Genomic DNA, 72,089 nt, shown 5'->3' on the forward strand with positions numbered 1-72,089 from the left:
CAGCGGCCATGGATCATGGGCCCAGCTGCTCCGCGGCATGCGGGATCCCCCCGGACTGGGGCACGAACCTGTGTCCCCTGCATCGGCAGGCGGACTCTCAATCACTGCGCCACCAGGGAAGCCTAAGAGTTGAGTTTTAATGTTGTGTTAGTTTCAGGTGTACAGCAGAATGAATCTGTTATACCTATACATATATGCACTAATTTTTAGATTCTTTTCCCATATAGGCCATTACAGAGTATTGAGTAGAGTTCCCTGTGCTACACAGTAGGTCCTTATTAGTTATCTATTTTATATATAGTACTGTGTATGTGTCAGTCCCAATCTTCCAATTTATCCCTCCCCCTACCCTCTTCCCTCCGGTAACCATAAGTTTATTTTCTACATCTGTAACTCTATTTCTGGTTTGTAGATAAGTTCATTTGTAGCCTTTTTTTTTTTTAAGATTGCATATATAAGTGATATCACATGATATTTGTCTTTGTCTGACTTACATCACTCAGTGTGACAATCTCTAGGTCTGTCCATGTTGCTACAAATGGCATGATTTCATTCTTTTTTATGGCTGAGTAATTTTCCATTGTATATATGTACTACATCTTCTTTATCCATTTCTCTGTTGATGGACATTTAGGTTGCTTCCATATCCTGGCTATTGTAAATAGTACTGCAATGAAACTTGGGGTGCATGTATCTTTTTGAATTATGGTTTTCTCTAGATATATGTCCAGGAGTGGTATTGCTGGATCATATGGTAGCTCTATTTTCAGTGTTTTAAGGAACCTCCGTACTGTTCTCCATAGTGGCTGTACCAGATTACATTCCCAACAACAGTGTTGGAACGTTCCCTTTTCTCCATACTCTCTCCAGCATTTATTGTTTGTAAATTTTTTGATGATGGCCTTTCTGAACACGTGAAGTGATACCTCATTGTAGTTTTAATTTGCATTTCTCTAATAATTTGTGATGTTCAGCAGCTTTTCATGTACTTCTTGGCCATCTGTGTGTCTTCTTTGGAGAAATGTCTATTTAGGTCTTCTGCGCATTCTTGGACTGGGTTCTTTGTTTTTTTGATATTGAGCTGCATGAGCTCTTTGTATATTTTGGAGATTAATCCCTTGTCAGTTGCTTTGTTTGCAAGTATTTTCTCCCATTCTGAGGGTTGTCTTTTCATCTTGTTTATAGTTTCCTTTGCTATGCAAAAGCTTTTAAGTTTCATTAGGTCTCATTTGTTTATTTTTGTTTTAATCTTCATTACTCCAGGAGGTGGATTGAAAAAGATCTTGCTACAATTTATGTCAGAGAGTGTTCTGCCTATGTTTTCCTCTAAGAGTTTTATAGTGTCTGGCCTTACATTTAGGTCTTTAATCCATTTTGAGTTTATTTTTGTGTATAGTGTTAGGGAGTGTTCCAATTTCATTCTTTTACATGCAACCGTCCAGTTGGAGTTTTATTTAAATTTCTCTTACAATACCTAAATATAAAATAAAACAGTGGGCCTGCTGTGAAAGGAACAGCACTATTTAATCCTCAATTTGTTAATGCAAGACCTGACCTTCAAATAATTCATTTTTAAAAAACAAATTTTATTGGAATACAGTTGATTTACAATGTTGTGTTAGCTTCAGGTATACAGCAAAGTGAATCAGTTATACATATTCATATATTCACCCTTTTTTAGATTCTTTTCCCATATAGGCCATTATAGAGTACTAAGTAGAGTTCCCTGTGCTATACAGTAGGTCCTTATTAGTTATCTATTTTATATATAGTAGTGTGTATATGTCAATCCCAATCTCTCAGTTTATCCCTCCCTCCCTCCGCCTTCCCCCCGGTAACCATAAGTTTGTTTTCTACATCTGTGACTTCTCGTTACCTTTTAAATATGTGCCCTTTCGTAAGTTACTTCATCTCTTGGAGACTCAGTTTCTTTTTTAATTTAATTTTTTTTTTTTTACTTTTACGTATTTATCTTAGTGAGGTATAATTGACATATAACATTATATTAGTTCCAAGTGTACAGCATAATGACTCGTTATTTGAATATGTTGCAAAATGAAGCAGGGGGTGAGGGGTAGGCCAGATGGGTGAAGGCGGTCAAAAGGTACAAACCTCCAGCTGTAAATAAATAAGTCCTGGGGATGTCATGCACAGCATGGTGACTATAGCTAATATTATATTGTATATTTGAAAGTTGCTGAGAGAGTAAATCTTAAAAGTTCTTATCATTAGAGACTCAGTTTCTTAATGTTTAAAATGGGGGCAAAATAACACATTTGCCTATGAGAGTTTTTATAAAGATTGGATGTAATGTATAGAAGCTAGCCTAGAGTGTGGCTCATAGCATTGGCCCAAAGACGGAAGCTGGTACTATTTGCAGGTGAGAATTTAGGCTCAGTGCATCAGTGACGTTGTCACCAAGCTAGGGAGCGGCAGAGCAGGAACATGAGCTCATGTGTGTTGAGTCCAAGAATTGCACTCTTTCTCTTCTATTGCAGCTGCTAAACCTTAGGATTCAAACTTTAGGACACCAGGTAAATTGGAGTATTGTGATGAGGACAACGAATCCCATCTTAGAATGAGGCTCCTGCATCCCCACTCATTACATATATGTGTCTGCATCCTTGCCCATTACATGTATGTATCACCACCGGTTGCTTACTTTATTCCAGATCATAAGCACCTGGCCAGGTAGCACCTCATATGGAGGATGGTGAGTTTTCCTTCCATCAATCTTCAGGAAGCATACTTGGGTTGGAACCACAGTGGTGAGGGAGATATGATCCCTCATCAAGGCAGACTGATTGACAGACAAATGATGCATTTTGGTAGGTGTAAATGCTAAGAAAGAACTATGTCTTCTGCAAACCACATCAGCAATTGTGTTAAATTATTGATCCAGTTTGGGTAATGAAAGATTAAAGGAAAGTGAGTTTCAAAGTGGATTAAAAAATCATTGTTTTGTCTCCAACAATTCTTCAGTTGCTTTAAGGCACTTGGATCTGAAAACGCATTGGGGGTGGGGAGGAACCTCGCCATTGCCAGTGTGTTGCCAGAGGCCAATGTTGGGAGGTGGAATGGCTTGATCAGAGCGAGGGAGGGGAGTGGGATCATTAGGGTGTGGTGTCAAAGCTTGTGGCTGGGCAGAAAGAACAAGAGCTTTGTAGCTACAAACTTGCTTGGATGATAGAACGTTGACTTTGCTACTAGGAGGGCTGTGTGGTTTTGATCTGTAACTCAACCTATTTAAGCCTCAGTGTTCTTGTCTGTAAAATGGGAAAGCACCACCCATCTCCTAAGACTTCTTAGCAGTAACCAGTTACTTCGTAACAGTAACTATTTCCTTTGAAAGTATTAAATGAGAGGGCACCTGTCGAGTGATTGGGCTGGAGCAGGTGCTGCTGAAATGAGTGAGAATCACAACAGCTCAGGAAGCGGTCAGATGCGTAGATATCGCCTGGCTCTTCGCTTCCCTGGGGGGACAATGTGTGCAGCACTTTATGATTGTTACTTACTTGGTCCTGCAAAAGGAGTAGGTAAAGCCTTCTCTGGGAGATGGTCTTTCAGGTATAGGAAGGTAGCTGTTATGGATGTCCTGGGGACCCAAGCCTTTATTTTATCTGGCCCGCATCCACAGATGGCTCCCTTCTCTCCCTCCTCCAGCAGTGCTGGTCCTCTTTCTTCCTGGGACATAGGAAGCTGGTTCTTGCCCCAGGGTCTTTGCACCTACGATCCTTTCTGCCTGGAGCGCTCTGCCTTTGATTTGCTCATATATTTGAGTCTTAGGCTTTAGCCTGACATGTCCCAAGGGTGATCTTCTTTTATTTTTTATTTTTTTTTTGCGGTACGCAGGCCTCTCACTGTTGTGGCCTCTCCCGTTGCGGAGCACAGGCTCCGGACGCGCAGGCTCAGCGGCCATGGCTCACGGGCCCAGCCGCTCCGTGGCATGTGGGATCTTCCCGGACCGGGGCACGAACCCGCGTCCCCTGCATCGGCAGGCGGACTCTCAACCACTGCGCCAGCAGGGAAGCCCCAAGGGTGATCTTTTGACAGCTCTCATCCCCACTCTCACCCAACCTCCACCCCTGCATCACTTTATTGCATCACTTTGGTTTATTTTCTGTGTCACTTACCCCTTCAGGCAATGTCTTGCTTATTTATTCATTGCACTTTTTCCCCAATTAGATTTTAAGCTCCATGTGAGCTGGGATCTTGTCTGTCTTGTCCATATTTTCATCTCCAATGACGTTGTCGAAGAAACGAGTGAAGGAAAGAAGGAATGCCGGAGCTGGTGGCTTGTTGTGCCTCAGCTGTCGAAAGGCCTTGCCGTGGGAGCTGGTTTCAGGCTTCCAGAGAAGAGAAGCAAGGAGGGCAATGTAGCAGTTCAGGGGTAGGTGTGTGCTGGATACGAGCCATGGGGCATCCTGCTGGGAGCCCAGGTCCAGTGCCAGGCCCTGCGATGGAGCCCACCAGTACGGTAGCTGTGAGGGGAAGCAGTCCCCAGAAGCTGTGCTCTTCTGCAGCTTTCAGTTCTCTTGCTGGGATTTGCCCGATCAGGGTGTCATTTCAACCCTCCTTCCCCTGGGTCACGTGACCATGTAGTTCTTGCTCTTTCTTGCTGTGGCCTCTGTCCCCCTCGCCACCCCCGTACCTCCTCTTGAAGCCCTGATTCTCTCGGAAACCAGTTTTCTCAAACTCAGCGCATTCTTCTTTCTGCTCTCCTCAGATTTGACTCAATATTTGTGTTTCATACTTAGACTTTTCCTAAGTGGAGAGGAGGAAAGAATGAGCCCTCCTTCCACCGATAGCCCACCGCTGTGTGACAAGCAAGGGCACCTTGGACGAACAGCTGGAGTGCGGTGAGACTTTTCCAGAGCCCCTGGCTCGGCCCCCTTCCTCCCAACTCTGAACCCTGGCATCTGACATCCCCGTCCCACTCTCCTCCCTTCACACCGAACCACCTTTGCTGTTCCAGTGCTTTGCTGGTTAGCACTCAGGGCCATGGGGGCTTTGTGGAGAGAGTCATGCAGGAGAACGCTACTGATGGGTGTCAGTCCGGCCAAGGAGAAGAAAATAGTTCTCATCTGACCCTGGTGTTAGTCTCTGCCTGGTTCCATTCCGGGTAGTAACATTAGCAGGTTCCCCTCCAGCAGCCAGTCAGTTTTTAAGGCCAGTGCTGGCTGCCTTGACTGATCCAGTGAACACCAGGTGAGACCTGGAGCCTCCGGGTCTCAGCGGCTGGTCCCTCACGTCTCAGGAGGTCACGTTTCCTCTCAGCCTTGGCGACCCAGGCCTTGGACTGGAGTCCAACCTGCTAAGGATGAAATGCGGCACCTCCACAGGCCACACAACTATGCCACGTGCTCTAAAAGCAAAAATCTCATCTAGCGGAAGATATCCTTGGTGCTCTATTCCACTGAACCAGATACACACTTTGTCGGGCCCAGTGCAAATGAGAATGCGGGGCCCATGTGTAAAAAGTATTAAGGATTTCAAAGACAGAGATAGTAGAGCACGGAGCCAAACACGGAGTGTGGTGTCCTGAGTGCATGAACGTGTCACATGCCTGTTGGAGTCCGCAGTAGCTGTGACCCCTTTACAGGGTTTCAAGATCACGTGCCTCTTTGTATTCTTGCACAAACACTGTGACTCTCTTTATTTTCAAAAATAATAGCCTCTCCAGGTTTGATTACTTGGGAGTCTCAGGTTCCTTCCCCATGGAGGGGTGCATGGCTAACATTCACTCCAAAAGGAAGAAGTAAGATTGATGTGTTAAGAACCAAGGTGTGAGACTCCCAGACTTCTCTCTGCTGGTCGGTCTGTCCCTGGCGTTTCTTCCCGTGTGCAGACCTGTTGCATGAAGAGGAGAGCCGAGCTCAACATTTCACATCCACGTTCTTTGTTTTCGTAGCAGTAACTATTTCCTTCGGTTAAAGGGCATCATCATTCTCTTGTTACTCTCCTTGTATGTTGAATAGGGACCACTCAGAGGGTTTTATCGATGATGGAAAGAAGTAGCTGCTGTAATGTTTGGGTGTTCAGTAATTGTTCACATGTTGTCTTCCTGTCCTAGGTCCCTAATCACAGTGGAACAGGACACTGGATCTTATAATTGACCAGGAGCTGAGCATCAGAACAATGTTGGGAAACGGAGGGATTTTGCCCAGCAGCTCTGGTGTGTGTGTGTGTGTGTGTGTGTGTGTGTGTGTGTGTGTGTGTGTGTGTGTGTGTGTGTGTGTGTATATGTGTGTGTTTACACAGAGAAGGAATTCTCTATGACATCAATTCTCTATGACATCAAAGACTTAACATCTTTAGGGTAATGTCAGACACTTACCTGACCCTGCTCTAAGAAAGCCGCCTTCTCGATAACTGGTGAAGTTCATCTTGATTTGCGGGTCCCAGGACCAACCTGGGAAGAAGTGAAGTGAGGCACTGAGGACTTTTATGGGCAGGAGAGATAGACTCATAGGATACTGCACATGGATGGCACTCAGAGCTCATCCTCCCTTTCGTTCTTACCATATCAGAATCCCCTGGAGAGAGTTTTCAAGAAACAGGTGCTAAGACCCCAGCCCCAGAAGTGCTAGATGGTGATATTCTGAATAACATCTGTCTTGAGACTGGACGATATTTTCAGGAAATTCTCATTCATATTCTTTTTTTTTTTTACATCTTTATTGGAGTATAATTGCTTTACAATGGTGTGTTGGTTTCTGCTTTATAACAAAGTGAATCACCTATACACATGTTCCCATATCTTTTCCCTCTTGCGTCTCCCTCCCTCCCACCCTCCCTATCCCACCCCTCCAGGCGGTCACAAAGCACCCAGCTGATCTCCCTGTGCTATGCAGCTGCTTCCCACTAGCTATCTACCTTACGTTTGGTAGTGTATATATGTCCATGCCTCTCTCTCGCTTTGTCACAGCTTACCCTTCCCCCTCCCCATATCCTCAAGTCCATTCTCTAGTAGATCTGTGTCTTTATTCCCATCTTACCCCTAGGTTCTTCATGAACTTTTTTTTTTTTCTTAAATTCCATATATATGTGTTAGCATACGGTATTTGTCTTCTCTTTCTGACTTACTTCACTCTGTATGACAGACTCTAGGTCTATCATTCATATTCTTAATTAAGTACCACTGGACTAGTCCAACCCTTTCATTTTACATAGAATGGAGCTAATAGCAGGAATCATACCCTCCTAAGTTTAGAGAACGATTTTAGTTAGGGACAAAATAAACATCCCAAATTTGAGGATTTTTAAAATAAATCAAGGCAAATGGAAATAGCCACAAGCTTTGGGCCCAGTTCATCATTTTCCAGCAGACTTAGTGAGAGAATTAACTAATGTTACACACTTCTGGTAAATGATAGAAACAGGGCTAGAACCTGGATTACCTGATCCCTGAAGCAATTTTTCTTTCCAGCACACTCTCTTGTCCTCTGTTTTGCTTAGAGCTAAGTCTAGTCAATGAACTGAACTCCAGTAATATCAATACTATCTCCCTTAATGATCAGGTCAATTGGTTATACCTCCCCAGTTAATGTGTACTTTGTTTAGAAGTTTAGATTTTTTTCATTTTCCTTTATTGGGGAGTTTCAAAATTTAATACCCACTGGGCTCAGAGCACTAGTTTTCTGGGGAGCACAGAAGGCATAGCTCCCCAAAGCAATTGTGAGATTCTGTCACTGCTCTATGTGTTGGGTGTCTTTCTTGGGTATGCCCCAGTGGAAACTGAAGCCCATCTTCCTGGTCATGCCATCACGATTATGATTGGCTCTCTCTGTGTAGCCCAAACATGTTTGATTTCTGAGTAAAAGGAGCATTCGCTGATTCCTTGACAATACATACTCCCTGTTTTAAGCCAGGTTCACACACTTTCACCTCTTTTATGTTAATTAAAAACTGAAAAGGTCCTTTGACCTGAGAGATGAATGGGGCTAAATGCCTTATTATTAACACATACCACCTTTGGAGTGCAATGATTCAAGCTGAGATTAAATGCAAGTTGGTACTTAAGAATAATTAGCCCAGGTGGCCTGCAACCCAGTGAGCACCCTCATCCAGTTGCTCCTTTCCTACAGGTTCAGTACCTGATGGATCACGCTTCTTGGCTTTGGAAGAGCTGGAATCCCACCCTCCTAAGTTCAGAGATAGACTTTAAATCGGATCAAAATAAATATTCATAATTTAAAAGATTAAAAAAAAACATCCTATCAAGGCAGATGGAAATGGACACAAGCTTTGGGTCCATGTAATTATTTTCCTGTCGTGACAAATTAGCTTTAGGGGCAAGTCGTCAGAATAACTTTCCTTGAAAAAGGCACTGTGATGGGGTTGAGGTACCCGAAAACTCAGCGAACCTGGCTTGGTTGGGAGTATCATTACCGAACCTGCTCTCATTCCTTAGCCCGTGGCTTACCCGTCAAACTAACAGCTCAGATAGTTTACGGTCCTCTTAGTGTTCTTAATGATAATAGCTACTTCTGCAAAGCCCTTATGGGTCAGACCCTTTATGAGGTGCTTTGCATGTTTTATTTCGTTTGAGTCTCACAACCACTCTATGAGAAAGGTACAATTATCACCATTTTATGCACGAGGAAACAGAGGTACAGAGAGGTTAAATACCCAAGGTCACCAAGCTAATAAACGGACTTCTTAAAAATCCACAGTGTCTGTCAAAAAACGCTGGATAACAGAATAGGGGTGTATCAAGATAAACTCTAAAACAACCAGAAAAACCTTTCAGTGATTGCCTTGCTCTTGCTGAGTCAGTAGCATCTTTCAAAAGGAACAGTGCCTAACAGCATATGTGTCGATGCCTGTGTTCTGAGCAGCTATGTCTTAAAGGGTTGGTCACTTTCCTCCCCCACTTTATATGTGTCTCTGAACCAGAATAAAGTTCACATCCTTCAGATATTTAGGGTTTGGGGAAAAGTTAAATGACTGTTTGTGGAATAAAGGAACTAAAATATTTTTCAAGCAGGCTGTAATGAATACTGTTAATTAGAGATTATTTGAAAAGAGAGACAAAAGGAGGAAAATGTTTTGTCATCTGACTACTATGCCTCTGTTTGCATTTTGGTGTATTTTCCTGTAATATTTTTCTGTATTATAGGTATCAGTTATCTTTTCTGTGTAAGAAATTATCCTCAATTTAGTGGCTTAAAACAGCAAACACTATTATTTCACAGACTTTTTTCTGGGTCGAGCCTCCCAGAACAGTTTAGGTGGGTGATTTGACAGTCTGTTTGTGGTGACGTTGCCATCAAGCTTTTGGCCGGGGTGAAGGTCATCTCAAGGCTTGTCTGGGGAAGGATGCTCTTCTGAGCGGCCTCACGTGGTTGCTGGCTGGCCTCTATTGATTTCTCATCACCTGGGCCTCTCCATAGTCTGCCTCAGTGTCTCCTCAGGACAGGTGCCTTCCCTCTTTGCAGTGTTGCCTTTCGTCATGGTTTCCGCCAGATCAAGTGATGAGAGAGGGAAAAAGAGGGAGGGAGAGACTGAACCCCGACACGGAAACTGCAGTCAATCTTAAGAATTAACATTCTATCACTTCTACCATATTCTGTTCACTAGAAGCAAGTCATTAAATTGCACTCACATTCAAAAGAAGGAAAATTAAGCTCCCTTCCTCAAAAGGAAGACACAGCAAAGAGTCTGTGGGCATATCTTGAAAACCATCACACTGTACCCTTAAAAGTGTTGTGATTGGGCTTCCCTGGTGGCGCAGTGGTTGAGAGTCCGCCTGCCGATACAGGGGACGCGGGTTCGTGCCCCAGTCCGGGAGGATCCCACATGCCGCAGGACGGCTGGGCCCGTGAGCCATGGCCGCTGGCCCTGCGCGTCCGGAGCCTGTGCTCCGCAACGGGAGAGGCCACAACCGTGAGAGGCCCGCGTACTGCAAAAAAAAAAAAAAAAGAAAAAAAAAAGTGTTGCGATTATAGTACATATGCAGTTGCTCTTTATCTTTTCTTTTAACATAATAAAAATTATCATAGCTGCATAATACACCTTAAAGTGGATTTCCACAATTTTCCCAAATACATATCTGTACGTACATACGTATATACATACCTAGGTGGTTTTCTAAAGTCTGTGCACCGGTAGTGATGCTGAACGGACATTTCTGGTCATAGTTCTTTGCTTTATTTCATTGGGATAGGTTTCTCCAAGTATGACAACAGTCTAAAGGATATGATATCATTAGAATTTTTATACCTATTGCCATTTTCCTTTCTTTTTTGTAGATATCATTGTTCTTTTTATTTTTTTATATTTTATTGATGTATAGTTGATTTACAATGTTGTGTTAATTTCTGCTGTACAGTAGTGATTCAGTTACACATCTATACATTCTTTTTCATACTCTTTTCCATTATGGTTTATCACAGGATATTGAATAGAGTTCCTTGTGCTATACAGTAGGACCTTGTTGTTTATCCATCCTATATATGCTAGTTTGCATCTGCTAATCCCAAACACTCAATCCTTCTCTCCTCCACCCCCCTCCCCCTTGGCAACCACAAGTCTGTTCTCTATGTTTGTGAGTCTGTTTCTGTTTTGTAGATATGCTCATTTGTGTCCTATTTTAGATTCCACATATAAGTGATATCATATGGTATTTTTCTTTCTCTGACTTATTTCACTTAGTAAGATAATCTTTAGGTCCATCTATGTTGCTGCAAATGGCATTATTTCATTCTTTTTTATGGTTGAGTAGTATTCCATTGTATATATGTACCACATTTCTTTATCCATTCATCTGTCGATGGACATTTAGGTTGCTTCCATGCCTTGGCTCTTGTGAATAGTGCTGCAATGAACATCTAGGTGCATGTATTTTTTTCAAATTCTGGTGCTGTTTAGGTATATGCCCAGGAGTGGGATTGCTGGATCACATGGTAACTCTATTTTTAGCTTCTTCAGGAATCTCCATACAGTTTTTCATAGTGACTGCACCAATTTACATTCCCACCAACAGTGTAGCAGGGCTCCCTTCTCTCCATACCCTCTCCTATTTTCCTTTCTTAAAGCATTGGGCCAGTTTACTTCCCCATCTTCCATATATGATGGAGCCGGTGCAGAGTTAAGTCATGTTTTGAGCCTCCCTGATGATGGAGCGGGGACATATACCACGTGCAATGACTCCTTTCACCCACAAGGGGCAGTGGCTGATCCTTCACATCTGGGTCTCATGGGCACATACTGACCTCGTTAACACAAAGGGTAACTTTCTCACTTAGATTATAGTGAGCATGTAGGCGTGGCTAAATAAAATCACAATAATACTATAACAATCTAGTGTTACATAATTATGTACCCATATAAATTTTATTCTTTGTTTCGGTGAACTTTTTTTTTTTTTTTTTTTTTTGGCGGTACGCGGGCCTCTCACCGTTGTGGCCTCTCCCGTTGTGGAGCACAGGCTCCGGACACGCAGGCTCGGCGGCCATGGCTCACAGGCCCACCCGCTCCGCGGCATGTGGGATCTTCCTGGACCGGGGCACGAACCCGCATGCCCTGCATCGGCAGGCGGACTCTCAACCACTGCACCACCAGGGAATCCCCCCTCGGTGAACATTTTTGAAAGATTATTGCTGAGGTAGTCAAATTGCTGTTATCTTTCCAAATATTTTCTTCCCAAACTGTAGTGATATTGTGAAAGTGCTTGCTTGCATTGTTTAACTCTTAAAAATAGTTGTATGACAAACTATCGTGACTTAATTCTTTTTGTTAATACAACAACTTTACTGAGATATAATTCACATACCATATAACTTCCATAGTTCTTAGCACATTCACAGAATTGTGAACACATAATTCTAGAACATTTTCATCACCCTAAAGAGAAACCCTGTACCCATATGCACTGTGACTTAATATTTTTATTCTAAAAAAATCACAAATACCTCCACTTTATGGGAGCCTAGGACAATTTTTCTACATCCTTTTTTTTTTTTTTTTTTTTGATTACAGATGTGGAGAGAGAGAGTAACTTGCCCAACACTCTCAAAATGTTGTCTTTTGGAGACAGGACTAAAAGTCAGCCCTCTGAAGCCATTGCCAGTGTTCAAGGTCTAAACATGAGATATATAGATGGGATATTAGACCTCACTTCAAGGACAATCCCTTTAATTCCATTTCCCTCAGACTGGGGAGTTGAGGGATTAACAAAAATCTCTCTAAGAATATATATTTCAAATATGTGGAGCGTATTCTGGCAAACATCTTGATGAAATCTTTAATAGGAAGTGAGGCCACTTACTGAAAAAGAGTTGCAGCAATCAACAACATGCCAGGCATCTCTTTACTGACCATAATTTAGACATGTTTTCAATAATCTTTTCTTCTGAAAAAGACAGTTCCGGTGACTTCACTTTCAGGTCACTGAAATCACTGCCTACTGGTGTCAATAGCAAAATGATGAAAAAAGGAACCATTTTGCCCACAAACAGAATGGAATTTCAGCTATGACCCAGGGTCTTGGGGGCATAATTCACTTCCTCTGGAAGCAGAGGACACCAGTTCCTCCCTAAGAGGTCAGGAGCGTGAGGTGTAGGGTTACCGTGGAGGCTAGATTCCAAGAGAAGCTCGAAATTTAATTGCCCTATGGGTTTTGTTCAGCTGCAAGATTATCCTTAGATATAAGCAATAATGAGGGAATAATAGCTGAAATGGTCTTGGGTTGACCCATGCAGAGGAAGAACTTTTTTTTTTTTAATGTGAGGAGGGTGGTCATTATGACTGCCATTTCTTCCAAACGCAGTTGGCGTTGTCAACTGAATGAGTCTACTGAATGAGACAAGAATTCTTAGGTCAGTTCATTTTCTTGAATCATGAGACATAAATCAACGCTGAACATCAAAACTTCAGACTGTCTGTGACTCTGCTCCTCTGTAAATGGGGAAGAGGGTGTCCCCTCTGGCCCTTGGGCAGAAGGTTGCTTATTTGTATTCAGTGATTGAATTGGGCTGCTGGCGCATAAGCTTTGCTGACTTTGCAGCGGTAAATAATTCTAACAAAAAGACTACAATAAAGACCAAAGCCATAGATATTTCTATAATGTTAGCCAAGCTGGAAAGACCCTTTGAAGCCAGTTCAAGATACCCACACACATCTTGTTGAAGACCAGGTATTTTCTGCCTGTAATTCTTTCTAGTACAGAGAAAGCAGAAACCTTCCTGCTCCCTTATAGATTCTGCACCTGAACTTGAACCCACATGGAAACACTTGAAAGTTTTGAAAAAAAAAAAACACCTTTCCCTGTCTCGAAATAGAAATGCAGATTTTTGAAAGCCAGAAAGTTTTTAATGAGTTCTTCTGGAAAAACAGCTCTTGTCAGAGTAAAATGCCTCTGTTCAAAGTATCTAGAAGGCTATACAGCACTGCAGAATTTTACCACCTGTCTAAAAGGTCAAAAGACTCTCTCTTAAATTAGATTACTGTTCATGTTTATTGGTTCAGTCTAAGGTGAACATCTTGAATTTCTGGAAAGACCTTGTGAAATGTCAAGGTATTGCTGCCTATATTCAAGAACACCTGCATTTAAGTGCATTCAGATATTCTTTTGGTCAATATCTCATTTTGATTTTTAAAATAAATTAAAAAAAATGAGCCTCTAACGTTTCTATAATAATGGAGACGTTTCAATTTTATGAAATCTGCACATTCTATTTTAGGATTAATTTTGATCAGGAAATAGCCCTTTTGGTTTGCGAAGGCAGTTTGATAATAATAAGGCTAGCCCTGCTCAACTAAAAATGCCATTCTGAAGAGCAAATGATAACAAATGTGGAAAATGTTAGATACAGTCAGTGTTTTCTTCTTAGTCTTTACACTATTAAAGAACACACTGTTAAATGTGTTCTCCTGCCACTCTGTTTTTTTTAGGGAGCTTTAGTATTTTGGAAGAAGACATTTACAATGTCTTCAAGTGTCTTCTGAGTGGTCTTTGAGGGTTCAGCAAGGATATTTAGACTAGCGTCTTCGGTCTTGCTTTTCCGCTTTCATTTGATATCTTAATAGATGTGAAAGGCACATCTTCCCCCTGTGTGTGCAGATGTGTTGGTTGTCAGAAAGATTCAAGAGCATTATTACTATTTTCCCAGCACTTCCTCCATGGAGCTGTGATATTTCTTACCAAACATGTGCAATTTCCTTGTGGCTGGCTGCTACATGGCCAAGTACTGAAGAAGTAGAAGGACTTCTAAGAAATGTTTGCCTCTATAGGATTTCCCCAGGAGAAGGTATCCAAAGCCATCAGTATTTGTGGACAGCACCCAGTTGACTCTAGGTCAGCCCTTCTGGTCCTTAAGTCCATTAAGCTGAGTGGTAACGAGGAGGCCAGCCAACATGAAGAAGAACTTGGCAGAGGGACCATCACTATAGATGCTGTTAGCCTGGGTGCAACAGTCTGGCCAGCAGAGTCCAACTTTGTATCTATTTGCTGTTTTCTTAGCTCGTGCTTCCCTATTAGTATATCCAACTAACCATCCTCCATCCAGTCTTCTAGCAGGAGGGACTAGTGCATTGGTCAGAAAATAGTTACATGTTGAGTCCTTTTGACATTGCAAGTTTCTCTTCTTAGACAGACTTCCCAGTTTACACACAGAGATACCAAGGGGAACTTGCACCCAGGATTATAGCTCAAACTGGGACTCTCAGACACTGATGATGGGAGTGTAAGTGGGCACTATTGCTTTGTAAAACTGTTTGGTGGTACCCACTAAAATGACATATGCTTGTATCCTTTGACAGGGTAATTCCACTCTTAGTAATATAACTGAGAGGAATGAGCACATATGTGGCAGGCATAAGAATGTTCAAACTGACTTTATGCATGGTATCTCCAATTGAACACAACCCAAATATCCACCAACAGTAGAACAGACAGATAAATTGTGGTATATGGAGTACACCACAAAAATAAAAACAAGCTATTGTGGTATGCAGAGAAACATAGGTGAATCTCACAGACGTAAAAATGAGCAAAAGAAACCAGACATGAAAAACTATATTCTGTGTGATTTCATTTACATGAGATTCAAGGACAGGCAAAACGAATCCATGGTTATGAGAATAAGAACGCTGTTTTCTTAAGAGCTCGAGAATTCAGAATTTGACAGAATTTAAAAGCAGGCATTTAGGAGTCCATACGGAAAAACAAACATCAGCAGAATGTTGGTTTATTTTCTTAGTGACAAGGAAATCTCGATTTACATGTTATAATTTGACTCAAGATGATAGTTTATAATAAACAAATCACGCAACAACAACAACAACAGAATGGTGATGTTTTCCAGGGAGTAGGTAGTCACTGAGACAGGCATGAGGGAGCCTTGTGGGTGCCGGGAATGTCCTGAGTCCTGTTTTAGGTAGTGCTTACTCGGCATTATACTTATGAAAAAAATTCATTGAGCTTTACACTTAAAATGTGCTTACTTTACATATATATGTTATAATTCAATGAAAGATGAAAGACTATGCCTCACTGACAGATGCCTGTAAGAGTAAATTGCTTGGCATGCCAGCCTCTTTGGGCTGTACCAGGAAAGGAAGTAATAGCGCAGTTTCTCAAGGGACAAGGAAAGCGTTTGCATGTGACCAAATTATTGGGTCGGGAGCATATTGGGTTCCTAAAGAGCTTTTGCCATTGTCCTAGGTCTTCCTTCCAGATGGCCTCTCCTCGTCCCCTAGGTACTTAGGGTCCCATCCCAATATACCTGGACAGTCCAGGGCATCTCAGGGGTCCTTGTCACCTCCTGGTGTTACTATCTACTTCCTTGTGCATCCGGCTCACTTAGACTGGGAGCTCCAAGGGCAGGATATTGTTTTGTTATTTTTATTTCTCCAGGGCCTGGAGCCCAATATTGACTCCATGAAAAATTATTCGATTCATGAAACTCTTATGGTTCTGATCCTGCTTATTTGTCACATGCTTCTGTGATTAACAATTATAAAATGCAAACGGAAAAACAAATGTATGCGTCAGCATGAGCATATGCTTCCCCATGAACATGGTTCGTTTGCTCCTAACTACTTGCTGTGCCTCATATTTTCCTTGTTTCCCTATGAGGACCAATCTATTAAAATATTTGAAAAACTTCTTGTGGAAGGAGAATAATAGAAAACAAGGAATTTATAAAGTCTTTGACTCCTAGGGAAATGTCTTTTTTAGTTTTCCAAGTCTAAGAGGAAGGCATCAGTTCCATTTTCCCAGGCATTCAGAGAAGCTTTTTCCTATCCTACTTAAGATAGAGCTAGATGGTGCCTTTAAGAGGACCCCTGGTACCCACTGAAAAACACATCCCATTTGCCTTTTAAAGCAGCCTGAGCTGGCTAGCAGGGAGGCCTTGGATGTCCCCAAAGCTCCTTTTCAAACCTCTCTCCCAGCAAAGGTTGAAGTTTGACTCTGATCTCGGAACGCTGCCTGTCATTTGTTGGTGACTTTCTATGACCTTTGAACTTAGCTTACCCCCTCAGCTTGGCTCTTGCCTCTCAGCCCAGTTGTGATGCGGCAGCTACTCTCTGTGTGGACTCTTGGGATAGGTTGCTTTTTTTTTCTGGCTTCATAGGCTGCATGCTACAATTCATGCCTAACTTACTGACCTTGGGCAAGAAATTATTCCTCTTTGGTTGGATTTACCTAGTAAGAATCAAGGCCACTGGTTTACTTGAAGCTCCTAAGCCTGACTTAGAGAAATTGGGTCCAATGATGTAGCAGCAAGGAGAAAGCGTTATTGATCCATCAGGAGTGGGAAAGTTCAGCAGGTAGGACTGGGTTGCTTCAGAGAGCAGTTAGACTTTTGGGAATGTAGACCTCATTTGTTTATTTATTATTATTATTTTTTGTTTGGGAGTTGGAGCTAAAGGGGTTGGTGATCTCTGTAATGAGTTAATTTTCAGAATTATGGGGAAAAAAACAGTTTCTTTATATTTTCCAGCTAACTCTCACTATGGGTGCTTCCAATAGTACAGAAAGACTGTTATAGGTTGAAATGTGTCTGCTCCCCGCAAATATGTTGAAATCCTCACCCTTAGTACCTCTGAATATGACTTTATTTGGAGATAAGTTCTTTAGGCCCTAAGGCAATGTGACTGGTGTCTTTATGAAAAGGGGAAATTTGGACACAGACAGATGTGTATAGAGGGAAGGCAATGTGAAGACACAGGGAGAAGGCTGTTGTCCTCGTGCCAGGGAGAGAGGCCTCAGAAGGAACCAACCCTTGCAATCAGACTTCTGGCCTCCAGAACTGTGAGCGATTATATTTTTGTTGTTTCAGCCACCAAGTCTGTGGTACTTTGTTACGGCAGCCTAAGAAAATGAATACAAAGGCCTATGAAGGATTTTGATTACAGGACATGAAGAAGACTTGTGAATATTGAAAACTTTGGTGTAAACTAATTAAAGCCTTTTTTAAATTTAATTTTTATTTTATATTGGAGTAGAGTTGATTTGCAATGTTGTGTTAGATAGGAAAAGAATCTAAAAATTAAAATCTTTAAAAAGTAGGAGGTGAATAGGTAAAAGAAGATTGAAAACATGATTGTTTTCCAAGTAAGAGATAGATCTGTAGGGAAGATCAATGGGTCAAAACAAGCCCAAGCAAAACCACCACCTTGAATAAAGAGGATGACTAAGTTAACAATAACCCCTCCTCCACCAGCCTCCCTGGGATGGGCAATTGTGAGTTGTTGCATCTCTACCAGTGGGTTTGCTGAGCCTGGGGCCATGTAAACGAGTTCTCTTTCTGTCTTCCTGGTCACGGGAGTTTATTCTTTTTCACAGTCAATTGGAAAATAACAGTTGTAAAGGCATTTTGAAGAATACATGCTTGGGGTGTTGGGCTACCTCTTCTTGGCCTGAAAATGTAGCAGTGGAATCAGGAATCACAAAGAAAACCATATAGCCTAGCTTTTATTTTTCAGCAAACACTTCTTGAATGCCTGCTCTGCTCCAGGTGCTGGCTGGGAACTGGGGCCAATGCATGGTTGACTAAAAAGCACACAGTCCCTGCCCACGTGGCACTTGGACCCATTGTTTAAGAAGCAAGCTTAGACTTGAGCCACACAGGGCGAAAGTAGTGGCAGGAAAAGAAAATGGTTTAATAATTTGAGTGGCAGCAGGTTTGGGAGGGTTTAGTGAGGGCAAGGAATGGGGAAGGTTTGGCAGGCTGACAAGACAAAGGTCCCTAACCTAAATCTATGAGTCAATTAGTGCTCTTTTTTTTTTTTCTTGTGGTACGCGGGCCTCTCACTGCTGTGGCCTCTCCCATTGCGGAGCGCAGGCTCAGCGGCCACGGCTCACGGGCCCAGCCGCTCCGCGGCACGTGGGATCTTCCCGCACCGGGGCACGAACCCGTGTCCCCTGCATCGGCAGGCGGACTCTCAACCACTGCGCCACCAGGGAAGCCCAACTAGTGCTCTTCTGAATCCACTTTCTGCCACTGTCAGCTTCCCCCAGTCAGAAAACTGCATGGTCTCCTGTCAAAAGTAAGTTCTAAAAGAAAAGGATGGGCTTTGAATAGCAATGTCTGTGTTTCTATGATTGATTCTTCCCTGGCAGTGAGAAGGAAATGAGTGAGCCCCAAGACTGGCGGAAAAGCAAGTTCTTTTTTGGCATGTTTCAATTTAAAAGGCAAATTTTGTTTTTAGATTGTTCTTGCCACCCACCTTGAAAAAAATTAATTTTTGAAAGTATATTTCCCCTCAGCATCTATTTGTCTGGAAACAAAAACCAGCTCTTAAAATTTTGTTGCAATATGTATACTCTGAGGTGTGAAAATAGAGTCTTTGAGAATCTTGTAGATATTTGAAAGATTCAAGAAAAGTTCATGGCTCAGCATTGCATCGTGTTCTGTGAGAGCCCAGAGGGGCCAATTCTCAATGCAGGTGGAAGATAATTATGCAACTTCTCTCAGGTTTCTCCTGCTCTCAGACAGGGTCTATTTTTATTCTTCTGGGGGTTGCTGGGAAAATCTTCAGAAGCCACCAAGAGGCCCAATAGCCGTCAGGAACTTTGTAAAGAAGCTGGGAGAGGCTGAGTCACATCCAACTCAGGCCCTTGATTTCCCCTGGGCTGTTGTACTCGGTCAGTTTCCTTCTCTCTCTTCCACTATCCACCTTTGCCTGCCCTCCTCTTCTGCCTATACACTTGGGCTTTCCAGCAATACACCTTGGTTGTAAGCATCTGCTTGATTTAGTCCTTTAAGCTAAAGAAATTCAGACCTCTGTTAAATTAATTAAACAAGTGTCAACTAAAAAAAATGCACAACGTGAGAGTTGTAAGTTAAGTTTTATTAGGGGCAAAATGAGGATTATAGCCCGGGAGACAGCATCTCAGATAGCCCTAGAAGCTGCTCCAAAGAGGTAGGGAGGCTGGTCGGTGTTATACATGATTTCAGTGAAGGGGGTGTACCTGCAGTTGAGCACATATTTTGGCAAAGGCTTGCTGCGAGTCACGAGGAGCAGATGTCACTGTTAATGATTTCAGTGCTTTTCTAGATATGAGGTGATGCAAGACTTGGGCTCATAAAATCTTCTGAAAATATCTAACTATCTAAGGCCCTGTTCTGCCAGTTTTTCCCGGAGCACAGAGGGCCTCATTCCTGCTCTGCATCTTGAAGTCCTTTCAGGGGGTGTTGAAGGTCAGCGGCTGCAGCAGTTCGTGCTTAGTCCTTGTAGAAGCAGATGGCAAGTGCCAATTTGTAGTTGGCACAGGAACGATTAGACTGAGGCGTCTCTAATCCCATGGCAGCCTACGTAAGCAAGCCCAAATCTAAGCCCGTAAACGCCTCAAGTTTACAAGATCAAACAGATCAAACACTAAGGACAATCGATCACAAGCAGCCGGCTAGGATTCAAGCTATAGCCAATCAAATCACTTCCTTTCTTTGTTTCCGTACTTTCTCTCTCTGAGCCTTTTCTCTAGCTTCTGTCCCGGGACTGCTCCTAACCACTTCCGGTTTGGTGTTGCCCAACTGGAATCCATTTTGCTCAAACAAACTCAAACTTTTTAGTTGCCCTGGTTTATCTTTTTTTTTTTTTTTTTTTTTTTTCTGGTACGCGGGCCTCTCACTGTTGTGGCCTCTCGCATTGTGGAGCACAGGCTCCGGACGCGCAGGCTCAGCGGCCATGGCTCACGGGCCCACCAGCTCCGCGGCATGTGGGATCTTCCCGGACCGGGGCATGAACCCATGTCCCCTGCATCGGCAGGCGGACTCCCAACCACTGCGCCACCAGGGAAGCCCCCTGCTTTATCTTTTAACACTCCTAATCAACTGTCTGGGAATTACAGACTGTCATACAGGATGGAACCTCTGACACAAGAGCTCTTTTTCAGCATTTGATCAGGTTTTCATTACCTATTTGAAATATTAAAATGATCTATAAAGGTGAAGGAAACCAGGGAACTGTTAAACCTGAGAAAAAAAACACCTGATTTTATTTTTTGTTCATTTGCTAGTTGCAGAGTGCCAGCACATATGCCCAGCCCTGAGCTAGGCATGGAGATAAATAAGACTCTATTTTTGTCCTGAGACCACAGCCGTTTCGTAGGGAAGAGAAACATCCAAGTGGTCATAATGAAGTGTAGCACAGTATCACAGTGGTTCTCCTAAGATGCGAGAGGGACCTCTGCGGGGGGGGGGGGGGGGGGGGGGGGGGGGGGGTGGGGTGGGGAGCAATCAACAGGGAAGGATTCAGGCAGGAGCTGGTGTTGGAGCACAATGGGGTAAGCCAGTAGTTGTCAGCCAGTTGAGAAAGGAGTTTCAGGCAGAGAAGAGCAGAGAAAATGTTTGAAGACATGGAGAGCATGGTGCGTCCAGCAAACTGCAAGGGGTAGAGGTGGGGAAAGTGTGGTCGGCAGGTAAGGTATGATGGAGGTGGGAGGGTGGGCAGGATAGGTGGATGGAGCACAGATCAAGAAGACCCTAACATGGTCTGGAGTTTATCATGCTGGGAACCATAGGGTCGGACTTGGATCCTGCTGGTAGGAGGTTGGAGGTGGGTTGGAGCATGGTGAGCCTGGAGGCAGGGAGGCAGGAACAAAGCTGTTAAGAGTGCAGTTTCTGGTCCCAGAAACCGGGGGTAGGAACAATCGCACCTCCGGTGAATCTGTTACTATGATGTCAGGAGCATTTGTCCTGTAATCTCACCCCAGCACACTGAGAACATCGGATGGGATGCACTCTACTTCCTTAAAGATTGACTAGACCAACTGTTTAATAAGCATACTAGCAGCTTCCCTTAACTGTGACAATCTTCCCAGCTTTCCAGCCCAGAGAAAATGGGCGAATTATTGGGACTGTCTCTGGCACTGGGTACACAGCAGTGAATGAAATGGACTGAAGTCGCTTCCCTGGAGGAGCTTACGTTCTAGTCGGGGGTAGAAAACATAAATAAGTCATCACATTAGATGCTAGGTAACAAGGAAGGTGCTGGCCAAAATAAACATGGGAGGAAAACAGGGAGTGCCGGGGGAAGGCGGCTTGCAATTTTCACTAGGCACCAGGACAGCTTCAATGAGGTGATATTTTAACAGATAGGATCCCTGAGGACCTTTGTGTCAAGGGTTGAGTTGTCTAAAGAGAGGCCACCTGTGATCCAACAGTGTTTGCGGAGGTGGGAGACCAGGTGGACCATAGGAGACCTGGTGATCATTCTGGAAGGAGGTTCTAATCTGTTCCTCGGCTTGGAGCTGCTCCTGAATATTCCAAACAACTCACCAATCCCTCCTTTCCTTGACCCTCAATTTATTTACTAAAAAAAAGAAGTGTGCAACTCAGCTGTAGCATCTGTTTTGCAGGGAGGCCGTTGTCTCTGACTCAATTTTCCAGCTGGTTTGACTATCAGGACACAAGCAGGTCATCTGACTGGCCCAAGGCCACACAGTGAGCAAAGGGTTCAGCCAAACATGAACCCAACCTTATTATTATTATTTAATTGCACAGTTTCTGGGAACTTTGTAGCTTTGTAGCAGATGGGATGCTAATCACATTCACTGAAAACTTAAAGGAGGAGCCTCAGTGCAGAGCTCTGCATCTGGCTCAAGAAATGTGTATGAATCATTTCCCTCGTGGAGAAGACAAAGCTGGGAAGTACCCCCTGCCCCCCATTAAAAGGCCATTTTGCATACGATGGCTGTTCTAGTGCAGCAGCAGTTTGGTTTCGCATCTTCTTCAAAGAACTCACTGCAGGGCCTCAGCTTTGCCCAATTAAGTTACCTTTTCTCTTTTTGCCCCCTTCTTCTTGCCTCTTCCCCAACCACCACCCCTCCCCGAGCAATTTCAAGTTCATACCCAAACTACTACAGTGTGAGGGAATTTCTGGGTGCAAACCGCATGCAGTTGTGGGTGAAATCTTTGGGATAATTGCAGTGAGGTTGAATCTGACACAAGTTGAGACAATTTGAAAGTCACCTTTTGGGCATTCTCATCTGTGACTGTCCTTTATGTTTATATTAATATGTTTGGGTTAAGTTTTTCAAGCTAATACATTCAGCTTTAGTTCTCTCAGTTTGGGATTTTTGTGTCTTTTTAAGCTACAGAACGCTATTTTCAAATGAAGATTGATGCAAAAACTTGGTGTTGCTTTCATGGAAGTTCCATTGGATCCTTGCCCAGTAGGCTTCTCCACTCTCCTCCTTACCCATCAACAACGCTCTGTGACTCATGGAACCTCAGGCAAAGGTCTTCAGCTCCCTGCACCTCAGTGTTCTCATCTGTCATTCGGGTCCATGATGAAGAAGTATAGTGAGGTGATGCATGAGGATGTCTGTTTTTTTTTTTTTTTTCCCATACCACCAAGCAATTCTCTGACACCGGCTGGGTGTCCTACGATTCAACTCAATTCTGACACTATCTACTCAGAGATAACATCAGATCCCACAGACTAAGGGCTCAGTTGTAAAAGACTGCCCCCCACGTCAGATGCCAACTGCAAACCTAGGTTATCATCTGGGCTTCTGACCAACCAGCTATACGTTGGAGGTTTCCATGACCTCTTCCTTGGGTTTGATTAATTTAGTAGGGCATCTCACAGAACTCAGAGAAGCATCTTACTTCCTAGATTACCAGTTTATTGTAAAAGGATATAACTCAGGAACAACCAGATGGAAGAGATGCATAAGACAAGGTATGGAGAAGGGGCCTGGAGCTTCCGTGTTCTTTCTGAGAGCACCGTTCTCCCAGGCACCCCAGTGTGTTTACCAACCCAGAGGCTCTAAGAAGTCCATCCTTTTGGGGTTTAGCGATACCTTCATTACAAAGCTTGGTTGATTAAGTCATTGGCCGTTAGTGATTGACCTCAATCTCCAGCTCCTCTTCCAACCCCAAGTTGGGGGGTGAGGCTGAAAGTTCCAATCCTCTAAGTTTCCCCTGGCAACCAGATCCCATCCTTAGGCTACCTAACATCTTTTTAAAAGTCACCTCATGAACATAAATTCCAAGGGTTTTAGGAGCTTGGTGCCAGAAATGGGGACGAAGACCAAATATATATTTCTTATAAATCACAATATCACATGCACACACAGTGACTTGCATGCTAGATGTTCAATTAGCCTTCCATTCCTTGACTCATTCTTATTTGGGCTCTAATTCGTCCTCTTTATTTTTTTGGTTAGTATCGCTGCTTCTGTGATCCACAGGGCTGAAGCTTTACTTACCCCATTCCCATTCCCTGACTCCACTCCAAGCTAAGCCCCTTCACCTCAGGGAGTTTATTTCTTGTTTTCATCCTTTTCACTGCCTTTCTAGGTGCCCCCAACATTTTCCCTCCAGATCATTTCATTCTGCTCTCTCTTCTCCCACCCCCTCCTCTCTAAACCCCTCAGCCACCAACAAATTATTTTCCTTTTATTACAAAAAAATTGGAACACACATAAAAGTAGAATGGATATATGCCTTACAAAAATAAGGGTATTTTATTAAATATTATTATATATTCACAGGAACATTATCATACCTTACAAAACACAATCCAGATACTTTGTTAATGTTATTTAATACCCAGTCCCTATTCAATGTCTTTTTATGTTTAGTTTGTTAGGATCTGAATGCAAATAAGGTGCACAGGTTGTGTTTGGTCCTCTTGATCATTCGTACCCTTTTCCCCAATTAATTCTCCCAAGACAAGTCCTGACCACTGGGTTTATAGTCTCCTCTTTTTATCCTCCTTTTGGAAGTGATTAGAAGGCAACGTCAAAGATTAAAGACAAGCCCCATCTTGATAGGGTCTTTTGAGCATTCTCCATTGCATATTTTAAAGTCTAAAGCCCTGCATTTATAGTTTAACACGTAAACTTTCCGTTCTTTTGGGAAAGAGACGTTTTGTTAATGACACTCTCTGAGGAAAATGGAGATGGTTCAAGCTTAACACTGCCCAGCACATAGAAAATACTCAAGAAGTTTATGGATTCTCAATTGGCAATGATGGTCATTATAATTATTGCATCTCAGAAAGCAAGACTTAGGGTCAGCTGACCTACGTCGGAAATCTTGGTTTTCTACTTGTGATTAGGCATGTTATAGAAAGAATATCTCTAAATCTCCCTTTCATTAATTATGAAATGAGAATGATAACATCGCCTAGCACTTCAAGGAAAAGAGATAGTGTGGATAAGACGCATATAATATTACTGGGTACACAACAGGCCTTCAACTAAGGGTACTGTATATACCATATATGTAAAATAAAAATATTAAGTCATTCATTACCATCCACCTTATTTCTGTTTCTTCCCTATCTTTCAATTCACATGTGGACAGGAATCTATATACGTTTCAATGTATATGTGGTATAATAGAATATTTATTTAGGATTCTAGGTCTGTACTCATTTTTTGGTAGCAATCTAGCCTTAAGCAATTCTCTCTACCAGCTTGAGCACAGTTTATTCATTTGTAAAATAGGAAGACTCACATCTGTTGTGAGAACCTTACAAAGTCAGTATAATATTCACATAGCTTCCACAAGGGAGAAAGGACTTTCAGCAAGAGTGCCTACTGACAGGCTGAGTCCAAAGAACACAGAATGGATTTTTAGATAAATGAATACAAATTCCAATGCTATGATTACATTCAGGAAGTAATTCATAAGTATTGTCTTTTTAAAAAAAAATCACATTAATCTTCCTGGGTTTACTTGCTTTTCTTTGCCATTGAATCATTCCACCAGGATTTCCTATGTTTTGAAGATTAAGAACTACAAAATGCTAAAGATAAGTTGACTCTTGGAGGTCATGTGTTAAGTGGGAAATCACCTTGAGGCAATGGTACCCTCGAAGTGTATTACCATGTCACCTACCACAGTGGTCAGGAACATAAAGACTCAAGTGCCAGATTAAGATGTTTGAACCATGTGGTTTAATAAACACACAGTGAGAAGCAAGGGGGAAGAGACGGATGATTGACACACCAAAGCTGGCTACAAACAGGGTTAAAGGACCATACTCCTTGAATCCTGTATTAGGCAATGCCTATAGTCTCTCTCTGTCTCTGTCTCTGTTGCTTCTTCTATCTCTCACTCTCTCTTTGTTTCTCTGACACACCAGCCTTCCCTGCTGGGGTTATGAGGTGGACCAGAATTCATAATGAACAAGGGGGTCTGGAAGGGGCTTGAGGCAAACACAGACTTGCTTTTACGAGACAGACAGACAAGTTTTCTTGGTCACAGCTGTAGCTTGCCAGTTGGCCTTCTGGCTTTTACCTGTGTGCTGTAGGCAGAAAATTGGTAGAGCCAAAATAGGTGTTCCCAATGAATGGCCAACTTTAGGCCTGGTGAATTCTGAGTACCTTAGTGTCTTAATGTAACTCTGAATATTTCGTCTTTCCCAACTACCACCAGTACTCGTGCTCAACTTACGTTATCTATGTTTAATGTGTCTCACCAGCCACTTACATCTCTTAATTTCCTCTATCCTCATTGGTCTGTTTTTCTTAGTTTACAGAGTCGAATCAAACATCCTTAAACAATACAGCAAACATATGTCATCATGCACTACAATTCTGTGTGAAACAAGCCTGGACTTCCACTATCCCTTAATCTTCCTCCTGTTCTCAGATTGAGACAAGGAAGCTTGAGGGAAGGAATGGAGACATTAGAAGCAGACAAACATCCCAGGTTCAGACATTAGAAGCAGACAAACATCCCAGCAACCGCACTGGGTCTTTCTGGAATACATGTGGAGGCAAAAGGACTATCAATGCATGTCAACCTTCTGCAGGCCACGTGAGACAGTGGAAGAAAGGCCAGGTAGGCCTGGGTTGAAACCCCAGTGCTTCCAATTGACTGAATAACATGACCCTGGGAGAACTGCTTAAATTTTCTAAGCCTTCTTTCCCTAGCTTATGAAATAAGAATAGAATCATTTTCTGGAATTATATGAGAAAAGGCATGCAAAGAGCTAATTGTCTAGGGGGGGCTTACGATGAGACGCATATAAATGTGAGTTCTGCTGTTCTTCCACACACGTCTTCTGATGTCTCTTCATTCTAGGCTTCAAACTGTCCCCAAGCCAATGGCGTTTACTGTACCCATCAGACCCAGGCTGCAATTTTGACTCAGGATGGTAACAGGGGGTGCCTCTGCTGGGTTTTGGGGCTCCCAGCAGTGAGGGGACTTTGCCTTTTGGTGGGAACTCTCCTGCCGTGGGCACCATTAGCTGCTCTGAGTGAGGTCTCTTCGGCGGATGCTTCATTCTAGACCAAAAGTGATTCAAAGAAGACACAATAAATTGTGCTCAGGGCTGACAACCACGGCTGCCAAGGACAGAGCTGCACACAGCAGGCCTTCTTGTTCTGTTAGAAGCACTTGGAGCCCCTGGGGTAAAGTTTCCTGTAAGTGTGGGTGTTAAAACCGTTTGTTTTGGTGTTGTTTTTGATATGCACAACTCTGTCCAGAGGCTACGACATGCAAAGCCTTGCCAGAAAGTCATCACAGAGGCATAAATAATAGCATAACCACAACCTGAAGCCCAGCAGTCATTCTCCACGCTCTCAGTCCCCGACGCCCCTTCTCTGGTCTCCAGCTCCAAACTTGTAGAGGTTTCTGCAAAGAGGCGCTAGGTGGAAAAATACTACAAATCTCTCTTGGCTCACCAGGGCCCGCCCATGCTGGGACGGGGAGAATTCCAAGGTGAACAGGCTGCGTTATCACCCCAGACTTTCTTGGCACAAACAGTCCATTTCCAGCCCTGAAACGTATTTTCAGAGGGTAATGGACAACCAGTCCCAGAGTAAACACAACACGGCCAGTTTGCAGGTGTTACGTTCCTTTGTGTTTGCCAACCAGATGTTCCTCTCTGGGACTTGGTCTTTGGCTCGTTGGGCTCCCTGAGCTGAACAGAAATGTCACTCTTTCTTGCCCTTTTCAATAAAATAAAGCAAGGTCTTCAGAGGACAGGGCTCAAAATGAGCTGTAGATTTCACTTGCAAAGTATTAATCTATTTGTGTCAAGTTCGTTCTTTCTTTTTTTTCTTCCCCCTTCTGGATTAGGCCAAGAAACACAAGTCATAATAAACATGTGAATCTTGACCTTTAAAAAAAAAGTAACTACTATAGCACAGCTATAAAATTTACCCTGGGGAATTTAGGCTGCAAAATTCACGCCCGTGTCCCTGTGCTCTGGTTTGGCACGGGGTGCAGCGGACACCGGCACACACTCCAAAGCCAAAGCGGGAAGGTGCCAGTGCTATTTCTACCGCTCCCGGTCAAGACAACCGGCGTGCTGTGGACACTTGGGGATATTTGGACGGCATATTCCCTCTCTCTGTTTAGCCAACTGTGCTGAGCAACAGTGGGCCAGCTTGGAGAAGGCTGAGTGCTTCTAGAATGTCTGACAGATTGAGGGAGGTGGTGAAGTAGATGAACTTGGATTTAGGACCTGAGACTTTCAAAAGCCACTCCGAAGTTCAATCTCGTGTCATTAGCCTAGAAGAGTTCCACCTGGTTCTTGTTGAACAAATCTTGGTCTGAGCATTGAACTGGTTTGATCATAGCTAAGTGGAGATGTACAGGAGGCCCCTTTTACTATTAAACCTTAGAAGTTTGGGGCAGAAAGGAGCTCCTCATTCTTTCATCCCAATTTTCCCCAGTTTGGGAGTAGCATCAGGTCATCACTCCTCAGTCACTGACTTAGCGTTATTCGTTCTCCCTAGGATAATCCCAGAGCACAGCAACCTGGGCTGCCCGGGGATTCCTGCCACTTGGGACCCCCCCTCCCAGTCTTTTCCCAGCCCATGACAAAAGGAGGTAACCCTAAAATGTCCTAAAGCTTAAAGTTTGATTGTGGAAAATGCACACAGCATGGTTGACTGCATAAGAAATTCAATGTCACACGTACTGTGTGTTCCTCAAAGCACTAGAGTTATAAGATCTATCTTCTTTGTGAACTTGTTTGATTCTAATTAATAATACCTTATGCTACCATAAGTGGTTATGGTTTGTAAAACACTTTGGCTTACTTGATTCAGGACAAATGTATAAGGCAGGTGGAATTAGGGCCCCTTTGCAGGTGAATTAACTTGGTGACTGTATGTGATTTCCCCAAAGTAATTTACCAGTCAGACCAGACTCCAACTTTAACCTCTTAACTCTAAATCCAGGGTTTTTCCAAGCAGGCTGGGAGTTCACTGCGGTAGGTGCCACTGTTCACGCGGTATAGATGAGGACATTGAACAGGGATTAAACAACTTTGCCTACAAAAAGTAGTTTGTGACAGAGCCTGAGAAACCTGCTTTTCTTGACTCCTAGTCCGATGTTCCTTCCGGGTCTTCGGGAAGCTGCGAAGGGGGGAATCTGAAAGTGGCAGAGATTTTGTGATCAGATGAAAAGAAATCCAATATGTAAATCCTATTTTCGAAGTGCTTATAAATTTGTAGTGTGTATGTCATCACAATGCATAAAATAAAATAGCAAAAAACTCTTTACTACGCATCTCTTCTATTTATGGAATCTATTGTCCAACTCTCCTTTTATATTATTACAATGTTTGTGTGTGGAATGTGTCACCTGTTAAATCAGTAATTTTGTATTCAAGACATGGTGGGTAATTCTATGCAGGCGTTGCACTTTAATTTCCCATCTGCTGACAGAAGTGATGGAGTCAGTCACAGCCTTGCGATTTCTTTTCAATGAAATGCATTTGTTTTCCTTTTTCATCCTAGTTTTATGAACAAGATTCAGGGGTTCACTCTAGACTGACAGAGAAGATGGAGACCTGGGAATTAGTTCTGTCACCTGCAGAAGGATTTGCTTTCCTTCCTGTCCATGTGTATTCAGACAGAAAAGCACATTCAAGGGAGGCGCAGCAACTCCAGGGGACGGGACCTGCTGGTGGAATGTCAACTATTAGGTTTGCTTGGACATCATCCAGTGGGCTTTCCCGGTGAAATACCACAGGGCAATTCTCTATGACATTTCAATTCTAAGGTATGGACCCCTCCACCCCAGGCCAGGTCAAGGGTCCCTGATATGGGCTTTCTCTGATGCCCTGCACTTATATTGTTTGGCCAACTCCACTATTAAACCCTTATATGTCTATTTTCATTATTATTATTAATTTATTAATTTATTTTTTGGCCACGCTACGCAGCTTGCAGGATATTGGTTCCCTCACCAGGGATCGAACCCAGGCCCTGGTAGTGAAAGTGCTGGGTCCTAACCGCTAGACAGCCAGGAAATTCACTATTTTCATTATTAATTAGAGTCAAAGGGTCTAATACAGTGCTTGGCATCCTACAGGGGCTGATGTGAAGCAGTTGAATAAAGGCATGGAGGAATGACCAACGAACCTTAAATATGGCCTAATAGTGATCTCCCCTTTCTCTATAGGCTAAACATTTCAATATCCACTCAAAATTTAGCCCAGCCAGGAGGACCGTCGTGTTTTATTCTCTAAGCAAAACGAAATAGCTCTTTGTGTGTTGATAGACTTGCTCTTGGGTTTAAATTTTCTAAGCCTTGCTTGATGAAGTTAGGATGTAGGTATCTGAAAGCACCCCCTGGTCGTGACGGAATTAAGTCCAAATTCCTTGCCGAGCCCCCAAGATCTTCCTGCTTGTGCCTGACTCTGCAGTGTGGAGTCGTCAGCCCCAAGCTTGTGGCTGTCCAGCTCTCCTGGCCTTACTGTCCACACACTCTTGTTCCTCTGCCTCTTTGCATGTCCTGCTCTCAATCAGGAATGCCCTTCCTCCATCGCCTTTGCCTGGAAAGCTCCTACACATATTGGGGAACCCAAATCAAATGCCACCTCCCTTTTTTCCTTAAAACTTTAAAAATCCCTCTTCACTCTCCCCACCTCTTGCTGGTACCTTTTATAGCATTTTGTTTATGTAGTAATTATTGTGCCTATCACATTTAACCAGAATTACTAGAAATCCTTGCCTCTTTATATGGGCAGGTACTGTATTCTATTAATTTGGGTATCCCTTGAACCTAGGAAAATATCTGGTACAGATTAAATGCTTAAATCTTTGTCAGATAAGCAACTGACTGGCTGAATGAATGAATGAGAGAGAAATAGAACATAGAATGACGACGCACTTTTAACTTATGAAAAAAGATGAGATGGTTTATTCATAATTTTAGATCAATAGACATTTCTAGTGTGATCTACTGGATGACAAGCTTCTGGGTGACAAGCCACCCAGCTCAGTACCTGGCAATATTAGGGGTTAAGTAAAGTTTTGTTGATTGAATGAAATAGTTGTATGAACAAGTGGTCTGAGATTCTCCTGCAATTATGTAGGTTGACCTCTGGCTTCGTTTAGCTTACGTTTGGTGATCTTTTATTACAAGCCTGCCCCTATGCATTTCTTCTCTCTGTTCCTGTTTAATTCCTAAGCATTGGGGACGCTAATGCCCCCTTATGATACACTGCAAAAGATGATACAGGGAAGTTTAGAAACTTTGTGAAATATGGTATTGAATACCAAGTAAAGGCTCACTGGTTATTTTCAAATTTGACTTTCCTTCCTTGGGTTTCTAGCATCCGAGATCATTAAAAATAGATAGCATTTTAGGCCATTTTAAACACCTATCTTACTTTATTTCCACCATTATTTTTGCTTTCTCTTCCTGTGGTTCTCTGAGGTTGAAGAGAGAAACCTCAAGGTTACTTTCAATATCAGACGGTTTCATTGCTCAGGGCCCACGTTCCTAGGTTAATTTATTCTCAACATTCTGCAGCTTTTTATAAAAAGATGGTTTGCAAAACCGTACTTTATAGTCAAAGTGTAGGATTCGAAAACTTGAAACTCAGATTAATGTGACCACTCTAGTGTCATCTGGATTTAAATTGTGAGGAGAAACCGGGAATGATGCTCTTAGCTACCTAAGGAAATTAGGTGTCCCTCTTCTCACAGGACAAACATTTTTGAGCACGTGCCATGTGCCGAGTACATAGTCATGGTCAAATGCTTCAGGATGACAGAAAAATTAATGCCTTTTGTTACAGATTTTTAACATTTCAACTTAAGTTTAGGTCATGCTTTATAACTGTTTACAGAAGTTTTATGTGTGTACAACTAATCATGAACATGTTTATTGTTTTTATTAGTTACACTGTGCTTAATCAATATCTGTTGAATGAATACATGATTGACAAGTAAAAAAATAAGTAAAATGTGGGGAGTATATTCAGCTAGATGATCTATCTGATGTGGAGGTCACATTCAAGGCTTTTATTGATATTGACATTTCACCAGCAACTAAAGAGCAGACAACAGTTTCACTTTTGATCCTAATGTTCTCTCGTTTTTAATAATCCATCTGGGACAAGGCTGAAAATCCTTACTTACCCCACCATCAATGCAGCTCAGATCCATCTCCGATTTCTTATTTCCTCACCCCCTTTGATTTCCTTCCTTGTAGCATTTGTATCCATATCCATTTCCTTCCTAGATTACAGGTTTCTTTGAGGCAGGGACTTCCTTATTGATTTCCTTCTCCCCACCCCAAAATCTACTATAACGTGTAATAAATGTCTGTTGAATAAAATACGGACTTGCTCAAAGGAACAACAGACCCCCAAAAGTACCAAAGATAGAGGCACCTGAGCATGTTGACATGTTTTATTCTGCTGGAATTTTGTCCACACCAATGACTGAAGGTCTTCTGTTTTCCCCTCCCTTTTCTCCTAGTTGGAGGACTTTATGTACACTTGTTAAAAGAATGCAAATGTTGACTGGTGAGTCATTGATTGAATCTCAGAGAGTGAGGAAACAGGCCTCGGAGGGCCTGGCTCCACTTTCCCAGGCACCAGGCACAAGGCTGCTGGTGCAAAGTCCCTTGTGAAAGTCAGGCCCGAGTTCTTGACAAGCTGCAAAGGCACACGCTTTCAATTTTGCTCTGAAACAGTGTCTGAAATCAATACCCATCACACAGAACATGGCGGAGGCTGGGAGGCTGGCAGGGCTGCTTCTGACATTTCAGGAGCATCTCAGCTGTCCCTAAGGGTGGTGGTCTGGCCTTGTTCAAGCCCACGTGGTGCTGCGCAGGGGGAGCCTGAGCTGTTCTCTCCAGATACCCTGGAGTAGTTTTGAGCCATGAGAGTGAGTGGGAGGAAAGAAGATCTGATACCCTTGGCTTGTGTCTGGTCCAGCAGGGCCCGTTTTAATTCATTGAATTGATCTGTAGGGCTGATGTCAAAAGAAAAAGTGATTCATTTTGTTGCTGGCAAGAGAAATGGAGAGAAATGAGCCATTCTGGGTGGATTGCTAAGGCGGATCCATGAAGAGGTAGATGTCTGGCCCACCAGTGGGTCAGGATATAGGTGAGCTCCTGACATACAGTCTTTGAGACAATGTGTGCAGTGTCCAGCATGGTGCCTGGTGGATCGTCCATGTTCCTGAGTCTTAGAGCTTTTCTCCGATATGTTACACCTAAGTCTTTTCTTGGAATTAATATAGGTGCATACCCATTTTAAGCAAGATATACCATAAGGGCCATGTATACTTCTGAAGTAGGGAGCTATTTCTGGCACTTCTCATTGGGTCAGTTAGCATCCAGTTACCCTTGTGGGGTACCCCTTTTCTCCCTGATCTCCTTCTTCCTGCAACTCCCAGCACCGCCAATTGTTTATCTGATGTGCCCTGAGGCTCATCTCTCTCCTGAATTATGGTAACAGGGCATCCTAATTGATCATTCTGTCCCCAGATTCTCCTGTCTCCAATTAAAGTACATCCTCTGCATTCGGAGTACTCATTCTCACACAGATAGATCATCTTCATTTCCAGGTATATTCTCCAAAGCTTCTCATTATCATCGGTAGAGTATTGCCAAAATTATTTGAATTGGGTTATTGCATCTTTACCTCAGCCCACATACCAAACCCTGTCCCTGGCCTCTCCTTTCTGTACATTTCTAGGAATGTAGGACAGTTTGTCGCCTCTCAGACATGACCACTGTACTGTCAACTAACTCTGTTGTATGACAACCTCCTCTTCACCTGCAAGACTCTGCTCAAACACCATTTCTTTTCTGTAACTCTTCATGTTTTCCTGACAAAAAGAGTTAATCATTCTACCCTGTTCTGATCCCTTATAATGTTTCACGTACCTTTATAGTAACATTAACCATTCAGTGTTATTTTGCCATTGATACTTATTTTCAAAAAATCTTCCATAATAAGCTATGAAGGCAGAAATTTTAATTTGTGTTTGAACGTTTTGTGCCCATCATGGCGCCTGCTAGTTGTCTAGTAGGTGCTTTGACAAAAGTCTGGATTTCATTTTTATTAAATAAATTTATTTTTGGCTGCGTTGGGTCTTTGTTGCTGCATGCAGGTTTTCTCTAGTTTCGTTGTGGTGTGCAGGCTTCTCATTACTGTGGCTTGTCTTGCTGCGGAGCACGGGCTCTAGGCGCATGGGGTTCGGGCTCAGTAGTTGTGGCACATGGGCTTAGTTGAGCTGCAGCATGTGGGATCTTCCACCCGTGTCCCCTGTGTTAGCAGGCGGATTCTTAACCGCTGCGCCACCAGGGAAGTCCAGAAGTCTGGATTGAATCTTCAAATTTGAGGCACATGAGTCCCTTGGGTTTGACCACTCATGAATATGACATATTGATATTTATTGGTTGTTGCTACTACTTTAGGAGTTGGCTATAGATATTATGCCATCTTAAAATCAGATCCTATTAGATCTCAGCACTAAAAGTTTCTTAATAGGCTTCTGATCCATGTACTTCTTTTGGTTTAGCACAGCGCTTCTTAAATTTTTTGTTCTAAAAATTCTGGGCTCTGATGCATGCAAAATATCTGCATATATTGATAAAGTGTCCATGGATTTTCCAAAATCTACTCAAGAGATAGACTTACTTAGAAGTCTCTGGTGGAGAAGAATATTTTAGAAAGAGGACTCTTTTTTTTTCATTGATATTCTTTTTTTAAAATTAATTATTATTGGAGTATAGTTGTTTTATGAGGGCTCTGTCTTGATTTTTCTGCTAGGTGACTTATCTATGGGAAAGATGGGCTTATGAATGGGGAAGCCAGTTTTCATGATTTGTATTTTCATTACCTGGGAACAGCCTGAGACTAATTTGTGAGGCACGGAAATCAGCATGATCTTCATGTGGGCATATGTTTTAATAGGACTGGTTTAAGTCATTGCTTCCATGGTAACTTGGCGGCAAGAGAAACCCACACTCTCTTCATATCCATTACCCATTTGTACTGAAGCGTAATTCCTGATGGATAGAAGCCCAGCTAGAGTGCCTGGGTTTCAATCCTGGCTCCATTAAGGGGCATGACCTTGGGCAAGTCACTCAGATACTTTCAGCTTCGGTTTCCTCATCTGTAACATGGGAATAATAAAAATTGCCATGGGGGATAAGATCACAATATGACACATCGTAGAACATCAAAAATTTATGTAGAGGGCTTGGCTTGGTGTCTGGTGCAGCCTGAAGAAGTAGCCATTTATAATGATTACTTTTATTTGATGCTCTCTTTTATTTGATGCATTGAGCTGGTTCTCCTAGGCTTGGTTTTTTCAATTTATTTTAAAATTGAAGCATAGTTGATTTACAACATTGTGTTAATTTCCACTGTACAGCAAAATGATTCAGTTATACACATATAGATATTCCTTACTAGATTTGGTTTTGATTTATATTTCATACATTTGATAAGTGTTAATATTTGGTGAAAGGGAATACTGTGATTTTGAATATTTAAAATTGCCATTCTTTACAACAACACACATCCTGTAGCCAAATGATTTTTGGAATGAAATATCAGTAGGAAAAAAAGGCCAACCACTTACTTAGAGAGCAATGCTTGTTAAATTTTAAGAAGTTAGGATTAGAAAGTTACTTTATATGAAACTTTTGTCTGATGTCTTTTGTGTTTTCTTGAAACACAAAAGTAACTACATACATTAGTAAATGATCAGTGTCCTAATTCTTTTAGTTTTTCTTAACCCTTTGGTTGTTCAGTAGGCAACAGGAGGTGAAAATAAATTCTAGTCTTAGTTCTCATATGCTATCAGAGAAACTGGCTGAGAAAATATATTCGAATTGGTATTTAAACACTTTTGAATACATGTCATGTGCCAGCTACTGCCTTTGTATGTAATGTCTCAATTTTCATAAATCTGTTAGACAGATCTTATTACTTGATTTCAGAGGTGAGGAAATGAAGGCCTGGGGAGGTTATAAAAAGATTATCTTGTAAAAAGATGCTTTTTCTATTGAATTAACATTAACTTGGCCTTTTGTCTGGTTTTGCTGATTTCAGGTGAACTGGATTGAAGGAGGGCTGAGTCACTGACATGGTAGATCGATTCTCTCATTTGAACAGCAGGGTTTTTACAGCCTGCTTTGTCAGGAAAAACATTCCTTAGAGTATCGTTTTTTGTTTAAAACAGAAATCATTGTGTTGAATGCTTCTGATTTGGCTGTAGAGCAAGCAAGCACATGCCCTCCAGAAATATCAAGAAAGGAGAAGCTTACCGCATGGCAAACTGCCTCCACTTCTCATCCAAAATAGATCTCTGGCTGAGGTAATGTCAAAGTCTGTTTCACATTCCTTTGGTGGGGCTTACAGATGATCTCTTTAGGATAATCTCTTTGGAGCAACATCATTTGCCTAAATATTAATTTGATACTATTCCACATTTTGCCATTGTTAAATCATTTGAAAAGGTAGATTTCTATAATGGAGCTAGAAGCATTTTTATTTGTGTGTGATGGGTTAGAGCAGTGGTTCTCAACAAGGGGTCCATTTAGCCCCTTGGGACATTTGCCAATGTCTGGAGACATTTTTGCTTGTCCACAGCTGGGGGTTGCTACTGGCATCTAGTGAGTAGAGGCACGAGATTCTGCTAAGCATCCTCCAGTGCCCAGGACAACACCCTCCGCCCCCCCCCCCCCCCCCCCCCCCACCACCCTCAACAGAAAATTATCTGGTCCAAAGTGTCAATAGTGCCAAGAAACAATGCCTTAAAATCGCTCCCATATTTCTAATCTGAGCCCATTTAAAAATATTTATCTCTTCCAGCACAAGCAGAGTTAATGTGGTGTTGAATTCTGTGGCTTTATCTCAACTCCTAAGTCTGAGATGATCAATGCCTCGAATTCTTTCCTTGCTGTCAGTTATCGACTTTTTCTCAGTCTCTGGTATCCAAGCTCTTGTTGCTGGGGGATGCTTGTAGGATGGTGCGGGAGCTGAAGGAGAGCTTGCACCATTTCCTACCTCCCTGAAACGTGCCTTTAACTAGATAGAGAAAAATTATCTAATAAAATAAATTTACCACTAAGCCAATGAAGAAATTCTGGAGACAGGAGTAGATGATCTTGCTGATAAGAATTAGAAATATGACTTGAATATCTTTGAGGAAATAATTTATTTATGCAGTGGATAAATTCCTCTCCAGTCATTTGAAAATATGATTGTTGCATTCTTAAGACGAAGAATCCCCCATTTACCTGCCAAACATTCTGGGTGTTTCCACTGGTATTCCATCTTCAATAAATGAAATATGATGCTTGTGTGGTTATTTTTTGTCAAATTTCAGTCTGATTTCTCAAACCTTGTCTACATTCATGTATTTAATTAACAAACTAATTTTTAAAACCATGTTTTGATGCCTAATATCAATACATTTCAGTACTCTCTCAGCTCCTGAGCAAGGCAAATGTGAACAGAATATGGTTCTTGTGCTTGAAAAACTGATTAAGTTTAGTGGAAAAAAAAAAGACTTTTAAGCAGATATTTACAATTAATGGGGTCAGTGCTATACAAGGAGAAATGCAAAATGCTCTGGGAACACACATAGGACAAATTATGTTTTGGGAATTGAGAAAAAATTTAGGCACAAGGTAATAAATGTGTTGGGTATTGAAGAATGAATAGGAGTTTTCTGGACAGAGGAGTGACAGTCAGAAGCAAGAAGATATTAAAGAGCATGGACTGATTGATGTTCTGTGGCAGGAATATGACATGAATAGGAATGAAGAGCATGAGATGAAGCTGGAGATTTTTCGCCTAAATATGATGAGCTCTTTTGGGGAAGGGGATCTGCCCTATTCTTTGTATCCCTGGTGCTTGGGACAGTGCCAGGAACATAGCATCTCACAGCATCAGCAGCAGTAGCAACATCAACACAGCAAGGGATTGTAGATTGTGTGCTCCAAGTCTCTAAGCAGAGAAACAATACCATTAGAGTTGGAGGTACAGGGACAGGGTAGATAGGAACAGAAGTAGGAAGTCTCATCCTAAGGAAACTGTAATCAGGGCAAGTTGTCATAAGGACCACGGCAAAAGAAAAGAATGAAAGAGAAGGGATTCTAGAGATACTTGGTAGGTAAATCTAGTAGAACTTGGTGAACAAATGAAATTGAAGAGTGATATAAGAGGTAGTTGGAGGTGCTGTCATTCATAGTGTATGCAGAGTATACTTAGAACAATCTAGTTTTCAGAATGTCATATTTGAGGGAGCACCTTCAGATGCCTTGGATAAGCAATGCTCTGGTTGAGAAATATTGGCCTGAAGATTTGCTGGCTCACGTGGTGATTGTCTCCCATGCTTTGTCTCCAGGAACCTTGGCTACTGGCTTCTGAACCATCTTGCTTGGCGCTGGCATCTCTGTGACCTCCCAGGATGGGTCTTGGCCTTACCATCCCTTTGCCATCCTGGGCCACCACTCCCAACTTTAACCACAGACTCAGACAGTTGCCTGATCTCTAGATTCTGGTGACAGCCTGCCTACTTGCTCTTCTTGCCCTCACCAAACTCACTGACCAAGCACATCGCACAAGAAGAGGTGAGTGAATCTTTTCCTTACTTTGATGGTAAAGTCAGCATTCCTTTTACATTCCAATGACCACAGGAAAGTGTATAGTCTTTCTTGGTATCCATGGAGGATTGGTTCCAGGACTGTCAGCCGAGGATTCCAAAGTCTGTGGATGTTCAAGTCCCTTATATAAAATGATGGTAGTACAGTTGGCCCTCCAACTCTGTGGTACCACATCTGTGGAGATGGTGGGCCGGCTGTATTTTAACACAATAACCCTAATATATTCCCCTCCTTAATAAGATATACAACAATTTCTTAACATGTTTATTTCTACCAAATTAAGTTTTGAGAACCATTCTTGTTAGTAACACTGATCTAGGATATTTTTGTGATATGAAATTAACTTTGGCATGCACAACAGAAAGAATAACAAATTCTACATAGACCACCTTTGCTGTGAGATTTACATTTCTGAGTCTCTCAAGAAATAGAGCACAGCAGCTCTGACTGTCTTCACATCTTTATGTTTGATGGTGCCAGTAGATTTTCTCAACATTTATTCTAAAAGGGACATACTTAGTGAGTTCCTTAAATGCAGATGATTCTGATTTTATTTGTGGAACAGCTCCTCCTTTAGCATGGCTTAGTACAACAGAATGCATCTGAGGCCTGCTATACTGTCTAAAATTAGGAAGTTTCATGCAGCATATTGCCAAATGAACTGCATCATTTGGGAAAGTACACAGTCCAGTGAGATCTAGGTTTGACTTCCTGGTCTACCACTTTCTTGATGCAAGATACTTAACTTCCTTATGCCTCAGTTTATAAAATTAGCATCCCAGAGTTGGTGTGAGTATAAAACAAGGGAGTGTATTGAAAGTATCAGCAGGTAGATAGGTCCTTCAACAGAAGTTAGAGGTTCTGGCTCAAGGTCTGGCTCACATTCAAGGAACACCAAACCACAGAAATGCCCTCACCCCCTCTTAATGCATCAAAAATTTAAGCTAGTCAGTGAATCTGGCACAAAGTGGTCATAAAGATATATATTTTCCAATTTTAGTCTTTTTATACATGGAAATTGGGTAGACATGGAACCCATGGACTTACAGTTAATAATAAATAGTTCAGTCCATGGCTTACAAGGCAGAGTTGGGGCCAGGTTGTGAAGAAGGGGCAACGGAAGACTGGACATATTCGAACATAGTCCATATACTGTTAACCAACCGCTGCACAGAACCAGGTTCCTTCCATTTGCTCTTTATGACCACCCTGCAAGGATATACTGATTCAGTTTACATATGAAATAACACAAGCTTAAAGAAGTTAAGTAACTTTCCAAGATCACTTGGCCAGTGAGGATGGATAACTGGGTTTGGTTTCAAATCTCATGCCTTTCCAATGCTCCATGCTGCTTCCCAGGGACTGGAAATGAGCCCATTTGTAGATACTGAAAACAGGAGGGAGTTTTGAAATCTCTGCTCTCAGGAGGTAGGCTGTCTGCGTTGACTATGTCGATAGAAAGCAGGACAGATTCAACCATGGGGCAGTCAATCTAAGTCTCCTGGAAGGCTCTGCCTGTCATCCCCAGGAGTCCTGCTCAGTCTCTTTCATCCTTGTCCCTATGGGCCCTGCCCTGCTCCCGGCTGAGGAAGGGTCTTGTCTTTATAGGGTGGGTCAATGGTACTTAGTCACCAAGGTAGGGACATTACACAACTGGGTTGCTGATTCTTAATGCTAACGTTTGGTTTACAGTAACTAGAGTTTTCTATGAGCATTCTAGGCTGGTCTGGTTAATATTTACCTATTGCCTCATTTTAAGAAGGGACTTAGGCAGTTTTTAGAATGTAGTAATAGCAGTAGCAGCAGATTAAATGACTATAATGGGAAAATAAAATGAAGGCGGGATTAAATCAACACACAAAATGCGCACCTCGAAGACACATCATTGAGTACCATGAATGTTGGCATAAAAAGGTCCCAGGGAGCCTGTTGCTGAGATTTCTGATCTAAGCTGATACCAGATGAGGCTCTGACCTGGAGACTCTACCTGCTTGTCACATCCTTGGAACAGGTCATGCCTTATCTGCTGGTACATGGTCTGGATGTTGGACTATGTAGAATTCTGCCAGGTCATCATTTCCAAATGGCTTTATGGGAGAGGATGTGTTGAAGGAGAGTAACAACTAAGAAAGCCTAGGTACAGGACATTGTGAGGGCAGTCATAGGGTGTATTGTTGTGTCAGAATTCTGGGTCAGAAGCAAACTATCCTGCTGCCTCATAGCATGGCACTGTAGGCATGAACCAGTGTCCTATTTATAGGGAGCTAGTCTATCCTAGTGGTTAGGAACATAGATTCTAAGGAAAGTAAGACAGGTTGAATCTACTTAGTAGTTGAGTCACCTTAGGTAAGTTGTTTGATTTCACCTCTCAAAGATAGAGCTGTTTTCCATGTTACATACCTTACTGTAAAGTTCCATACAAACGCAGTTTAGAGCAAAAACACTTATACTGGCTATTTTTAAACACAAGTTAATGTTAGAAAGTGTAGATACATTTCCAGACACCCATTATCCAAGAGTTTGATTCATCAACACTGCCCAGAAATGATTAAATGTTATTTAATAAGCTTAACGTAAGTCATAAAGAAACAACAAGAGGCTTTGTCAATCACTCGTAGCTAAAAAATGTTAACTCTCGATCTGATGCAGGAATTATGGCACTCAGACCACCTGGATAAAAGTACAACCTAGAGAAAGAAGTGAATTAGGGAGGAGAGTGAAGAGGAAGGCGGAGTGGTAGAGGATCCCTATATTCACCTCCCCCAACCTCTTGGCATCCAGGAAGGCAGATGCAGATGGGGGGCAGGTGACAAATTTTATTCAGTCTGAAGATTGCTTCCTTTTGAAGCTTTTCTTAGAGACAGAAAATAATGAATGTCACTTCAACTTCCTTTGATTATGAGTGTTACTGTCCCTGGGATATCGTTTTTAAAATATACTATGCCAATGTATTTTATTCTCCTTAAATTATGTCCAAAGGGCAACTCATCGACCTAAAACATTAATTTGCTCAGGGTACACTTAGACCAAAGAGATCAGTGCTCAGTTTTGAGTTTCAGAACAGATTTTCTTGAGTCTTCATTGAAAGCTAGGGTCTGTTGACAGAGAAAATGGTTATTTAAATTACACTCTACTTCATAATCATACCAAGAGCCAAGACACAGTACAGAGAGGAGCAAATAAAAGGTTTAAGGGAATGTCTTACTAGAGAGGAAATGGTAGAAAGTTCTTTTACCATGGGAAAGAGGAGCTTAGTTAATGGAGGCAAGAATCAGAAGGCAAAAGCTAGGGTGAAAATTCTTGTGGGGTTGCTCAGAGGGACCTAGTGGCTCTATCACTTGGAAGAAGGTGGGAAAGACAGATTGAGGAGGGAAGCCAAAAGTAAAGGATTGGGAGAAAAGAGGACACTGGTGTCCTACTACCTCTTCCCCTCTTCCTATTTGAATTCTGGGAAGGACACTTAGCCGAATGCCCCAGGCCAGTGTGCCGACGTGGTCATGGGTGAATACTAATGGATTTGGGAAGGTTAGGCAGAGAGAATCTGAGCTAGTTCCCATGACCTGTGTCGGGTATGTAAGAAATCCATATCTGAGGTCCTCAGAGTCAGGAGGCCTACAAGGTAGTTGAGAATTATGATTTTGTATCCTATACAAACAGTATGAGTTCCAAACAAGTGTTGGCGTCATAACCTGGATTCCCTGAACTAACTTCTTTCCAGGTAACTGTAAAGACTACCTTAGAGGCTGTGTGTATATGTGTAAGGACTACTTTATATACTGTATGCAGTGTGTTCAGAATAGATCTAGTATTGAGCAAGGAGTCAGTCAATGATATCTGATATTATCGTTGCTAATGCAGAATGGGTGTTGGTTTGCAGGAGGAGGCAGATTTGGAAAGCACCAGTGTGGTTTCTCATCCAGCAACATCTGCAAATATCTTAGGTTAAGATATTCTTGCTTGGTTGTGCAGTAGGCATAATAAGATGTGGTTGTGTGAAGGATGCCTTCATAGGTGCAGCCATGAGAGTGGCATCACATCCTGAGACAGGCCAGGCCAGTGTAAACTTGTGGACATTGTTGGCCCCAGATTGCATATTATGGCATCCTGGGAGTCAGTGGGACTGCACCTTGGAAAAGAGACTGAGGGGAATGGATATTGGATATTGCAATGGATATTGCAGGAGAATGATTCTCCTGCAAGGAAGAATTTGTGGACCAAAAAAGCAAGTTAGACGAAGTCAGGGTAAGATTGTATTTCTATAGTCTGAGATTAACTGAGGGGAGAGACCATGTTTATTTGGTCTTCTGGTCCCCCAAAGCTCACACAGTACCTGGTATATATCAGGCCCTCAATTAATGTCTGTTGAAAGACATTATGTCCCATGTATGTATTACATGAATAAGAAACTTGAGGAATGTCGGGAGATTTCCACCAAAATTCAAGGGTGATTTTTAATGTATTTCTTGGTCTAGGGCCATGTTCTGCAGAATAAAATCCCAACACCTGACTCTCTGCTACTGATAGATGTGATTTTAAAAAGAACGTAGAGATTTTTAAAGTCTCACTGAGAAGAAAAGAAGAAAGCTTTTAAAATGAAAGATTAATTCATAGAATATGTGCATTATTTGTTCGGTTCATCTCAGTGCCTGGGAAGTTGTAAGTTTTTAATAAGTATTCATTGAATTTAAATCATTTAATAGGGGCTTCCCTGGTGGCTCAGTGGTTAAGAATCCGCCTGCCAATACAGGGGACATGGGTTCGAGCCCTGGTCCGGGAAGATTCCACGTGCGGCGGAGCAACTAAGCCCATGTGCCACAACTGCTGAAGCCCATGCGCTTAGAGCCCGTGCTCTGCAACAAGAGAAGCCACCGCAATGAGAAGCCCGCGCACCATGACGAAGAGCAGCCCCCGCTCACCGCAACTAGAGAAAGCCCGCGTGGAGCAACAAAGACCCAACGGAGCCAAAAATAAAATAATAAAATTTAAAAAGTAAAATAAATCATTTAATAGATGATTCTGTAGCACGTGGTGTGTGTCAGACCATAGTGCCAGGTGCAGACATACTCCCTTCAACAGGGAGCTCAGGGTCTAGTGAAAGAAACAGGCAAATAAACAGATAATGATTGTATGATAAGGTAAGTGTCATGACAGAGCAATAAATGGGATTTTTATGAGAGTGGTACTCTTCTTCCATGTCAGAGACCGTCAAATGTGGCTGAATGCTACCTACATGTGTCTTATTAGGTCCTTTTAGTGTTGGTCAAATCAGCATTAATTTTTTTTTTTCTTCAGTCGTCCTCATTTACAAATAAGTTTTATTTTCCTGTAAAAATCTGAATTACTGGCTTTCTTTGAAAATGTGGCCGCTCTGCCAATCCTGGCTCCATGTTTCCATGTGGCAATGATTTGGCTGCCGAGTGATGGAGGCTCCATTTAGATGGGGCATGTGCTCCCCAAACCATACTCTACTGGCCTCTCAACACTGAGGCCGTCAGTGGGCCCTCACAGTCATACCTGCAGTGTGGTTTTCATGGCATAGAGTTAAGAGGTAGTTGAAGTATTTTCTGTATCTATTCAAACTGGAATAATGGAAGATACCTTGAGAGGGTATTATGTTTCAGGCAAGAAAGAAAAAAGCAAATTCCTTTGTAGATAGGAAACACATTCCTAGGTGTTTAAGGTACAAATCAATTGTATCTATACAAAGTGATGTAATTTAAGAATCCTTTATGAAATAACCACATTGAGAACCATGGGCCAAACTGAAAATAAAATTACTGAAATTTCAACAGGTTTTACATTTCAATGAAAATAAATTAAGATGTTGTAAATTCAGTAAGAATGAAGATACTTTGGAGGCATTGAAGTTTTTATGAGATAGCAAGTTTATCACAAAGGATTTTCTGGGGGCAGTAGAAATCATGTGTCATGAACAGACATAAACATGTACAACCAGAAACATTGCTACTAGTGTGCTGAATGTTTGAGAACCAGGACCAACTTCACAGGCAGGGCTCCATGCTTAGGGTTTAATGTCCTATGGTTACTGTCTTAAAATTCTTAATAATTTTATCTTTGAATTTGTGCTCTGTTCATGAAGTCTGATGGGACAATGGAGTGTGCCCCAGGTCTGAAGCCTCAACTCATGTGCGGTTCCATGCACCTCACTGCCTGTATTCCTGGGAAGGATGCTCAGCCACCTACTTCCCCACTTCCTGGTGCCCCAGACCTTGCCTGGACCCTGCTCCTCATTGCCACCTCATGACTACTGCCACCGTCTGCCCCTAGCGAGGATCTGGGCATTGATGTGTGGACAGTCAGTGCTGGACAGGCATGTCCTCCTCCTATCTTGGAGCCGGGCATGGTGGTGGCTGTCTCCACCCTGGGCTAGCAGTGCCAGGCTGTTGTTGGTGGGTGACTTGGCAGGAGTGACCCTCTCATCTATCCTTAGTCTGTCATGTCCTGGACAAGAGATTGCAATGCCCCTGGGGGTTGCCCATCTGCCATGACTTGGGGTGGTAAGCTCCCGGTAAGAGAAGATACCTTCCGTGCTTATGGTTGGGGCGTGGTGTGCTGGTCCAGCAGCGTGTGGGAGGGGATCCTGGCAGTTGGTGGATCACATACCAGCATGTACACATATGCCTGCTCATGACGTCACAGGGCAGGGTCTGTGAGAGTCTATTTCGATTGCCTCTTCTTCACTCTGTTGGCAAGGGTGAGAGTCATGCCCTGGGATTATGGGGGTGGCTGAACACATGACACTTGACACAAGACAAATGAGATTGACAGCAGTTATTAGTCACCTGTACTCACAGCTCCAGGGAGGAAGAAGTCACGTGCCACACAAGACCACAGAGGAGGTGCACTTGGGAAGAGAGTAAAGAAGCAGAGGCTGTGAGAGCAGGCTTTGTAGTAACAAGAGGTAGAGGTGACCCCTGATTTCCACGGGAGGATGGAATTGGCTTGTTTGAATAATTCTGTTGGCCGGCAGGGGGCTGAAACCTGCTGCCCAGGAACAAGCAGGCCCTGTGTTGGGGCCCCATGATAAGGAGGGGTGTTTGGCTAGGAGACCTTATCTGCAGGAGCAGAGTGGGGAGGGGAACTTGTCATTATGCCATTTGAGGGCCTCTTGGCTTCAGATGTCAAGACAGCATCTAATGTTGAATCTTAATGTTTGGTCTTACACCATACGGTCTGCACTCGCCTCATGAGTCTCCCTGTGTCTGAGAAAAAGCAGCATTAAATAGCAAATAAAATCATCTTGACAGGACACGCAGAGGGAATTGTAGGGAAAGAGAGACAGAGACAGAGACAGCATGAGACTGGGCAGAAATGAAAAAGCTTCATACTTTAATACCTTTAATGTCACTTTTTTGCTGCTTTGAGAACAAGGGGCCTTGCATTTTCATTAGGCATTGGACTCCACAAATTGTGTAGCTAGTCCTGCTGAGAATTTAGAGAAGTTGTGTGAACTAGTACATGGGGTCCATGTTGCTTACTCCCATTACCTATTTGACCCTGCAGGTATTGGAGTTTGGGGCTGTGACACAGAGGATGCACCTTGAAATGAACTGTTCAATGTGCAGTAAAGTCCCTGATGATCCATTTGCGGTCCGTGAAACCCCAGAAGTTAGGTAACGTTCTACTTCTCCTGGAGTACAGTGTCTCCTTTCCCAACAATAATTCTGATTCTCCATTTGATCATTAACATGTAAATGTCAGTCATAAAGCACTGAAATGAATCCCTGGTTATTGCCATTTTCAGCTATCTATGCTATGGACCATCTGATCATAAAACTGCTCTCCTTTTTTGCCAGAATTGGTAATCTGGTCCACAATTCTTCACCTGGTTGTCCCCGTGTGAGTTTAAAGTCATTATTCTGACTTCGCTGATTATTGACTTTTATTATTTAAGAGCTGAAAAACAGCAAGTAATGTAACATGCTGTGAATTAGTTTTCCTCTTGCTAAGAAAATATGTTGGTTGCTGGCAAGGGACTTGTATTCAAGGGAATCCTCCAGGAACTGAGCTGGCTTTGGCTCTCTGTACCTCTGGCTCTATTTATATTGTGAGGCTTCTTGGGTTTGGTAGCACAGCAAGCTGTGTTACTTTCCACTTGCAAGTTGAAAGGGTCTCAATATTATTTAAACAGAGGAAGAAGCTTAAATAAAATCTTAAAGACTCATTGTTATGTGGGAGAATATCAACCTGATTTATAGACTCCCCTTCCTTTTAAATGAAAATCTTTTTATTGCTTTCAATTACAGAGAACATTTCTAACCAACAGCTAAAAATAAAGAAGTAGGTACTGCCAAAGAGAAGTCCTACTGGGCCTAGTTAAGGGATAAAAAATGTTCACTTATAATTAAAGTTGTTCCTCAGAGGCAAATTAACACATATGTTCTTAACCTAATTTCTCCGTGTGTGCATGCACTCAGGTTAAACAACTACTGTGTTTGGTTACAGTATGGACTTGCATAGGGAACCCTCTTTTTTAATAAGCAAAGGCAAAATCCACCCAAACTTAGGAGCACATATTCTAAAATAGTGATGTCAGATCATAGAGTGGGCCCAATCTTCCCCATTTGGGTTCTGAACCAACTGAGAAATAAGATAAAGGAATAAGGTAGGTGGAAAACAAAACATTACCCTTATTAGTGGCAAAATTAGTTAGCATGAAATGTGGCCTAAGAATGAGAGCCAAATGTAAAGATTTAAGTATAAGACATGACTCCATAAAACTCAGGAAAACATTCTCTGACATAAATCATACCAATGTTTTCTTTGGTCAGGCTTCCAAGGCAGTAGAAATAAAAACAAAAATAAACAAATGGGACCTAATCAAACTTATAAGCTTTTGCACAGCAAAGGAAACCATAAACAAAACAAAAAGGTAACCTATGGACTGAGAGAAAATATTTGCAAATGATGTAACTGACAATGGCTTAATTTCCAAAATATACAAACAACTCTTACAACTTAATAACAACAACAACAAAAAAACCCCAAACAACCCAATCAAAAAATAGACAGAAGACCTAAGTAGGCGTTTCTCCAAATAAGACATACAGATGGCCAATAGGCCCATGAAAAGATGCCCATCATTACTAATTACTAGAGAAATGCAGATCAAAACTACAATGAGATATCTCCTCACACTGATCAGAATGGCCATCATTAAAAAGTCTACATATAACAAATGCTGGAGAGGGTGTGGAGAAAAGGGAACCCTTCTACATTGTTGGTGGGAATGTAAGTTGGTGCAGCCACTATGGAAAACAGTATGGAGGTTCCTTAAAAAACTAAAAATCGAGTTGCCATATGATCCAGCAATCTCACTCCTGGGCATATATCTGGACAAAACCATAACTTGAAAAGATACGTGCACCTCTATGTCCATAGCAGGACTATTTACAATAGCCAAGACATGGAAGGAACCTAAATGTCCACCAACAGATGAATGGATAAAGAAGATGTGGTACATATGTACAGTGGAATATTACGCAGCCATAAAAAAGAATGAAATAATGCAATTTGCAGCAACATGGATGGACCTAGAGATTATCATACTAAGTGAAGTAAGTCAGACAGAGAAAGACAAATACCATATGATATCATTTATCATTTATATGTCAAATCTAAAATATGACACAAATGAACTTATTTACAAAACAGAAACAGACTCATGGACATAGAGAACAGATTTGTGGTTGCCAAAGGAGGGTGGGGGAGGGATGGATTAGGAGTTTGGGATTAGCAGATACAAGCTATTATGTATAGAATGGATAAACAGCAAGGTCCTACTGTATAGCACAGGGAACTATATTCAATATCCTGTTAGAAAACCACAATGGAAAAGAATATGGAAAAAAAAAAACGAGAGCCAAATTGACTTCTCAATAGTAAACCTCCAGAGTTAGCTGACATCTTACTTCTGGCACAGTAGCTGGATGGGTCAGGCCTCTACACTTTGGGAACTAGGTGCTGAAGTTATTAAGGAGAGTGAAAGTCTTGGAAAGTGATAACACAGTTCTGTTGAGAGATGTAGAGAGTGGAAGGGAAGTAGTAGGTAGAACACAAGACACAGGCAGGTGGACTGAGGTTAGAATTTTAGCTCTATCACTTATTGTTGAGTGAGCTTGAGCTTAATCTCTCTGGCTATTTGTGTTCTCAGTTTAAAAAGCAAGATCTTCTTTGCATGATTATTGTGAGGCTTGGCCTGGAGTATACACATGTCTAGTGAGTGCCAGGGTTCAAGAAGGCATTCAAGAAGTAGTAGTGATTGTTACAGAGTTGGAAGGTGTGATAAAATAGATATTTTATTCAAAATTTAAATGACAAAAGTCTACTAGAGAAAAGTGACTTGAAGGATAAATTGGAAGAAGAATTGAATTCATGTCTTTGTACGTCTGTGTTTGAACAACTTCACAGGTGTCATCACCAAGAAGAGGGTCTCTATATCAACTATTAGGAATGTCTCTGTGCAGAGCTAGGAGGATGAGAGGTAGGTAGAAGAATTTCAGATCTTTCTTTAAGGAGGAGTCATTATTAACATGAAGTTGGTCATTGTCAGACAGGCAAGGACCAATAAGATTAATATGACTGGATAATGTACGTACGGTTCACTGTCCTGGTTTAGTGAGCTATGTGCTTTGATTAAACAGAATGGGTAAAAATGCCATAGTGCATAGTGATTTGAAGTAATGTGTTTTTATCTTCCATGTAGGGTAGATTTCTAAACCAAAATCTTTTGTTTAACTGATTCTAGGATAATGATTTGGTGACATTATACTTTGGAACTCAGTTTCTATCTGCTACTTATAAGAGAGATCTCTGTTTAAAATCATATAAATCTGATAGTCCTAAGTTTTGTGGTATATTCCAGTTTTATGTCTGGGTGTATTTGAGCAGGAAACTTTCAAAGTAATTGTTGGGTTTGTGGTGTTCCCAGTAAAGGTACTGATTTATTACAATTGCATAGAATAGATTAAGAACAACCTAAGAAATATTGAAAGAATTTTTCAGTGGAAGGGAGGCACACATATATTTATAAGTAGAACCTTAGAGGAATTAACAGTTTTAAAAAATCCTTAAACTTTTGAAAATACAAACCAGAACATTTAGAGACATTGATTTCTCCAATTCCCCTTTCTCTCCCAAAATGGATTTAACTTTCTCCTATTCATCAGAAATGCCAATATTCTGTGCAGAACATGGGACAAATAGTTTATATTATCCCCAGAAGGATACAGTTATTTCTGATCATCCAGAAATAAAAGTAGAAATAGTGTTTTAAAGACATTTCCCAGGGTAACCTCAGACTGAGGCTTTGGAGTTTTGCCATGATGGCTGAGTGAGAGATGATTGGTATAGAAAAACATAGAAATTCAGTTTCTGAAAAATCTCAGGGAAGGGTAATGATCCCCTTCACCTCGAAATTATGTTGGGGGACTCTTAGACAGTCTTGCCTCAGGAGGCCAAGACCTTGATCATTGGCTTTGTGTCAGTTCCTCCTTTATCAGTTAATGTATGGACCTAGTAAAACTATCACTAACTAAGACAGCATGGTAGAACAGGCTTGAGTCATTCTACTGAGTAAAATCTATCCCCATGATGTTGTTTATGGCTTGGAAAGGGAATAAAAGTATAAGAAATTCCCTTTACATCTTGTATTATGTGAGGAGAATACATATGCATGCTAACCTTATTTTTAAATATTTTATTATAGAAAATTTCAAACGTATACAAAGGTAAAGAGAATGACCTCCTCATTATGTATTGCCAAAAGATAAAGACTTTAAAATACATAATCATATACCATTATCATGCTAACAAAATTAACAGCAATACCTTAGGGTCATTCATTATCTGTCATTCACATTTTTCCTTGTACCTTTTATGTTTTATGATGTGTTTTTTATAAGGAGGTAAATAATGTCACACAGTACAATTGTTACTATGACTGTTAATTATCTTTTAATCTACAGAGAACTCCATCATTTTAAATTACTTTCAGCTTTATTGAGGTGTGACTAACTGTGCATTATATTATAACATACAATAAACTGCACACATATTTGGACATATGTATACAGCTACAAAACCATCACCACAATCAAGATAATGAGCACATCCATCATTCCCTAAAGCTTCCTGTGCCCTTTGGTAATCCCCGTCCCCTGTATACCCTCCTATCTCAAGACAACCACTGATCTGCTCTCTGTCCGTATAGATGAATATTCATCTCTATAATTTTATACAAAAGAAATCATTCACTATGTAGTCTTGTTTTCTTTTGTTGAGGCAAAATTCCCATAACATAAAATGCACCATTTTAAAGTAGACGATTCAGTGGCATTGAGTACATTTACAGTATTGTGTAGCCATCACCTTTATCTAGTTCCAATACATTTTGATTGCCCCCAAAAGAAACCTCGTGCTCATTAAGCAGTCACTTTTCTTTCCTCTCCTCTACCCAGCCCCTGGCAACCACTAATCTGCTTTTTGTCTCTCTGGTTTTACCTATTCTGGGTATTTCATATAAAAGGAATCATGTACTGTGTGGCCTTTTATGTCTGGCTTCTTTCACTTAGCATAATGTTTTTCAGGTACATCCGTGTTGTAGCATGTATTAGTAAGACATTGCTATTTTATGTCTGAAAAATATTTCACTGTATGGATGGATATACCTCAATTTGTTTACTCATTCATCTCTTGATATACATTTGAGTTGTTTACACCCTTTGGCTCTTGTGAATTGTTCTGCTATGAACATTCATGGACAAATCATGGTTTTGTTTGACTGCGTGTTTTCAATATTTTGGGGCATATACTTAAGAGAGTGGTTGGTCACATTTTAACAGTATGTTTAACAGTTTTCCGTGGTGGCTGCACCGTTTTGCATTCTCACCAGCAATGTGTGAGGATTCCAATCTCTCCACATCCTCAGCAACATTTGTTATTTCCCATTAAAAAAAATTATAGCCAACCTAGTGGTGTGAATTAGTATTTCATTTCAGTCTTCATTTGCATTTCCCTAATGGCTAATTATGTTGAGCATCTCTTCAACATTTTGAAATTGTTCATCTTCAGGGAAATGTGTGTTCAAGTCCTTCACCCATTTTCTAATTGGATTTTTTGTCTTTCTGTTGTTGAGTTGTAAGTGTTCTCTGTATATTCTGGATTCTAGACCCTTATCAGACATATGGCTTGCAATATTTTCTCCTATTCCGTAAGTTGTCTTTTCATTTCCTTGCTGGTGTCCTTTGATGTACAAAAGTTTTTAATTTGGATCAAGGACAATTTATTTTTTCTTTAGTTGCTTGTGTTTTTGGTGTCACATCTAAGAATCCGTTTCTTTTTTACGTGGGCCTCTCACCGCCGCGGCCTCTCCTGCCGCAGAGCACAGGCTCCGGACGCGCAGGCTCAGTGGCCATGGCTCACGGGCCCAGCCTCTCCGCGGCATGTGGGATCCTCCCGGACCGGGGCACGAACCCGTGTGCCCTGCATCCGCAGGCGGACTCTCAACCACTGTGCCACCAGGGAAGCCCAGAATCCATTTCTTAATTCAAGGTCACAAAGGACCCCTCTGTTTTCTTCTAAGAATGTTATAGTTTTATCTCTTACACTTAGGTGTTTGATCAAGTTTGAGTTTATTTTTGTATGCGGAGTGAGATAGAGGTTCAACTTCATTCTTTTGCATGTGGCTATCCAGTTGTCCTAGCACTATTTGTTAAAAAGATAGTCCTTCCCCCATTAAATGCTCTTGGCACCCTTGCTAAAAATCAATGCAGCGGAGCTGCATGGGTTTATTTCTGGACTCTCAATTCCATGCCAGTAAACTATTTGTCTTTATGCCAGCACCACACTGGTTTGTTTACTGTGTCTTTGTAGTAAATTTGAAGTCAGGAAATATAAACCCTCAACCTTTTTTTTTTTTTTTTTATTTTTCAAGACTGTTTTGGCTATTTGGGGATCCCTTGAAATTCCAAACGAATTTTAGTGTCATTTTTTTCATTTCTGCAAATACAATTTGCCTGGAATTTTAATAGAGATCACTGTGAAACTGTGTACTCTTTTTGTCTTGTTTCTTTCACTCAGTATAATTATATTGAGATTCATCAAAGTTTTATGTATGAACAGTTCTTTCTTATTGATGAATAGTATTCCTTTATATGAATATACCACAATTTGTTTATCCATTCATCTGTTCATGAACATTCAGTTTGCTTTTAGTCTTTGACTATTAAAAATGAAGCCGCTATCGGGCTTCCCTGGTGGCGCAGTGGTTGAGAGTCCGCCTGCGGATGCAGGGGACACGGGTTCGTGCCCCGGTCCGGGAAGATCCCACGTGCCGCGGAGAGGCTGGGCCCGTGAGCCATGGCCGCTGAGCCTGCACGTCCGGAGCCTGTGCTCCGCGTCCGGAGCCTGGCCACAACAGTGAGAGACCTGCATACCGCAAAAAAAAAAAAAAAAAAAAAAAAAAAAAAAGAAGCTGCTATGAACATTTATTTACAAGTCTGTGTATAGAAGATTTATGCTTTCATTTTTGGGGGTTAAATGCCTTTGAATGGAATGGCTGGTTCTTATGGTAGGTGTATGTTTAAACTGTTTTCAAAAGTAACATTTTATATTCTCACCAGCAGTGTATAGAATAAAAGTTCCAGTTGTTTCATATCCTTGCAAACACTTAGATAAATGGTAGACACACACTACCCACACTTTTTTCCCCTTTGTATCTTTTACTTTCTACTATATTTACTATATCTTGCGATTAACCCATAGTAATATATGGAGAGGCACCTCATTCCCTTTGACAGCTTTATACTACTTCAATGCTTGGATTTATTATAATTTTTCAATCTGTTCCTTATTGATGTACATTTGGGTTATTGCCAGTCTTTTGTTATTACATTTGTGTTTCAATTAATAGGCTTGTGCATGCATCATTTTAGATTTTTGCCTGTGTATCTTTGGGATAGATTCCAGAAGTAGTACCTCAGGATCTAAGAGTAAATCTATGTATGGTTTCATTCGATGTGAATCAAATTATTCTCCATAAGTATCACAGTATTTTTAAATTTCCTTAACAATATATGATTAGGCCTGTTCCCACAGCTTTCATCCAACATAAAAATATATTTTTATATTTCAGATATTCACTGATTCTACCTCAGTGAACTTTTAATATGCCTTTCTCTTATTCTGAGTAAGGCATCAATCAGAGTTCAATCTAAAAGTCAGAAACAGTGGGAAATATTGGTAATAAGCCATGGTTTTATGTATTTGACCTTACACAATTGTAAGAACTGGTTAAACAATTTATATGTGGTTGTTGCTTCTGTTGTGTGATGTTGGAGCCTAAAGTCAGCAGGGCAGGGAGTTAGCAGGGGAAAAAAAGAGAAGCAGGAACCTGGGAGGATGAGCCAGAATCCAGAGGTTGGACTGGAAACTGAGTTCATCTGTTAGTTCTTCTAAGCCTCAGACTTTAATGGTGGTGGTGCAGAGGTGGCAGGTTAGCTGCAAGAGAAACTGTTGCTCTTTGACGAAGAGCTAAGACGCACCAGGTCTGGGAGAGTGAAAAGCCAAAAGTGGAGATTGGACAGGAGTGGGAGTTGATGCAGGCTGGTTGTAGGTTCCCTGCAAGTTAAGCCAGCAGGTAGGCATGTGTGAGTAGCAGCAGCACATGGTATCTTGCACTGACCTGAGTATAAAACTCCTGCTTTTCTTCCATTCTCCAAATCCTTGTACCAGGTCTCTTTTGGTGCACATGAACCTGGAGCTATGTAGTGAAGGGAGTTCTGGGAAACATAGTTTTTCCTTACCTAAGTTAGTGCAAGAAAATGCCACCGCAAGCAAGGTTGAGCATCTTTCTGTGCAGTTCAGGACCTCTCACATTTTCACCTCATGGGCTGTCTCTCTTATCAGCAAACAATTTTAAAAAAGTAAATCTATTGCTTTTTCTTCTCCATTGTAGAAGCTCTTGGGATAATAATGCTTTATTTGTCTGTGAGATAAACTGCAACACCTACTTTTACAAACATCTCTCACAAGGGAAACAAAGAAGCCAAATCCTTAATGTCCCAAATAAAAGGAACAAACCCAAACAGAATTGGATTATTGTCCATTATCTTAATGATTAGAGAAACACTAAGATTTCTCTAATGAAGAGGAATGATGACCAATTTGTGTCTGAAGAGTTGATCATGGATGGACGGCAATTTGTCTCCTCCTAAGATGGGGCTCGAGTGCGGATAGATTGTGAATGCTGATTGACCCTTTAAAATACAATATTCGAGGGCCTTCCCCGGTGGTCCAGTGGTTAAGACGCCACACTTCCAGTGCAGGGGGCTCGGGTTCAATCCCTGGTCGGGGAGCTTGGATCCTGCATGCCGTGTGGCACGGCCAAAAAAAATAAAAAATAAAATACAATAGTTCAAGAATGAAGACTGAGTGCCAACAGAATGCCAAGAAACTAGCGTGGGCACAGGATGAGTGTCATTTGCTATTATCTAAACTAGTAAATAATAGTAATTTGCTGAAAAAAACTTTCTCATCGTGCCTATCTCATTTAACAATGTCTTGTAGCTAGCCTTCTGGGTGAATTGGTTTGGCTCTAATCCATTCTTTGTAGTGGAGTGTAATGCCCTGTGATACAGAAACACCATAATTAATTCAACCGTTTTCTTATTGACGGACCTTGACTTCATTTCTATTCCTTTGCCACTATGTGCGTGTTTATGTGCATAAACATATCGGTGTTTTGATTTCTCTAGGATAGACAACCAGGAGTGGGATTTCTAGGTCAAAGATAAACATATTTTTCCTTTTAATAGATTTTTCTTCATGGTTGCTTTTCGAAAAAGTCTGCCTAATTTATATTTTAACCAGCAAAGTATGAGAGCTTGGTCCCCTCCAAGTATTTGCCATCAATATATGTTAACTTTTAAAAATAAATTTTGCCAATTTGATGAGTGTCACTGTTATCTCACTGTTACTTTAATTGGCATTTTCTTGATCTTTAATGAGTTTATTCATCTTTTAATATAAACAACATTTGAATTTGCCCTTCTGTGACTTGCTATTCAATTTCCTTGAAAATTTTTCTATTCAGTTGGCTTTTTTTTTTTTTGCTTTTCAGTCTTCAAAAGCTTTTTGCGTTATATAGATATTACTTCTTTATCTGTCATTTGCATGGAGATATTTTTTCCAACTCTATCATTTGTATATTGGTATATATATTTATGACACACAAAAGTTTTCAATTTCTCGTATAGTAAAAAAAAAAAAGTATAATTTATTTTACAGTTTCTTAGGTTACTTGCCTTAGTTAACATGTTCCCCCCATCCTTAAATTGTACAGGCAGCCTCCTGGATTTTCTTCTAAGGTTTTTGTTATTGTATTTGCTTTTCCTGTTTTTGTATTTAATCTTTAATTCATTGGGAATTTATATTTTGTATATGGCATCAGATGGGGAGGCCATATGTTTTCCTTCTAATGAATAACTAGCCTTTTCAATACTATTTATTAAATTAACCTTTCTATTTATATTCACTTGTTATAACAAGATGAGAGAGATGCTATTTGTTTTGCATTTCATTAACGAGGAAGTTGATAGATTAAGTAACCTTTCAAGGTCATCCAGCTGATAAGTGATACAGCCACAACTATCTCCAGATCTGGTGTTTTAACAGTTCTGCTGTAAGCTCTTTCCATGCCACTACACAGCCTCTCAGTTAAAGAAATAAAAATGCAAAAAGAAAAAAAAAAAGATCTGTCTGTGCACAAGTCACTCTGGGAAAGTCTGGTTGAAACCAAAGCAAAGAGGTCTCTTCACTGTATGAATGTTCATAGTCTTTAAGGCTGACCTGTTATCACCGCTTGCTCCCTAAATTGTGTCTCATGCATCGATCTCTAGTTTTAAATTGTTCTTATGGGGAAAAGATCACAAACTAAGTATTCTGAAATATAGCTTTTGTGGCTTATGCAAATCTTCATGCAGGGAGAAGAGAAGTTGAATTAGTGCACACCCCAGTTCCTTGAAAATCAGTTTTACAGTTTTCTATTATACATAAATACAGGCCTCTCCCCCTAACCCCTTCAGTATAAATACCTACACCGCTTTTAGGAATTTCTTGTGTTACATGGGGGCGGGTGGAGACCTGGTACTCACAAGTTTTAAAAAAAACCTCAAAGGGCTATTTGAGAGGAAAAACTGATAGCACAAATTTGGAAAGAAAAAAAACATACATATTTGAAAAGATGTCATATAGACATCTGAAAACAAAAGCAGTCACAGTATTTATTTAGAGGAAAAAAGAAGAGACTGACATCCAAGCTCTGTAAAGGCTGAGTAACCAAATAAATTATCATGCAAACTTTTGAGAGTGACAGGAATCACTGTCAATAGTTACGCCAGGATGACAGGTGAAAGCCAGAATTATGCTCTATAAAGGGGTCATGGTATTTGTTGAAGACGGTTTAACTTTCAAAATAAATGAGGTGAAATTATGTTGATGGTGGAAGGACTGATTTCCTAGTTACTGTGAATCCAAGCAAGTGTATGACACTCATTAATTTTGGTATATTTTATCTTTGTATTCCCATTTGCATAGTTTTAGCATTGGACACTAAAAATAAAGCTTCTGAGTTAGGTTCTATTTATTATTGCCTTCATTTTACAGAGGCTTGGAAAGGTTAATTATCTTGCCCTAGTAACAGTTTCTAAGTGATAGCATGAGGTTTTGAACAAGGTAATCAGACTACAGAGTCATAGGTATTAACCATTACACAATACTCAAGAGTTGCATTAGTACTCACTTTCTCTCTAGTAATTATTATGTAATTAAAATTAGATTTTTCTATTTGTATTGTAAATAAAATATATATGCATGCTTGAATGCATGCACACACATTAATATATGTTTATGTACACAAAAATTACTGAACTAATAATTATTTTAACATCTTTATTGGAGTATAATTGCTTTACAGTGTTGTGTTAGTTTCTGCTGTAATACAAAGTGAATCAGCTATATGTATACATATATCCCCATATCCCCTCCCTCTTGTATCTCCCTCTCACCCTCCCTATCCCACCCCTCTAGGTGGTCACAAAGCACCGAGCTGATCTTCCTGTGCTATGCAGCTGCTTCCCACTAGCTATTTTACATTTGGTAGTGTATACATGTCCATGCCACTCTCTCACTTTGTCCCAGCTTACCCTTCCCCCTCCCCATGTCTTCAAGTCCATTCTCTAAGTCTGCGTCTTTATTCCTGTCCTGCCTCTAGGTTCTTCAGAACCATTTTTTTTTTTAGATTCCATATATATGTGTTAGCATACGGTATTTGTTTTACCCTTTCTGACTTACTTCACTCTGTATGACACACTCTAGGTCCATCCACCTCACTACAAAAAACTCAATTTCATTTCTTTTTATGGTTGAGTAATATTCCATTGTATGTATGTGCCACATCTTCTTTATCTACTCATCTGTTGATGGACACTTAGGTTGCTTCTATGTCCTGGCTATTGTAAATAGTGCTGCAATGAACAATGTGGTACATGTCTCTTTTTGAATTATGGTTTTCTCAGGGTATATGCCCAGTAGAGGGATTGCTGTGTGTATGATAGTTCTATTTTTAGTTTCTTAAGGAACCTCCTTACTGTTCTCCATAATGGCTGTATCAATTTACATTCCCACCAACAGTGCAAGAGGGTTCCCTTTTCTCCACACACTCTCCAGCATTTATTGTTTGTAGATTTTTTGATGATGAACATTCTGACCGGTATGAGGTGATACCTCATTGTGGTTTTGATTTGCATTTCTCTAATGATTAGTGATGTTGAGCATCCTTTCATGTGTTTGTTGGCAATCTGTATATCTTCTTTGGAGAAATGTCTATTTAGGGAACAGACCAATCTTTGCAAACCAGGCACCTCATTCAGCCAGTCTTCAGGGGGTGCCTGCCCCTTGGTCCAAGGGTCAAATGATACAACACAAGCTTCTGGTCAGTTCTTTGGGAAGAAAGTGTGGGTTCTCAGACATTGTAAAGCTCCATTTCTTTAAAAACAGCTTCCATGAATTTCAAGGAGCTTTAGCATTGGGAATGATAGTGGTGGAGTGGAGCAAAAGCAACCATTTATAAATAGAGAAATTTTAAAAATTGGGTCTTTCAGGGCACCCTTTCTCTTGTGAGTTTTTTTAAAAAATTAATATGAATGTGATTTTTCAAGACTATTTCAACTTCTCTACTGGCACTATGTACAGCATTAATGCCCTAAAAGTGGCTCTAAATCCTGAGATTAGGATTGAAAAATAATTCACTCTCAAAGACAAGTTTGAAAATCTCTAGACCAGAATTTCCTTTTATGTATTCATAAATCTTTCCATTCAGTATTTCTCAAAAAGTCTAGTTTTAAGCTTTACTTTGAGGAGCAAGGCCAAACATGCACTGGTTTCATAGATAACCCGTTCGTTTGCTTACTAATTAATTTACTTATACCACGTCTTTAGATTTGCTCTGGAGAAGCATTAAATGTTGTTCAATAAGTAAATTGTGTCTCATTCTAGAACACAGCGGTTAAGTTTGCCCATCTGACAAGTAAACACAATTACAAATCATGCCTAAAATTTGGTACATCCTGTGACTTTGTTTGGAAGCTGATGTTTAAAACCATTGGAATTTTTGGTTTAGTTTTTGTTTTGTTTTATTTTTGCTTTGTTCATAGTTTCTTAATACATATGATGAGTTTCTGCATATGTATAACCATGTGAGTCTGTACATCAGAATCCACTGCTCTAGGATTATTGAGAGCAGTACATCAGTACATCAGTACATCTGTATTATTGTACATCAGAATCCACTGCTCTAGGATAATTGAATTGTCATTAAATCAGCTGCTCTGGGGTATGTCTTAAAACTACATCCTCTCTCAAGATCCTTCAGCATGAATTTTCACGTATACACTAGAATCTTCGCTTTAATACATAGAGCCTCAATCTCACCCTTCACATATTTTGAGAATATGTACAGCAGTTTTCATCTGACAAGTTAATTTTAAAAAGATAAAAATTTAAATTTGCTTTCATATAAATTATTTATTCATTTATTTATTGATTTATCAATCATACCCTCTTGCCCCAGTTGCAAGTAAGACTTGAGCAGAATGCAACATATTAGAACATATAAGACAAGGCAAAAATAGATGTACAAATATAATTTTAAAAAGCCAGAAAACATAAATACTTGGGAACCAGTGTACAATAGAGATGGTATATACTGTGTGTAGGCACTTAGCTTAGACAGATTCCTGGGGGTCAGGCAAAAATGAAAAATGTGTTGTATTATATAACTTTCATTATCAAAGGAAGTACACACATTTGCATGGAGGGGTGGACCTTCTCTTGGCATTGGCTTTCAGGTAAAATTTATTATTTAGATTCTTATACATAAGACATTTGATAACACAGCAGATGGAATTTTAAAATATAACTTTCTAAATATTTAGAAACTTTCTCAAATGAATTTTTCTTATATGCATCTATTTAAAAATCTGTGATGATGGTGGTGGTAGGGATGGGGGAAGGGTAGTGGTGAGCATTGACTTTATTCAGAGGAATTATTGCTATAGAAATCTAAGGAAATATAGAACATTCATGGCATTTCCTGAGGCTAACTTGTGTTCCATGATATGCTAGTACTATGAGAAGCCCATTGACAAGCATTTAACATGTCTGAGAAACTGTGTGTTTACGCCTTCTAGAATACGTATGAACCTTATGTTAAACGAGAAATCCTGGAACAGAGAAACTTGATTGATTTTGCTTTACCTACTGTCTTCCAAACTCTCTTGTTGATGAAGCATTTTTTCATTTGTTTATTTTTACTAGGATTATTCTTTTTATCGGTATTATTTATTTTATTAAGATATTATGATTATAGATTTTTTAAGAGCCTAGAGTGATGCATAATGAACACTTCCAACTTCAAGAATGCCTAAATCTTGTCAGAAACAACTACTGGTAGCTGCAAATACAAAATGCAAAAGTGAAATGTAAATTTTCATGGTTGAATTTTCTGAGGAGTTCCTGAATGTCATGTAATTGATTAAAGTGTAAAACATATACTTTAGGAACCAGACCCGTCAACCGTTTAACAGATAATCTCTTGAGAAAATTCAGAAGTTGATTTGTACTTTTTTCCAAAAGGAAGGTCACTCCGTAGCCCAGTCATGGAGAGTCATGAGGGTACCTTTAGGAAAGATACAGCTTTTCTCAGAAGCGATATAAGGCTCTTCAAACACTTAGGCATATCAGTACAGCTTTAGTCTGGATTGAAAATATGACTTCACCTTTTGCTGACTGTGGAGATTCGAGCATGTTTCCTAACTTGTTTGAATCTTGATGGTAGGTAAAATGGAGGTAATACCACCTGTCTCTCACAGGATTATCATGAGAATTCAATGAGGAAAAACTTACTTAAAAATACCTACCATGGGACCAAGAGGAGAGTGGGAGTTCCATGATTCTTAAGTCCATTTTCCTTTTTATTTGGTTAAAAATCCTGAGATTTTCCCAGTAATATATGAAAGGGATGATAGTGACCTGAAAAAAAATATGGATTACTGATTCTTTTATTTCGTCTTAATAATATTTTTTCTAATGCTCATGGTTTACAGATTCAACACAATCTGTAACAAAATATCAGCTGTGTTCTTTGCAGAAATTGACAAGTTGATCTGAAAATTCATATGGAAATTCAAGGGACCTAGAATAACCAAGACAATCTTGAAAAAGAAAAAGTTGGAGAGGTCATACTTCACGATTTCAAAACTTACTACAGAAGCTACGGTAGTCAAGACTGTCCAGTTCTGGCAACAAAATAGACATATAGATCAATGAAATAGAATTGAGTCCAAACATAAGCCCATACATCTATGACCAATTGATCTTTTACCAGGTTGCCAAGACCATCTAATGGGAAAGAATAAATATTCCTTTCAACAAATGGTGTTTAGACAATTGGGTATACACATGTAAAAGAATGAAGTTGGACTCCCACTTCACACCATTTACAAAAATTAACTCAAATGAATCAAAAATCTAAATGTAGGAAATAATATTATTAAAATCTTAGAAAAAACAAACACAACATCTTTGTGACCTTGACTTAAGCAACAGGTTCTTAGATATGATCCCCAAAGTATAAGCAACAAGAGCAACAACAAAAATAAATAAATTTTACTTGATCAAAATTTAAACTTTTAGGCGTCAAAGGACACTACCAAGAAAGCAGAAAAATAGCCTACAGATTGGGATAAAATATTTGCAAATGATATATCTGATAAACGTCTAGTATCCAGAATATATAAAGAAATTTTACAACTCAGAAATAAAAAGACAAATAACTCAATTAAAAATGGGCAAAGGATCTGAATAGATATTTCTGCAAAGAAAATGTTAAAATAGCCAATAAACACATGAAAATAAGCTCATGTCATTAGCCATCAGGGAAATAAAAAATCAAACCACACTGAGATACCACTTCAAAACAACTACAATAGTTATAATAAAACAGACAGACATTAACAAGTGTTGGAAAGGATATGGAGAAATTGGTACCCTCATACATTCTGAGAGGGAATGTAAAATGATGTAGCCCCTTTGAAAGGAAGCCTGACTAAAGAAAATCTGGTTAAACATAGTTACCATTTGACTCAGCAATTCCATTTTTAATATCCAAGAGAAATGGAAAGATGTAAAAACTTGAACATACTGTTCTTAGAAGTATTATTTATAATAACAAAAAGAAGAAACATCTAAAATGTTTATCAAATGGTGAATGGAAAAACAAAATACACTATATCCATACAATAGAATATTTTTCAGCTGTAAGAAGAAATGAAGTACTGATAACATGCTACAGCATGTATGAACCTTGAAAACATGTTAAGTGAAAGAAGTCAGTCACAAAAATTACATACTCTATGATTTCATGTATATGAAATGTCTAGAAGAGGTAAATCTATAGAGCAAGAAAGTAGATTAACGTTTGTCTATGATCAGGTATGGGGGGGGTTAGGAGTGATTGTGAATGGGTATGGGATTTCCTTTTGAGGTGATGAAAATATTCTAAAATGTATTGTGGTGGTGGTTGCACAATTCCATGAATATACTAAAAATCATTGACATGTACACTTTCAATATGTACACTTGTTGATATGCAAATTCAATAACTTCATGTATATATATATAAGTATATATATATATATTTTTTTTTTGGCTGCGTTGGGTCTTCATTGCTGCATGTGGGCTTTCTCTAGTTGCTGCGAGTGGGGACTACTCTTCATTGCAGTGCGCGGGCTTCTCACTGTGGTGGCTTCTCTTTTTTTTTTTTTTAACTAATTATATTTTTGTTCTTAATTTTTGAATTTTTTATTATTTTTTTTATATGACAGGTTCTTATTAGTTATCTGTTTTATACATATTACTGTATATATGTCAATCTGAATCTCCCAGTTAATCACACCACCACCCCCCCACCCCACCACTTTCTGCCCTTGGTGTCCATACCTTTGTTCTCTACATCTATGTCTCAATTTCTGCCCTGCAAACTGGTTCATCTGTACCATTTTTCTAGGTTCCACATTTATGCGTTAATATACAATAGTTGTTTTTCTCTTTCTGACTTGCTTCACTCTGTCATCTCTACAAATGACCCAATTTTGTTCCCTTTCATGGCTGTGTAATATTCCATTGTATAGATATACCACATCTTCTTTATCCATTTGTCTCTTGATGGATTTAGGTTGCTTTCATGTCCTGGCTATTGTAAATAGTGCTGCAATGAACATTGGGGTGCGTGTATCTTTCTGAATTATGGTTTATCTGGGTATGTGCCCAGCAGTGGGATCGCTGGGTCATATGGTAGTTCTATTTTTAGTTTTTTAAGAAACTTCCATACTGTTCTCCATAGTGGCTGTATCAATTTACATTCCCACCAACAGTGCAAGAGGGTTCCCTTTTCTCCACACCCTCTCCAGCATTTGTTGCTTCTAGATTTTCTGATGATGCCCATTCTAACTGGTGTGAGGTGATACCTCATTGTAGTTTTGATTTGCATTTCTCTAATAATTAGTGATGTAGAGCAGCTTTTCATGTACTTCTTGGCCATCTGTATGTCTTCTTTGGAGAAATGTCTATTTAGGTCTTCTGCCCATTTTTGGATTGAGTTGTTTGTTTTTTTTAATATTGAGCTGCATGAGCTGTTTATATATTTTGGAGATTAACCCTTTGTTGATTCATTTGCAAATATTTTCTTCCATTCTGAGGGCTGTCTTTTCATCTTGTTTGTAGTTTCCTTTGCTGTGCAAAGGTTTGTAAGTTTCATTAGGTCACATTTGTTTATTTTTGTTTTTATTTCCATTACTCTAGGAGGTGGGTCAAAAAAGATCTTGCTGTGACTTATGTCAAAGAGTGTTTTTCCTATGTTTTCCTCTAAGAGTTTTATAGTATCTGGTCTTACACTTAGGTCTCTAATCCATTTTGAGTTTATTTTTGTGTATGGTGTTAGGAAGTGTTCTAATTTCCTTCTTTTACATGTAGCTGTCCAGTTTTCCCAGCACCACTTATTGAAGAGACTGTCTTTTCTCCATTGTATATCCTTGCCTCATTTGTCATAGATTAGTTGACCATAGGTGTGTGGGTTTATCTCTGGGCTTTCTATCTTGTTCCATTGATCTATATTTCTGCTTTTGTGCCAGTACCATATTGTCTTGATTACTGTAACTTTGTAGTACAGTCTGAAGTCAGGGAGTCTGGTTCCTCCAGCTCCATTTTTTTCCCTCAAGACTGCTTTGGCTATTTGGGGTCTTTTATGACTCCATACAAATTTTAAGATTTTTTGTTCTAGTTCTGTAAAAATACCATTGGTAATTTGATAGGGATTGCATTGAATCTGTAGATAGCTTTGGATAGTATAGTCATTTTCACAATATTGATTTTTCCAATCCAAGAACATGGCAAATCTCTCCATCTGTTTTTATCATCTTTAATTTCTTTCATCAGTGTCTTATAGTTTTCTACATACAGGTCTTTTGTCTCCTTAGGTAGGTTTTTTTCCTGGGTATTTTATTCTTCTTGTTGCAATGGTAAATGGGAGTGTTTCCTTAATTTCTCATTCAGATTTTTCATCATTAGTGTATAGGAATGCAAGAGATTTCTGTGAATTAATTTTGTATCCTGCAACTTTACCAAATTTCTCGATTAGCTCTAGTAGTTTTCTGGTGGCATCTTCAGGATTCTCTATGTATAGTATCATGTCATCTGCAAACAGTTTTACTTCTTCTTTTCCAGTTTGTATTCCTTTTATTTCTTTTTCTTCTCTGATTGCTGTGGCTAGGACTTCCAAAACTATGTTGACTAATATAGGGAGAGTGGATATGCTTGTCTTGTTCCTGATTTTAGAGGAAATGCTTTCAGTTTTTCTCCATTGAAAATGATGTTTGCTGTGGGTTTGTCTTATATGGTCTTTATTATGTTGAGGTAGGTTCCCTCTATGCCCACTTTCTGGAGAGTTTTTATCATAAATCGGTGTTGAATTTTGTCAAAAGCTTTTTCTGCATCTATTGAGATGATCATATGGTTTTTATTCTTTAATTTGTTAATATGGTATATCACATTGATTGCTTTGTGAATATTGAAGAATCCTTGCATCCTTGGGATAAATCCCACTTGATCATGGTGTATGGTCCTTTTAATGTGTTGTTGGATTCTGTTTGCTAGTAGTTTGTTGAGGATTTTTGCATCTTTATTCATCAGTGATATTGGTCTGTAATTTTCTTTTTTTTGTAGTATGTTTGTCTGGTTTTGGTATCAGGGTGATGGTGGTCTCATAGAGTGAGTATGGGAGTGTTACATCCTCTGCAATTTTATGTAAGAGTTTTAGAAGGATGGGTGTTAGCTCTTCTCTAAATATTTGATAGAATTAACCTGTGAAGCCATCTGGTCATAGACTTTTGTTTGTTGGAAGATTTTTTATCACAGTTTCAATTTCATTACTTGTGATTGGCCTGCTCATATTTTGTATTTCTTCCTGGTTCAACCTTGGAAGGTTATACCTTTCTATGAATTTGTCCATTTCTTCCAGGTTGTCCATTTTATTGGCATAGAGTTGTTTGTAGTAGTCTCTTAGGATGCTTTGTATTTCTGCAATGTCTTTTGTAATTTCTTCTCCTTCTCATTTCTAATTTTATTGATTTGAGTCTTCTCCCTCTTTTTCTTGGTGAGTCTGGCTAACGGTTTATCAATTTTGTTTATCTTCTCAAAGAACCAGCTTTTAGTTTTATTGATCTTTGCTATTGTTTTCTTTCTTTCTATTTTATTTATTTCTGCTCTGATCTTTATGATTTCTTTCCTTCTATTAACTTTGGGTTTTGTTTGTTCCTCTTTCTCTACTTCCTTTAGTGTAAGGTTAGATTGCTTATTTGAAATGTTTGTTGTTTCTTTAGGTAGGATTGTATTGCTATAAACTTCCCTCTTAGAACTGCTTTGGTTGCATCCCATAGGTTTTGGATCATCATGTTTTCATTCTTATTTGTCTCTAGGTAGTTTTTGATTTCCTTTTTGATTTCTTCAGTGATCTCTTGGTTATTTAGTAATGTATTGTTTAGTCTCCATGTGTTTTTGTTCTTTTACATTTTTTCCCCTGTAATTGATCTCTAATCTCATAGCATTGTGGTCAGAAAAGATGCTTGATATGATTTCAATTTTCTTAAATTTATTGAGGCTTGATGTGTGGCCCAAGATGGGATCTATCCTGGAGAATGTTCCGTGTGCACTTAAGAAGAGAGAGTAATCTGTTGTTTTTGGATGGAATATCCTATAAATATCAATTAAATCTATCTGGTCTATTGTGTCATTTGAAGCTTGTGTTTCCTTATAAATTTTCTGTTTGGATGATCTGTCCATTGGTGTAAGTGAGGTGTTAAAGTCCACTATTACTGTGTTACTGTTGATTTCCTCTTTTGTCGCTTTTAGCAGTTGCCTTATGTATTGAGGTGCTCCTATGTTGGGTGCATATATATTTATAATTGTTATATCTTCTTCTCGGATTGATCCCTTCATCATTATGTAGTGTCCTTCCTTGTCTCTTGTAACATTCTTTAAAGTCTATTTTATCTGATATGACTATTGCTACTCCAGCTTTCTTTTGATTTCCATTTTCATGGAATATCTTTTTCCATCCCCTCACTTTGAGTCTGTATGTGTCCCTAGATGTGAAGTGGGTCTCTTGCAGACAGCATATATATGGATCTTCTTTTTGTATCCATTCAGCAAGCCTGTGTCTTTTGGTTGGAGCATTTAATCCATTCACATTTAAGGTAATTATCAATATGTATGTTCCTATTACCATTTTCTTAATTGTCATGAGTTTGTTTTTGTAGGTCCTTTTCTTCTCTTTGTTTTCCTCTTAGAGAAGTTCCTTTAGCATTTGTTGTAGAGCTGGTTTGGTGGTGCTGAATTCTCTTAGCTTTTGCTTGTCTGTAAAACTTTTGATTTCTCCATCGAATCTGAATGAGATCCTTGCTGGGTAGTGTAATCTTGGTTGTCAGTTCTTCCCGTTCATCACTTTAAATATCTCATGCCACCGCCTTCTGGCTTGTAGAGTTTCTGCTGAAAAATCAGGTGTTAACCTTATGGGAGTTCCCTTGTATGTTATTTGTTGTTTTTCTGCTGCTTTCAATATTTTTTCTTTGTCTTTAATTTTGGCAATTTGATTACTATGTGTCTCAGCATGTTTCTCCTTGGGTTTATCCTGTATGGGACTCTCTGCACTTCCTGGACTTGGGTGGTTATTTCCTTTCCCATGTTAGGGAATTTTTCGACTATAATCTCTTCAAATATTTTCTCGGGTCCTTTCTCTCTCTCTTCTCCTTCTGGGACCTCTATAATGCAAATGTTGTTGTGTTTAATGTTCTCAGAGGTCTCTTAGGCTGTCTTCACTTCTTTTCATTCTTTTTTCTTTATTCTGTTCTGCAGCAGTGAATTCCACCATTCTGTCTTCCAAGTCACTTATCCATTCTTCTGCCTCAGTTAGTCTGTTATTGATTCCTTCGAGTGTATGTTTCATTTCAGTTATTGTATTTTTCATCTCTGTGTGTTTGTTCTTTAATTCTTCTAGGTTTTTGTTCTTTAATTTTTCTAGGTTTTTGTTCTTTAATTCTTCTAGGTCTTTGTTAAACATTTCTTTCATCTACTTGATCTTTACCTCCATTCTTTTTCTGAGGTCCTGGATCATCTTCAGTATTATTTTTCTGAATTATTTTTCTGGAATGTTGCCTATCTCCACTTCATTTAGTTGTTTTTCTTGGGTTTTATATTGTTCCTTCATCTGGTACATAGCCCTCTGCCTTTTCATCTTGTCTATCTTTCTGTGAATGTGGTTTTTGTTCCACAGGCTGCAGGATTGTAGTTTCTCTTGCTCCTGCTCTCTGCCCTCTGGTGGATGAGGCTATCTAAGAGGCTTGTGTAAGTTTTCTGATGGGAAGGACTGGTGGTGGGTAGAGCTGGCTCTTGCTCTGGTGGGCAGAGCTCAGTAAAACTTAATCTGCTTTTCTGCTGATGGGTAGGGCTGGGTTCCTTCCCGGTTGGTTGTTTGACCTGAGGCGACCCAACACTGGAGCCTACCTGACTCTTTGGTGGGGCTAATTGTGGACTCTGGAAGTGCTCACACTAAGGAGTACTTCCCAGAACTTCTGCTGTCAGTGTCCTTGTCCTCACAGTGAGCAACAGCCACCCCCTGCCTCTGTAGGAGACTCTCCAACACTAGCAGGTAGGTCTGGTTCAGTCTCCTATGGGGTCATTGCTCCTTTCCCTGGGTCCTGATGTGCATACTACTTCGTGTGTGCCCTCCAAGAGTCAAGTCTCTGTTTCCACCAGTCCTGTCAGAGTTCTGCAATCAAATCCCACTAGCCTTCAAAGTCTGATTCTCTAGGAATTTCTCCTCCCATTGCCAGACCCCCAGATTGGGAAACCTGACGTGAGGCTCAGAACCTTCATTCCAGTTGGTGGACTTCTGTGGTATAAGTGTTCTCTAGTTTGTGAGTCACCCACACAGCCATTATGGGATTTGATTTTATTGTGATTGCGTCCCTCTTACCATCTCATTGTGGTGTCTCCTTTGTCTTTGGATGTGGGATATCATTTTTGGTCATTTCCAGTGTCTTCCTGTTGATGATTGTTCAGCAGTTAGTTGTGATTCTGGTGCTCTCACAAGAGGGAGTGAGAGCACGTCCTTCTACTCCACCATCTTCAACCAAATCTCTATGGTGGCTTCTCTTGTTATGGAGCATGGGCTCTACACACCCGGGCTTCAGTAGTTGCAGCACGTGTGCTCAGTAGTCATGACGTGCAGTCTCTAGGGCATGCAACCTCCAGTAGTTGTGGCTTGTGAGCTCTAGAGTGCAGGCTCAGTATTTGTGGTGCTCGGGCTTAGTTGCTCTGCGACATGTGGGATCTTTCTGGACCAGTGATTGAACCCGTGTCCCCTGCATCGGTAGGCAGATTCTTAACAACTGCACCACCAGGGAAGTCCCCACTTTATGTATATTTGTATGCAAGTATTTATGAAAAGCTCATGTTCATCTTTGATACAATGGGCTACATAGTTTGGGAAGGAGATTGGAGCATCACATCTCAGGTAATGGGGAGAACTGCATTGTTTCTAAACATAATTTTTCATGGACTTAGTTTGATACTAAGCAGGTCACTTCTCTCTTTTATGCCTCATTTATTCAACAAATGTGCAGAATTAGAAGGTTGGACTAGATCACAAGTTTTATTCCCTCAAGAATCTTCACTGCTAATTTTGTAGCTCACAGTGTACTGGATGTGTTTCCATCTCCTGCCTTGATTTTCCAGTAGATCTCTGAAGTGAGCTAGAGATAGAGACAGACATTGCCTCAGCAAAATGCATTTGGCTTTCCTTGCCATGTGCTTTGTCATCCCTGGCACTCAAGTGGTTTTATGTAACTATGTGCTGACTTTGTCATTATACCAAAATAGATCCTGTATCATTGTGTCAGAAACACTGCTCTGCGCCCAAGCCTTACTGCAAGCTCACAAGATGCTCTGGTTTCTACTTCTGGTCTTATCATCTTCTTCAACTTCTACATTTTGGAAATAGGGGAAGGGTCACCCGTTTCCTCCTTCTTGGCCCTTGAAAGGCTGCCTTACTCTGGAAGTTCCAGTCCGAGGCACGTCATGATTCATCTCTGTCTTTTATCCCACACAGAAAAGGGCTACTTTGCTCTAGACTCGTGTTCCATTTGCTCACACCTATTTCCTGCCAAAGTAACTATTTCTCCCAAAGAAAATAAAAGATGTCTGAGCCATTCATTAATTTCTGCATGTGGAATGAATGAGGAATTGATGTGAGGAGCCCAGCAGTAATGAGGTGATGGCCAAGATGGGATGGGATGACCCAAAAGCAATTCCTTGCAATGAACAATTAATTATTAAAAATTGGAGTCCAAGTACATTATATTACTAAATCAATCAGCTGCAGCTTAGAGTTTGATTAAAATTAGTGAGTTTAAAGCCAATTTATTAGAAATATATTACTATTTTCCATTTAAAGCATATATTTTTTTTTTGTTTGTTGTTTCTTTTGCGGTACGCACGCCTCTCACTGCTGTGGCCTCTCCCGTTGCCGAACACAGGCTCCAGACACGCAGGCTCAGCGGCCATGGCTCACGGGCCCAGCCGCTCTGCAGCATGTGGGATCTTCCTGGACCGGGGCACAAACCCATGTCCCCTGCATCGGCAGGTGGACTCTCAACCACTGTGCCACCAGGGAAGCCCTAAAGCATATATGTTTCTTGCTCTAGAATTATGATTTGAGCAATCATATCCTCTCCAGATTATAAATATTTAACCATTGGTAGATTATTTATGGAAAATTTATTTGTACGCATGGCTGTACCTATCCTTTTCATTTCCAAAAGTGCAGAATAGATTGCCTGGATAGACAATCTATTAGTAGGAGGGATACACAAGCATGTGATGGTTGTTTTTCCCCCAAATAGTCTTTCCTTTGTATCCCCTTCTCCCTGCTGCACTCTCTCTATCAAAAAAGAGCAGACATATTTGTAAGGAAAACATGTCTTTCTTCAAAGGTTTGAAGATCAGATGTCCTGAAATGAATAAACAATGACTAAATAGTTATTTTGTATTTGGCTAATAAACAATATTCTTTGAGGAAAAGAAGGAAGACAAATTGGTATATGAGAGTTTGAGAACTATATATGTGGTTCAGCAGAAGACTTGTACCTGAAAAATATTTGGAGTCAGTTCTGACTCTTGCTGATAATTTATTCTCTTGGCCTTGCATCCATCTTTCTCTGTCTTTCCCCCACCCTTGCCTAGTTTCTCTTTTGATTTAGTACCCTTGTGAAGAGTGCCTTTCTCTTTTATATTCATTTTAATCCACACCATATACCAAACATAGTTGTCAGAACAGGGATTGTGTGGAAGCAAAAAGCAGTGTTTATATGCAAATAACTGCAGTAAATATGCCATTTTGGCATGAAAACAGCAAAAGAGACAGTGTCAATGGTTTCTGGAAATTACCTCCATTCTTTCCTGAAATAGAGCTTTGCTATTCTACAAGGAGCCAAGGTCAAAACTTTCTTATTCTAAAATCTTAAGGGAGTGACTTTGAGAATCTTATATATTCACACATAGGGCTTATTTTCAGGCTTACATTTTACATGTTTACACATGCAATATTTAATTTTAGACAGCATTTAGAATAGTATAGATTTGTTTGAGTCCTCCAAAGGACTTAAGCATGAAGATGTTAGTCCTCACTAAAAAACGTGAGCTCCCTGAAGGCAGGGATTTTTGCTTGTTTTGGTCACACTGGTGTTTCCTGTGCCCAGAGTAATGCTTGACACATAGCAGGCACTCAATAAATATTTCTTAAATGAAAAGAGCAGGTTAAGGCATGAGTCCAGGGGGAAAATCCTAAGATATTGATTTTAGAGTCTCTTGGCAGTGAGTTCTAATTGGTTCCCTTTAATGCAAAACCCTTCCTTTCAGGAGGTGAGTTTTTGAACAGGTAATAAAATTTCCACTGAAAATTAGGAAATGTTTCACCAACATCTACTTCCTTTCTCAAGTTTTAGGTGTATTATTTATTTATTTTTAGAGTAGCATTAAGAAAAAAAGAAGATGCAATGTGGTAATAATGTCACTTCTCCGTAAACTGGTTATAGGTTTCACACACTCCATGAAAGAATTGTGTAGAAATGTACAACCTGATTCTAAAATTTATATGAAAGTCAAAGGACCCATAATAGCCAGAACAACTTTCAAAGAGAAGAACAATGTGGAAGGATTTACACTACCTCACTTCAAGACATTATAAAGAAACAGACATCAAGACTGCAGTATTGGCATATGGATAGACAGATCTATAGAACAGAATAGAAAGCCCAGAAAAAGACCCAAACTTATATGGTCAATTGATTTTTGACAAACGTGCTGTGCCAAAGCTATTTATTAAGAAAGGAAATTCTTTTCAAGAAATGATGCAGGATACCGAGTGAGGTAAGTCAGAAAGAGAAAAACAAATACCGTATGCTAACACATATATATGGAATCTAAAAAAAAAAAAAAGGTTCTGAAGAACCTAGGGGCAGGACAGGAGTAAAGACACAGACGTAGAGAATGGACTTGAGGACATGCGGAAGGGGAAGCTGGTACGAAGTTAGAGAGTGGCAT

At 40.4% G+C, this 72,089-nt stretch overlaps 1 long non-coding RNA gene across 1 annotated transcript; it reads left to right on the plus strand.

Moving 5' to 3' along the window:
• The first annotated feature begins 18,334 nt into the window (after positions 1-18,334).
• LOC113607640 (uncharacterized) lies at positions 18,335-43,048 on the plus strand. Its single transcript, XR_003428009.1, has 3 exons — positions 18,335-18,498; positions 38,042-38,267; positions 43,001-43,048. It is a non-coding gene; the product is annotated as an uncharacterized LOC113607640 (long non-coding RNA).
• Positions 43,049-72,089: the final 29,041 nt, after the last annotated feature.

Source organism: Aethalodelphis obliquidens, unplaced genomic scaffold (genome assembly GCF_003676395.1).
Source record: "Aethalodelphis obliquidens isolate GAN/ISIS:26980383/991018 unplaced genomic scaffold, ASM367639v1 scaffold49, whole genome shotgun sequence".
NCBI classification, from domain to species: domain Eukaryota; kingdom Metazoa; phylum Chordata; class Mammalia; order Artiodactyla; family Delphinidae; genus Aethalodelphis; species Aethalodelphis obliquidens.